The 67,345-nt window shown below is 38.8% G+C and overlaps 3 protein-coding genes across 3 annotated transcripts; 2 read left to right on the top strand and 1 right to left on the bottom strand.

Moving 5' to 3' along the window:
• Positions 1 to 20,444: 20,444 nt before the first annotated feature.
• LOC145072518 (Pentatricopeptide repeat (PPR) superfamily protein) lies at positions 20,445 to 23,886 on the bottom strand. The gene is made up of 2 exons (XM_079018961.1): positions 21,318 to 23,886; positions 20,445 to 21,122 (listed from the first exon to the last, which is right to left on the bottom strand). The coding sequence occupies exon 1, from the start codon at positions 23,796 to 23,798 to the stop codon at positions 21,726 to 21,728; it is 2,073 nt and encodes a 690-aa protein (XP_078875087.1). The 5' UTR covers positions 23,799 to 23,886; the 3' UTR covers positions 20,445 to 21,122; positions 21,318 to 21,725.
• LOC145072519 (8-amino-7-oxononanoate synthase) lies at positions 20,635 to 21,575 on the top strand. The gene is made up of 2 exons (XM_079018962.1): positions 20,635 to 20,979; positions 21,063 to 21,575. The coding sequence occupies exons 1-2, from the start codon at positions 20,635 to 20,637 to the stop codon at positions 21,504 to 21,506; spliced, it is 789 nt and encodes a 262-aa protein (XP_078875088.1). The 3' UTR covers positions 21,507 to 21,575.
• Positions 23,887 to 33,494: 9,608 nt separating the features above from the next.
• Positions 33,495 to 36,011, top strand: IRX12 (Laccase/Diphenol oxidase family protein). Its single transcript, XM_079019138.1, has 6 exons — positions 33,495 to 33,628; positions 33,787 to 33,938; positions 34,032 to 34,276; positions 34,466 to 34,594; positions 34,697 to 35,623; positions 35,728 to 36,011. The coding sequence occupies exons 1-6, from the start codon at positions 33,542 to 33,544 to the stop codon at positions 35,856 to 35,858; spliced, it is 1,671 nt and encodes a 556-aa protein (XP_078875264.1). The 5' UTR covers positions 33,495 to 33,541; the 3' UTR covers positions 35,859 to 36,011.
• The last annotated feature ends 31,334 nt before the right edge of the window (positions 36,012 to 67,345 follow it).

Genomic DNA, 67,345 nt, shown 5'->3' with positions numbered 1-67,345 from the left:
GGTTTTTAAACAATGTATAAAAATGTATATTTTTATCTACTAATATGTTAGGTAGAACATGGGTAGATAATTGGTGTGAAATAAACAGATGAGAGGCCTCGGTGTTATTGGTGTTATTCTAGTCATTCAGCAGAGTATGGATGACGACCACAGACTATTCTAGACTGTTTTGTGGAACACTAGCAGGCTCATTACCTGTAGGTGTTGTGAACGACGTGTTCAACGGTGTACTCTATCCCCCACATGGTTGCCTTTAGGACACTTCTTATTGAGGAAGCCCCTCTACAGTAATGTCCGTCCCGATGAAAATCCTGAAATAAGTTCCTTATAGTAGACGTTATTTTTAGGAACGTAAGGTGAGGATAACGGGAATGGGTAATCGGGTTTATTGATTGTTGTAATTAAATATAATTATTGTGGGTTTGAAAACCCTATATGCTCACCAGGCTCCCAAGCCTGACCCACTCAGTTGATTTGTATTACAGGAAGTGGCGCAAGAGCTTAAGATGGGCGAATCATCAAGTTGTTTTTGTTTACAAGTCTGTATATGTATATATTTGTTGAATGACTTGTAATGTTATCGTTTATGCTTTATGATCTGTATCGGAACATGACATCCCGACTTTTGATTATAAAATGAAATCATATTTCTTTACGAAATGTTTTGATAAATATCTATTTTATCATGTTTTGTTTTTGGGAACAAATTCCGCATCTCTTTTAAAATCAAACGGATTTACTCTGAAAATGTTTTAAAAAGCATAAATGAAATCGGTCTTTTCTGGCCGAAATTTTGGGGATGTCAAAATCACTCTACTAGGTCAACTTACAATGTGGTCGGGATTAATTCATGACTCCAATCCAATGGTCTAAACTTGCAGGTCCCGAAAAATTCTAAATTAACATATATGAAATTAGGGTTTTCTAAACCCTAATTAGGGTTTCCAACCCAATCGCGTCCAATTAGTCCATTTGTTAAGTTTTTAACTTAATTAATTATTAATTAAGTTTGGCACCACCCACTACCACCTCGGGTAGTGGTGGTTATTATTTTTTCTAAAAATGTCCATGCATCCCAAAATAACAATCACACACACAAAAACACACAGCCACCCAAGGTGGCGGTAGAATGACGGCGTGAGGTGGCAACCACCACCTCACGGCGGTGACGAGTTTTTTCCTTGAATAATCCGGACATACAATACATTTTACAATTCAATATCTAAATACACACACACAACCACCCTTGTGGTGGCCGGCGATGGTACAAGGTGATAGCCACCACCTCACGGTGGTGGTGGTGGGTTTTCCTAGTTTTCCGACCGAATAAAACACACATACATGCCTTTGCTCGGAGGATGAAACCAACCACCCACCTGGTGTCATGCAATGGTCGGAGAGCGTCAGTTACGGCGAAACAACCGCATGGCGGAGACGGCTGACGACTGTAGTGGCACAAACGGCGGCAACATCAACAGCTCACATCAGTGGTGGCGTACATGCTTGGTTGTACCGGTGGTGCGGTTGATGACGGGACATAAGAGGAAGAAGGAGCGACAACAGCGGGGAGGTGGTGGTGGTTATCCATCATCAGAAATAGCAGCAACGGGCCATGCTATATCTCTCCTCCACTGCTCATGGAGGGACGTCAACTTTGCAGCTCTTTTGCCGACAACAAGACAACGACGATGTTCGACGGTAACTGTGTGATTCCGATGACGTGAATGATGGCGGAACAGAAGAAGGGACGAGGTGCTTCCGAGAATGGCAACAACACTTGCCATGATGTTGGTCTTTAGATATCTCGGCTTCACAGGCGGCAACTGTGGTGTCATTGGATTGGTGTTTGTGACCTTAACAGTGGGAGTTGTGGTGCCGGCAGGAGGGGAGAAATGTTGTTGGCGGATAGAAGATGATCACTAGGGTTAGGGTTTATGACCTTATATGTGGAGACACTTGGAGGGTGACGGGTTTAACCCATGTTCCTTCAAACTTCTATCCAATTTACCAAGATTGGTCCCTCCCCACCAGATCTTTTCAATTTAAACCTAAAACTTACCCTTTAGTCCCTACCTCTATATAATCTTTTCAACTTTAATCCAATAGTTACCATTCAGCCCCTTAGCCTCCATAATCTCTTCAAATTATGTCCCAATAATTTACCAACTAGTCCCTGACTTCATAATTATGTACAAAACCAATCCGAAACTTACACTTTTAACCCCCAACTTCTAAAATGGTGACAGTTAACTCCTCGAGACCCACACCTTGCTATATTATTATTGGTTTTAAGGCTACCATCCATTCATTAATTTGTCTATTTATTTATTTATTTTATAAACGGGGTGTTCAGGTATCAATGCGGGTTCTTGTAGATCTCAGCGATTATTGCAAGAATTGAGCTTGTTTATAGCGATATTTTATCATGAATCTAACCATATTCTTCAAATTTTGTAAGTTTTATGAAAAGAAAAAGTCAAATACCTTGTTTTATTGCAAAATCTTGTTCAGATCTGTTATATTCTACTCTTTATTTCATCCGATTTGTTCTTGAATCGTTTTCTGGAAGAGAATTAGAAGAAAATTTTCATGTTTATTCGAATTTATGTGTTCAGATCTACTTTATCTCTCTAAAATTCGTCTCAGATCTATTTTCTCTCTCTCTTGAAACCATCTCAGGTCTATTTTCTCTCTCTAGAATTCTTATCAGATATACTGTATCTCTCTTCAAGTTATGTCACTTGTTGAAGATCTAATGGATGAAATGAATTTATTGTTTGACTCCATTTTAGAACTTGGATTAAAGGTTACTAAACCAATCTATGGTGTTAACAAAGTGACTATGTTTCAAATTAGTGGTCAATATATGTTAAAGGATGTTACTGAGTTAAATAATCTTATTGTTGATAAGAAAAAATATGTGTGTTGATAACGGTGAGTTAAAAAATGAGAGAATAGTAGAACAATTTCGTATTAATCATACTCATTTAGATCGAGAAAATAAATAATGGATTTTGGATATCAAAAGAGATGAAAAGAAAAAGGAAGATGTTTTTGATGTTCTTAGTGAAGTTCATAATGTTCCTCATGTTTCTTGTAACACCCCGAGATTCAGGTATATTCCTTTCATCCTTGTTCTTTATTGTTTGGGCATGTTTAGTCCTTGAGTGGAGGGTTTGTAGCAAGTGAGTACGCTGGGCGTACCAGAGGGGTACGCTGCGCGTACTCACGCGCTTAATTTGGACGCGGAGTCGCCAAGGTATGCTGGGCGTACCTAGAGTTACGCCGGGCGTAACCGGCCCAGGTGCAAAAACCCTAATCCTCCTTGTGCACTATTTAAAGGGTGTTATGGCTCATTCCTTAGCCTCCATATCAGTGAGTGAAACCCTAAAAGAGAGCCCCATTGTTCTTAGTGTGTGAGAGTGTTGATTTGAGCTTGTTGGTGCTTTAATGGCTTAGTGAAGAAGAAGGAAGGGAGTTCTTGGAGGCTAAAGCTTGAGGTGCCATTTTGGATTTGAGATCTACAGAGGAAAGGGCTACACTTGGAGGTATAAAGTTCAAAACTTTCCTCTTCTTTTGGTTGTTGTTGTATGTGTCCTTTTTAGGGCTAAAAACCCCAAATGTGGAGACTTTATGGGTGTAAAGTGCTCCATGGTCCGAGATATGTCCCTTTTCAGTGTTACTAGTGATTTAGAGCCATAAAGTTCCCATCTTGGATGTTACTTTGGAGTCATGCATGTGTTTTAAGCCTTCTAGAGTTGAAGGTTGGATCATTTTGGGAGTTATTCAGCCATGCAAAGGCTTAAAGTCATCAACTTTATGGATTAATGGGCTTAGATGGGGTCAGATCTAAAATATGGACGTAGGTCTTAACTGTTTAAGACCTTAAGAGAAAAAGGGCTGAAGCAGGGGAGTACGTCGGGCGTAATTCCTAGTACGCGCCGCGTACTGGGTGGCGCTCCCCGATTCTGAGATGCAGCTGGGTACGCTCAGCGTACACATCTGGTACGCGCAACGTAACCTGGAGAGTTGACTTTCGGATGACTTTTAGGGTATGGTCTATTGTGGGGCCTTTGAATTATGAGAGGGGTAAAATGGTCTTTTACCCTTCTGAGAGTGCCATAAGAGAACATAGTCCAGCCTTTGAGAGTTATATTAAATAGAGTGTTATTTTCATATGATTAGGCGGAGGCTAGGCCAGCGTTTACCGAGTCAGAGATTTACCGAGATACCCGAGGTGAGTCTTCTCATTATATTTTACCTAGTGTGGTAATAGAGTTGAGAGACAGAGTATTATAGAGTTATATGCCAGTGTGATTGCAGGTTATTATGTGATGTGATTTATTGTGATATGTGATATGCATGATTCAGAGTTACAAAGTTGGGACTTTCGGGTCCCTAGAGTTAGGGCCAGAGGGCCCACAGAGAGTTGGGCTGGAGGGCTCCACTGAGACACATTGACCAGAGGGTCAATAGAGTTACAGCCTCGAGTGGCTATTATGTGATTAGTGTGGTATTTTGGGGAATTCACTAAGCTTATGCTTATAGTGTTCAATGTTATGTGTTTCAGGTACCAGTGATGACCGCGGGAAGGCGCTGGCTTGATTCGTATACACACATGGGATTGGATGTATTTTGATCATGGGAGACACTTTGTGAAATAAAAACATGATGTTATGACATTTATGAATGAATGGTTTTGTTAAAATGTGTTTTTCAAATGCGAAAAATTGTTTTAAATTTTACGGTGTTACATTTCTGAAGAAAAATGACTCCAGATGTTCTTGTTGAGAGGGAGTCAAGTGGTTCATGTTTTTCAGAAGTGTGACATTCTGAATCTGGTACTTCAGAAGATGAATCTCAAAGAAATTATTTTGAAATCATGAAAGTGAAGAAGTTTTGTTCAATTGGAACTCAAACATATGACTTTTTATGTTCTGATGATGTTTACGAATGAATGATTCCTTATAGAATGTCAATACTTCAAGATGTTCAGATTTATCATACTCTAAAAGTTGGTGTATGAAAGACTTCTAATGTTCAGATCAGAAAGATGAAGAGGTTGTTCAAATCCAACATTTGTTTCTAAAGCTTAGAAATCAGAAAAGAAAGAAAGAAGAAGAAGAAGAACAAGAGTAAATTGAAGAAGGTTTGGATACCCAAGGTACAAGTACCTAATGCATGTGAAAAGATTCAGAAACCTAAAGTCAAGAATGTTCAAAGAAAAATTATTTTTTCTTCAACTAAATATGTTAGAAGTTGGAGGAAAGAGAAAAGAGAATTTTGTTGGTTTAATGAAATCTATGGAAATTTTTGTTTTCCAACTAAAAAACGGGTATTATTTTCAGAAGATTATAAATTTTCTTCAAATAAATGGGTGTGCAAGAAGCCAACTTCAATCTTGAATCTTAAATGGTACCAAAAGTCTCATAAATGTTTTGACGTTTATGAGGGGGGGGGGGGGGACAAAAGCTGATGAAATTTGTGTCAAAAATGAGAAATTTTGTTGAAGAAATCAAATTTTATTGATTTTTAATGGTTGTAAATAATAAAAGCTGAAAAAGTTGAAAAAATGGGTGAAAAGGACAATTTTTTGCAAAAAGAAGGCTGCAATCTGACATTACAGCAAAAAGTGGATTGAAATTGTCAGTGTCTTGTAACAGGAGGGTCAGCTTCGGTTTTATGGAAAAATAGGGGTTAGATTCGGAGTTATTATCAAACGGATGTTACTGTCGGGATATTGGGTCAAAACCATTTTGCAATTGAACGCAGCTATGGTGTCGCACAAACTTTGCGTTTGGAATTTTGGACTCGCGCTCGACAATCGATCATGAAATTGATCGTTCATCTCCGAACTACTCCGAGCAATCGGAATCACAAGTGTGAGGTTCGCAATCGGAACAGATCGTTCGGGGTTGCAATCGTTCGGAGTTCTATAGATTTGTTCGTATACGAAATCAGAAACCGGATTCGCAAGTGTAACACATAATGGAATTGGTCGTTCGTCTCCGAATACCTCCGAACGTTCGGAGGCATTCGTTGTTCACTATTCAACTGCGAACATTCGGAAGGAATCGGATTCGCATCTTATTGCATCATTCGTGGAGTTCGGCGTTCGGAGTTCTAGGCTCGTAGTTTGACTCAATTCGTAATCAGAAGTCTTCTGCTCGGGGTTTACTGGAATCGAAATTCGAAGTCGCATTCTTTCGTTGTTAACTGGTCTCGGAATTAAATGATGATTCGGAAATTGACGATTGGAACGAATGAATCTGTCTCTACATTTGAGGCCCGCGCTCGAAAATTTTGATTTTGACTTTTAATAGTCAACAGAGCGTGTTCTGCAGCTTAAACGACGAAGATGATATAAAATTTTCAAAACCGGTCCCTATTCTTTCAGAATTTAAGTGTTTCTACCCTAGCTCCAGATTTCTTTAAAATTTTTTGGATTTTTACCATTTTTACCCCATTCTTTCCAAAATATTTTCAATTCTAATCTTTTTCTTTGGTGTTATTCTTTTTAAACTCTTCTAAATAATTGTTTCTTACTCCATTCTTTTTGTCTAATATTTAAAAATCGAAAAATACAAAATTAATTTATGTTATTTTTCCGATTTTTTTTTTTTTTTTTTTTTTTTTTTTTTTTTTTTTTTTGAGAATTGAGAATATTCTAAAAGGATTTGTTTCATCTAATTTGATGGGTTTTGAAGATTGTTCGTGATTTTTCTTAACTTTCTGTATTCTCTCCATGGTATTTGTTGAAAATTCAAGGGGGAGTGATGATTATTCAAGGGAGAATTCGTATTTGGAAGATGATATTTATTTTTTTCCCTTTGAAGACCCCATGTGCTGATGAGTCTCACAATTTAGGGGGAGAAATACCAAGCAGATCGAAAATCGTGATCTTCATCAGTTTCAACATCTAAGGGGAGATTGTTGAGTATTTGAGATATTGAAACTGATTTGACATGTTTTGTTATTTAGGGAAGCCTTTTTTAGGGTTAATCATTTTATGATTCCCTATAGTGCCTTTACAGGAGAAGTTCTTCATCGAGCTCTTCTAAGACATTGATTTTATATTTATGGTATATACTTTATGTTCCATATAAATAATCATTATGTTAGTTTTTGATAAAAAGTTTTTTCCAGATTAGGGTTTTCTTTGTATGTTCATATCAAAATCAATATAAACAAAACATTTATCAGATTACTTGCATATTATGGTGACTGATTCTTGATTGTTCTTGATATTCTGCATTCTTCATCTCAGATTAATTCTAACAATGCAAAACTAGAAGGACTTTTAGGACTTTTTGTTATGTGTGCCATCACCATGGCCCACCATCCTTGCAAGAGGTGACCAAAATTAGCTAACTCCATTCCCTCCTTGCCTTACCCACGTGTCTAAGACTATTTCCCTCGTTCTTGATATAGTGTACTCCTACTTAAAAAGTACAAGGTATGGGATTCAAGGGTGTTTGACTAGATTTTAATGTATGGGTTCCATGGCCTTGTGAGAGGCTTTCCTCACTATAAATAGAAACCTAAAACCTTTCATTTCCATCACAACTCATCAACCATTAGCTCCTCTTTCTCTCTCACTCACTAGCTCTCTCTTTCATGCTCATTATCTCGACCAAGAGCCACCACCAAAACCACTATAAACCATCACAGCCCCACCCTTCTTCCTACTTTTTTGGAAATCAAACACCACCACCTTACCGCCATTTTCTATGGTATTTTCCAATTTCTAGACTCAAGTTTTATTATTTATTTTGTGGGCGTTTCAAGTCCCAATTTCCAGATTCAAAGTTAGTTACTAATCGGTGCTAACTCACGGTGCTTCTCGAACAAATTACATTCTCACCTCAAAATTGGAAATCATACATTAAGGTGAGTGCTTACGGCCCCTTTTTATAGTTTTTATAAACTTTGTGTGTGTGGGGGGGGGGGGAGGGATACATGTGCTCATATACTTGGTTTATGCAAAAACACTCTTGAAAAATATTCTACAAAACACTATGATTTTATGTGAACAATTGCGGTCCATTGAAGCCCTATTTTTCCCATATTAAACCCTATGGTTTGCAAAATTGTTTTCTATGCAAGTAGCTCATATCGATAACTTTTCAGGTACTACTCGCACACATTCATACGATCTTTATACAATTTATTATGATTTTTGAAAAATTCCACATCATTGCAGTCCTTTTTCGGACCAGTTTGTAAAAGCGATCATTTCACCTTAGTTAGGTTTCATATCAGGTCAGGGGAAAAACTAGGAACAAAGTAGACTCAATTTCTAAACCTTGAGAGTTTACGGATCCTAATTCTAACTCTCAATGATTTTTCTAGAATTTCTCTAAAACATGAACAAAATCGGGATTCTATATTGATTTTCCTGTTTTGTCTTTCAAACACACACACACACAGATATATATATATATACATATATATATATATATATATATATATATATATATATATATATATATATATATATATTGAAACATCCCATAATTCACGACCAAAAATTTTGTTTTTAAATCATAATAAAACCATAGTTATCATAATCATCTCATCAAAATACAAGTAATAGTATCTCAAAACATCATATCAAAACATATGTCAAAATATCACAGTAAACATCCCAGGCAAAACATCATGATGTGTGCAACGCAGTCATCCCGAGCTCTTCCCTTTGCTACCAGAAGTGCCTAAAACCAAAACTGAAAATCGTAAGTACGAAGTTTAGTGAGTTTTCCATACTACCACATACCATACATATAAGCATATATATTGGGTCCCCGCCCGATATCAGGCTCTACCTGGCATCGATCCCTGCTCGATATACAGATCTGTCTATTCTAGGCTCCGCCTGTTAATGGGCCTTGCCTGTTATACATATACAATCAAAGTCACATACTCACACTAGCACCTAAAGAAAACATACTCAGTACCATGTGTTCCAGTCCTAAGGCCTCGCCTATCATAGGCCCCGCCCTTACTCTACTAATGATGAGATATGGAACCCCGTCCACACTCAGCTAGTGGTGAGATACGATCCTCCGCCCACACTCACTTCCCTATCCAGGCACATTCAATTATCACACAGACAAAAAGTATAACTAAACATGCATACATTCCTCGGGCACCACCCGACATCGAACCGTAGTCCGAAAAACATACCATATAAGCATTCCTCAGGCACCACCCGACAACTAACCATAGTCCGGAAAACATACAATCATAAATACGGGTCGACATTGGTGCCTTCGACTCGTTCAAAAAGGAGGAAACTCACCTCAAGTGTCGGATGATAGCTGAACGTCTTGTTGGATTAATGTCTAAGTCCATAACTATATTTGGTATGTACTTGACCTGACCCGGCATGGTCCATTTGGGTTGCACTTCACCGACACAATTTATATGGATAATCTTTTGAGAATAGTATATTAATATATTATAAGTTCTAATATATTAATATGGAATCATATTATTTAATTAGTATTGATCAAGAATTAATTTAGAATTAATTAAGTGATCAAAATGAACTAATTAAATATGGACTCTTATATATATGGAATGGGCCAAGTTCATTTAGGTTGAGATAAGCTTTCATGGATAGTCCATGGAGTGTTTAACCCATGGATCATATGAAATGAAAGGTCATGGGTTTAACCCTAGTCTCCACACTATATAAAGATGTCATTGGTTGGTGAAATTGGCACTAGAGTGGGTGAGGGCTAGCCGATTTCACTAAGAGAGAACAAAAGTATCCTTATTCCCAAGGTTATTCCAAGGTGTTTTGGTGATTTGTGATTCCACTTGAGGCTTCCACACTATTGGGGCTAAGCTCCTAAAGCTTGAAGACATCAAGCTACACCAAAAGGTATGTCATCTAACTAGTCTTTGTAGTATAGTTGCCTCATAGTATGCTAGTTAGGATTAAAGCCTTGGAAAGTTCTTATTTGCATGTATAATAGAGAAAACATAGATCCAAGGTTTATAGGGTTGCATGTACACCATAGGAGTGTTAGAATGCTCAAAACCCAACACGTCTCTGCCCCGTGATCGGGTCGACTCAAACCCCTACATATCACAACCCTTAGTAACCACTTCATACTTCATAACCCTTCAAGGGTCAACCTTTGTCAAAGTCAAAGTCAAGGTCAAAGTCAACTTCAAATTCAAAGTCAAAGTCAACGCCCGAGTTGACTCAACTCATCGAGTTGTCCTTCAACTCGTCGAGTTTCCATTATCCACAGAATCGTGAAATCCTGACCCAACTCATCGAGTTTCCCAAAAACTCAATGAGTTGCCTCCTTTTTCATCAGGATCGGGCAATCCCAACCCAACTCGTTGAGTTCTTCTATGAACTCGTCGAGTTCTTCAGTCTTTCAAACCCACTTAATGCATTAAGCCCTTATTCTTTAAGTCTAAGGCCATATCTTCTAGATCTAAGCTGGAAATACGTCTAGAAGGGTAAAGTTTCCAACTTTACCCATTAATACCCACCCTAATGAGATTTAGCTCAAACCCTAATCCTAAAGTGCTTAAATCTTAACCCAAAAACCACCAACTCTTCAAGATAGACCATGAGGTCATAGATTTGGACTCTAGGGAAATTTTGGTCACGTCAAGCTCTCATCTTTACTCGCATGCGTGACCTAATAGGGCTTAAAAGACCAAAAAGATGGTCTAGAAGTTGCATGGGACTTCCATGGCCATAAATCTGGCACCTTTATGCCATGAAGTCCCCTCAAGACCGTAGATCTGAAGGGTTTGCCGAAATGGGACGTCCAAATCCCAACCATCAACATACTTGGACCAAAATATGAAGCAAAACATCTTAAGACTAGATTTAAGCATATCATGAACAAGGTTGAAGCTTTATACCTCAGATGAAGCCCAACTTCTGGATCTACTCTCCTCCAATACGTCCTTGCTCTTCCTTTAAGCTTCTTCTTCTTCAAACTCACCAAGAATGCACAAGATTAGCTCCAAACCTTTCAAAAATGAATTAGGGTTTCGAGGCTAGGCTTTAGGAACTTGGAGGCTGGAAATGAGGCCAACACGTAAGGTTTAAGGTGTTTAAATAGGGTACAAAATCCCAAAATTAGGGTTTCCCAAACCCAGTCGAACCCGTCGAGTTTGCCTCTTAATTTGAAGATTATCTTTTCTTAATTGGCCTTCTAAATTCCGGATGTTATATATATATATATATATATATATATATATATATATGATATGTGACATTTCCACCTTTGTAGCATTTCAAAGATCAAACTATTACCATGCATGCATATATATTTTTAAATAAATATTTATACAAGTTATATGTATTATAAATTAGAGTTTATACATGTACTTATGATCACTACTTTGAAACGTACTTCTTTATAAAAGCGGTTACATTACACTTTTACGTATCTACTTACTAAGCATACTCGACTTTTATAACTTATTCAATTCATTACACCTAGTGACTTATTCACATACAAGTTATGGCTGAGAGCTATTCACGTACGTTAGTTAAGGGCTTTACAGTGAGACACTATTCATTAGCAAATTCTAAAACATCACATACCCACACTACTATAACTGTTAATATTCCGAGCGAGATACGTATGTATAGATCTATACGGGGTTGACGTTTCCACCTGCGGTTGCTAGCTACAACCTCAACCGATCAATCGAAGTGGGTGATAAAGTGTCTACTATCATTACTACGACGTACAATGAAGCATTGTAGGGGTACATTCAGTATAGCTTGGTTATAGGATTCACTATAAAAATTAACTAGAATCTCTCTCTCTCTCTCTCTCTTTCTCTCTCTCTCTCTCACTCTCTCCCTCACTACAAACCATGGGCTTGGTTTCTCTCAAAATAGTTTTAAGTATGGATTTACTTATGGTTTCTCTAACTACAAAACAGTTTTAAGTATGGATTTACTTATGCAAAGCCATCTTTTGGTCTTCAATTGTTATTCAATGACTCTTTACAAACACAATTTTAAGTATGGTTTACTTACAAAGAAAATACTTTTTGAACATTTTTAAATGTATTACTACTGTTAGAAGAAAACCTATAACTCTCACCAACCTTGCTTTGACCCTCAAAATTACATCTATTCTCAGGGAATCAGTAATCAAGCAATTCAGACGTTGGATTAGTCATGGATTTCAGGCTATCTAGATTACTAGTTTTTTTTATGTACACCTATCTATTCAAGGCAATTCATGTACTATACTATTATCGAACCATGTATTCAAAGATTAAGATATAATACAAATGTTGTTTTATTTATCGTTGTACTTGTGTTATATATTTAGTTTACTAGCGATCCATGAACTAAGTCGCACAACCCGACATGTTCCGTCACCCCAGCCTGCGGTGTGACATTCTATTAGCATAAAAATCAAATCTTAGCGGTTATATTTCACCCATGCATGATTTGTAGGCCATTTTATGAATTTAGGAGACTAGGGTTTGACTTTGGACTCTTTCTAGCCATGCGAAGTAATAAAGTTGGAAACTTTATGATTTAGGATGTTATTTTGGTTTAGATATGAGCTTTGGAGGAAGGATCTTAAGGGAGTAAGTCCTTAATGCTGGCTTGGGTACGCTGCGCATTCCCAAGTGCTATGCAACACATACAAGGCTGAAGTCACGTACGCAATGCATACAAATGGAGTACGCAGGGCGTAATCAACATAATGTGGACCTTGACTTTCTTTGACCATTGACTATTGACTTTTTGACCAAGTTTGACTTTGGGTCAAGATATGGAATCTAAATCAAGATATGGAACCCTAACGACTCTAAAACTATCCATTTATGAAACACGAGCCCTAATTGGGTCTACACATTTGGTCGCTGGTTTAATATACACATTTAGTATTTGATTTGGTTTCTGATTTTGACTCTCATTCTAGATTCGTACTTAAAAATGATGACACAATTTCTAATTATGTGTTTGACTTTGAACTTTCTTTTTCTTTAGCTGCATTAAATACTCCCTTCTTCCTTATTGTGCACTTCCCTTGCCCACAAAACAATGCTTCTTAACTCTTTAATTTCAAATTTTGCTTTGGACTTTGAGCCCTCTTCTTACTATTCAAATTCTATGACTTATCTTCTGTTGGAAACAAACCTATATCTCAGATTTTTGAACTGGATCAACTTTTCCATGGACATGATTATGAGATGTTAGCAAGAATGTTGGGACTTCCTTGAAAGATACTAAAGTTCTAGAATGATGATTATGGTGAAATAAACCCATCCCCCACCCTCTCTCTCTCTTTGCTGCTGTCCCCCATGAATATTTGTTCTTGAAGCTCATTTCCAAAAACTTGTTTCCAAATCTATTTTAAGGATTTGTTCTTGAACCCAGATCTAAGCATGAAATGTGCTTGAACCCAAATATGAACATGATGTTCTTGAAAATCATTTGGACCTGCAAATTGAAGATTGCAAATCGAAGATGAACCACCAATTTCAAGAAATCTTGTTTTTATGTGTGTTCAAGAACCAATTTGCATATGCGATATCACACGATGTGTGTATGACATCCCCAATTTTCAAGGCCGGAAAAGCCTTATTTGTTTATGCTTATTTAAAAATCAGAGTATCCTTTTTGAAGAATAATATTGTGGAATTTGTTCCCAAAACATGATAATTATATTATCAAAGCATTTTCGAAGATATGTTTTTTTCTTTATATTAAAACATTGGGATGTCATTGTCAATAAAGAAACATAAGCATAACGAAATATTACAAGCCTTACAGTAATTAAATTAGTGGCCTAATACTCATTGAATCTCTCAGTAGAATGTATCTTTAACATCGCTACCCGTGATACAATAAACTGAGTGGGTTAGGTTGGGAAACCTAGTGAGTACATAGAGATTTCATTCCCACGATGTTATAACACACACACACACACACACATATATATATATATATGTGAACTCACAAGATACAATTTCACCTCATATAAGCAATTTACCCCACCCCGTCGATCCTCACAAAGACACGATGCATACTTTTGGATCTAAAATGAATGTATTTACCTAATCCATACTCCTGGATCAGGTATGAACGACTATGTCTAATCCTTGCTCTCGGATCAATGGAAAGTGAAAATTCCCACTCCATACTCTCGGACTAGGGATGAATGACTATGTCTAACCCATGCTATCAGGTTATTGAAAAATGACTATGACCAATTCATACTCTTGGACTAAGGACGAATGACTATGTCGAATCCATGCTCACGGATCAAAGATAAACTTTAGAGTTCTAGTCTCCGTGTATATCTCACCCGCACTCTTAAGGAGATACTACCCGATATTCATCTTAATTCATTTAGGTTTACTCTGTAAGTCCTAAATCACCATATATTATCAAATATGTTCTTAACACGTATTTCAGGTAATATCAAATATCTCACACATAAGCATTGGTGGTTGTCGAGGCCAACAAAATTAATAACCCTAAATATTCTACATAAAATAGTGTATAGTGGTAAAGGGGTTGAATCCGCGAAGATTGGTTCAATTTGTTACTCAACAAAAATCTCTTTGCAAAAGTACTTGTAAAATGATAATAAAAATAAAAATGGGGGGTTTTGTTCTTTCGAAATATTTGAAATAAAAATAGAGCTAAACTAAGATTTAAATAGACAATTCAACAAAAATAAGAGTTTGATGTAAAATCAATAAGATAGAAATTTGTTACTTAAGGTTTCCTCACTTGAACATTTGATGAACATATCATTATAATCCAATTATGCAATACTTGTTTTAAATCTTTAATTTGGCTATAGTAATCCAAGAAGCTTGAGGTTACCTAGACTTTTCTTAGTTGTTAAAATGGTTAGAGAAGCTCATAACAATTTCCTTAGTCAAAGTCACAATTTCCATTAAGCATGTAATTAGTGAAAGTCAAGTAGCATTAAAAACCAAAAAGTCACCAAATCCAAGAGGAGTCAAATGCTTTCACTACCATGTTAGAGAAAATGTTTTTATGATTGTGTGAAGTAAAACCAACACAAAAATCATTTTTTGCTTGCTAATTTGAGGATCCTTTACTTAATCAAGAAATTAGCCAACTAATCACCACAAGCACATTTAAACTCATGAATAAAAAGATACAAGTAGTAACAAGATATCAAAACACAAAACATTCTCATAAAGATTCAAGAACAAGTTCATGGAGTCTTCAACATTCAACAAACAATCAAACGATTTCACCAAATTCAACCAAGATTAGTTTAGCCTAGCATGGCTAAACTCAAGAAACTAAAACTAAAGTAAAGTGGACTAAAGATGATGTTCTTCAAGTGTTCTTAGCCTTCAAAGTCTTCAAAATCTCCAGTGAAAGTGCTCCAAATCGAATGTAAGGAAGATGTAAAAGTGACACACCAACCTTCCCCATATAGCTTTCCAATTGAAATTCCGAAATTACCCCTACAATATCGTGCGCGACCCTGTGCGGGTGGGTTGCACAGGTGGTATCTGAATGTGGCTTCTTTGAGTATTGGGCCTCCACAACTTAGTCCATTGGCCAAGTTCGAGTCCGATCAGCGTCTAGCCAATTTTTCTTCAAGTTCTCTTTATTTTAATCCTAAGATGGCTTTGCCAAATGATCCATGGCTCCCGTAATTTCCAGATCAATAGTCTACGCACGCTTGAAAATTCTCATGGATCTTGCAAATTTAAAGTTTATTTCCTCTAAGCCTTCAGTTAGTAAGCAAGCCCACTCCATGCATCAACTCCATTATCTATCAAGCCCAATATTCTTGACGTCCTCTAAGTCCAATCGCTTCCCAAAGATCCCTCGCCGCTAGTCTCCTTAAAATTTGCAATTATGCTCACGAAACTAGAAAGTACCTGAAATGGTCATAAAATAGCAAAAAGGAAAATATGCATGGAAGTTATCTAAATTATGAATTAAATATGCTAAAATAAACTATAAAAGGAAGTGTAAATAAAATGAAAGTATCAAACATATATTTAATACTTTAATTAATACTTGTATTAAAATCATGTTTCTAAAATGGACTATGCACTTGTTAAAGTGATGACTTGAAACTCAGACTGCGCTTCGCTCCTAACAATTGTCATTTCCTTCAACGTAACCTAGTATTATTATCATTGAGTCTTAGTCTAATATTTCTTGTGACTAATTATTAGTCTAGATTCATCATTAACTCAAAGTCTACTTCAAGATCTATCAAGTAAGGATCAGCCAGGCAGGATAGTTAGGAGGCGGGATCATTTAGACGTATAACTTTTCTAAAATCCAACAACCAAGACAACGCGACCATTCTAGACACCTCTTTTGTAAGTAGATTAATAAGTATAACGACTTGGAATCACGGATAAATCATTTTATAGGTTCATAATAACGATAATAAACTTAAACATAAGTTATACTTAAAGCAGGGTAAGCATAACTCAACTTACAGGTGGTTTAGCGAGAATTCAGACTCTATGCGGGCAGAACTTCTAAACCGAAAGATCTATTTCTTGGGGCTTTCTGGTGCTCCAAAGCTTCACTAATAACACTTAGGAAGTGCTAGAGAAAGTCCTTGGGACCTTGGGTGGTGGTGGGGGAGGGGGTGGGTAGGTGGGAGAGAATAGAATAGAAAGGTGTAAAGAAATGAGCGAAATTTGGCTCCATTTATAGGCTGCCCAGGGGCCTCTCACGTCGTGAGCCTGCGTAGGCACCAAGGCTTTCACCTCTGGTGCTGACACGTGGCACCTGACGCAGGTAAAACTGCAGATCTTAAAAAATCATAATTTTCGCATATGAGCTCCATTTTTAACATTCTTTATATCTACACTTAGGTATTTCCGAGTACTACAACTTTTCTTTTGACGCCATCGGCTAATTCTCGACCGATATTTTAATAGTATTAGAAGATTGCACTGCTAATGACCATGTAAAATTCATAACTTCCACATATAGACTCCGTTTTTTACTGTCCTTTTATCGTTGAACTCCTGTTAATGAGATCTTAAATTCTCATTTAGATCATTTTGGCTAAAAATCAACTAATCTAAAATTCGATTTCTGTGCCCGCACTACTGCGCTTAAACTTCGAAAAATCATAACTTCCTCTACTGAACTCAGATTTGGACGTTCTCTATATGCATGCTCTCGGTTTAACGAATACTATGACCTTTGTTTAGATTACTTAGGCTAAAAAGTAATTTATCAAAAATTCAATTTTTAAGATACGTAGAGCCATACCGGTTTAATTGTGAAACTTCGAAGAAGCATAACTTCTTCATTCGAAGTCGGATTTTAGCGTTCTTTATATGTACATAATGTAACACCCCGATTTCCAAGAATGAAATTCTAGAGATTTTGACATTTTGGAGAGCCTAATCGACGAGTTGGAAGGCCCAACTCCTCGTGTAGGAACTTTTATGGTCGCACGTATTATAGGACTAACTCAACGAGTTGGAAGACCCAACTCGACGAGTTGGAGTTGGGAAGGGAAACCCTAAATTTTTTAGGGTTTGGCACCTTATTTAATCCTTAACTCTCATTTCCTTATCTCACCTTCAGCCCCCATCATCCTAAGCCCTAGCCAGGAAACCCTAATCCATTTTGAAGAGTCTAGAGCCATTCCTTGGGATTTTGAAGCTTGGGAAGGAAGGAGGAGCTTGGGGATTCAAGAGGAAGCTTGTAGATCCAGAGTTCAAGCTATATTTCAAACTCATTTGAGGTATAAAGTTTATACCTTGGCTTTCTATCACTTAGATATTCATTTAGGATAATATTTTGTCACTTTTGGGCCATTTTAAAGTCACTCTCGGGATTTGAGTGCATTATGGAGTTATGACTTCATATCTAGGCACATATGAGCTCATGAAGCTTAAAGTTGCCACCTTTATTGAGCCATGGCCCTTCTCCATGCCCTAGATCTCCTTTATAACTTGGTTTTGGTGTTTCTAGCTCATAACACCATGCATGGACGTAAAGTTAGCAACTTTATGTGTTATGCTAGCTTAAGGAGACCATATCTATGATTTAGAAGCATTGAACTCGACTGGAAACAACTGAATGGATTTAGACTTAGGGTGACCCGACGAGTTGTTCATCCAAATCGGCGAGTCGGGTCGTGGTCCCCCAACCTTTTCTGTTATTGAGTAAACTCTTTGAGTCTAGGAGATGACTCAGTGAGTTGGTCATGGTTTTGAGCTTTGAAGAGTTGAAGACTCAACGAGTCCAAGGAAGGACTCGATGAGTTCAAATGAGAAGTCTCGATTCTGATATAGAGAGGAACTCATCGAGTTGAGGAAGAACTCGACAAGTTGGATCGCGATTAAGGGTTCCTGGTTCATGGAGCTTGACGAGTTGATGGACCAACTCGGCGAGTTGAGTCAACCAGAATGTTGACTTTGACCAAAGTGTTGACTGTGATGTGGACTTAAACCAAGGTTGACTCTTGAAAGGTTATGAAGTATGTAATGGATTATAGAAGGTTGTCCCACGTAAGGGTTTGGGCCTAATTTGGAAAATTGGGCCAATAGTGGGCCATTAGTGGGCCTTTATGGATTTTGGAGTTGTGGACTTTATTGGTTTTAGACTTGGACCTTAGCTATGTATCTTGTTGGGCCAGGGGTAAGATAGTCATTTTACCCTAAATATGGATTATGGATTATGGTTTGAGATCCAATTGCTAATTAGATAATGTTTTGATATGGATAGCACGAGGAGTTGCTAGGTCAGCAGCGAAGGATTTCCTGCAGAGAGCTTCAGCAGTGCGAGGTGAGTTACCTTCCAGTAGAAGTGGGTCTAAGGCCACAATGTCGGCCCACTAGTAGGAGTTGATTGTCTTCGTGATAATTGTCTGGTTTGCCACTATCTGTTATGTTTTTTTTATGCTAGCATGATATGATGTTATGTGATAGTGGTAGTGGTAGTAGGGGGAATAGCCCCCATATCCGGTCGATAGCGCCAAGGGGTAGGTCGGACACCCCAGTATGTCTGATAGTATGATTATGTTTATGATTTGTTAGTATGTAGTAGTGGTAGGGGGAGAAATAGTCCCCAGGACCAGTTGAGATAGACCGGAGGGTAGGTCGGGGCACCCAGATATGTCTGACATGGGGTAGGTCGGGCACCCAGGTATGCCTGACAGCGGGGTGGGTTGAGCACCCCGGTATGCTCAGTTGGGTAGGTTGGGCACCCAGATATGCCTGACATGGGGTAGGTCGGGAACCCCGGTATGCCTGGCGGTGGGGTAGGTTGAGCACCCCGGTATGCTCAACAGGGTAGGTCGGGCACCCAGATATGCCTAGCATGGGGTAGGTCGGGCACCCCGGTATGCCTGACAGTATGTGATTATATGGTATGTGGTATGACATGGGAACTTACTAAGCTCCGTGCTTACGGTTATCAGTTTTGGTTTCAGGTACTCATTTTCAAAGGAAAGGAGTCGGCGATCGTAGCGCATCACACTATGCTTTCCACACATGAGATCTTTGGGATTACACTCTGATATTGTTTTATGATAACATGTTTTATTGACACTTTGGTTTTGACATGGGGTGTTATTATGGATGTTTTTATACTGTTGGTTTATAATAACTTAATTATAAATGAAATTTTTGGCCTCGAATTTTGGGATGTTACACAGAATCCTTGTCACATATACTATAACTTCTGTTAAGATTCTTTGTCCTAAATAATTTTCTATCAAAAAGTCATTTTTAACGCTTATTATCTCTAAATTGACTAACCCGAATCTGCAGGCGTTACATTATGTGTTACAAAAACTAGATAAACATATGTATATCAATAAAGAAAGAGAACCGAGATTTCTAAACCCAGAAAATAGATGAAGTTTAGAAACCTAGAAATCAAAAACGCATAGAGAGACAAGTGAGAAGTTAGACCTAATGTAGGTGTGTGTTCTTGAGTTTGCATTATGAAAAATTAGGAGAATAGAGAGCTCGAACATTATATGTGTTGTCTTGAGATGGGCAGGAAGGTTGGCGATGGTGGTAGTTGGTAGAAGTCGAAGGTTGAAGACAAGAAAGATGAGAAAATATAGGTTGCTAGAGGTTGAAGGCGATGACATGGCAATGGCGTCCGATATGGCCTGCCATGTCATCAAACTTAACGGGACTAATTGATTTCTTAACGAAAATGACGAAATTGATACAAAGATTAAGAGTTCAATGACCTATTGCACCAAAAAAAAAAAAATTTACTTCAATGATAAAGTCGAGCCAAAGACAATAGCTTGTTTTGCTACAATGTCATTTGCTTAGAAATATGTCATTGTTGAATGCTTTAGCAGGTTGGATATAATTGTTATAATAGGAAAATTATTAAAATTTAATGCTTCTAAACTTCTAATGGATTAAATAAATTATCAATTTTTATTATAAATAAAAATTTATTACGTACAATAACAAGATATTAAACATAAACTTCATTGGTTAAATCCACAACAATATACAAACCAACCACATCATTGGTGTTCTGGATTTACTAACAATTGCTCTGGAAAATAGACACTCCAACACCAAATTTAGATAATGTACGTAAGGTGGTGATAAGAGGTCCAAAAATGCTTCGAAACAGAAACAGAGAAGGAAAAAAACACCATGATTTCATTGCAATCCATACAAACAACCACCTTCACTACATCAACAAAGCATGATTTCTTCTACCGAACAGATCCACCCATCAAGAACCACCACCACTCACGGCTGTTCTTACGCAAATCCAAAAACTCCGATGAAAATCCCAATACCACCTCCGACGAAGGCGATTCCAAAAAGCAGGAGCTTCTAGTGAGAATCGCAATGCTTCAAGCCCAAAAAGTCCGTCTCACCGATTTCTTAGATGAACGATCCGATTATCTTACGCAATTTGCAGAAGAAGCTAACGCCGAGTTTGATCAAGTCGGCGAAAACGCACGCAAGGAGCTCGAAGAAGCCAGTCTTAGGGTTTGTCACTTCATATACTAACGTACGCCGAGTTTCACCGACTTTGACTCTGGTATTCTTTGTTTTTTTTTCATCAATTACAGATAATGGGGAATATCGAGAGCCAAATGCAAGCTTTTGAAGAATCAGCGGAATCAAGCAAGCTGGAGATAGAGGAGAATCAAAAGAAGTTAGACGAATTTGAAGTTCGTTTCGAGAATGAAAGAAACGAAGGATTGTTCTTCAAGAATTTGGGTCAAAGTAAGCCCGTTGACCCAACAATCGCAAAAGGAGAAGCAGAAAAGATCAAAGAATTGACATCACAAACAGTGGGAACAGAAACGAGAAGAAACATTTACCTTGGATTAATCGGGTTGATTAGCATCTCTTTAATCGATTCCTTCATCTCTCAATCATTTGATTGGAGAAAAGGTGTGATTCTAGGGTTAATTTTGATAGGTCTTGTCACCCAATTGACCTATGAACAGAAAATGTTAGCAGAAACAAAGAGTAAAGACACAGAAAAAAATCAAGATAAGAAAGAGTGAAGTGAAATGTTTTGATTCTATATATATTTTGCATGGTGAATAACCCAAAGTATGATCTTAAACTCTTCAGACTGATATATCATGCTATATAACTTTTGCATCATTACAGTTTTGATGATATATGTAGAATCACCAAAATCACAATTTAACATCATGATGCTTAACAATTGTTTCATATAATCACATATGCCTCTTAATATACAAAGGATGAAATAAAACTTACTTCAAAACTGCCTTCACAAGTATATTCCAAGTAATGAAACTTGGAACAATCTCCATAGCCACAGCATCATTCAAACAATGAATAGCATCATTCATCTTATGACAAGAACATAACCCTTTAAGAACAATATTATATGAGATAATATCAGGTTGAAATCCAATCTTTAAAATCCTTCCCCATATAACATATGCATTTATACAATCCCTAACTTTGTAGAAACCCTCCATTAAAGTGTTGAGTGTAACAAGATTAGGAACACATTTGTTGTCACCCATCTTTAGATACAACTCCAATGCATATCCAACATTTCGTGTAGAACAAAGCCCATGAATTATAATATTGTACATGATTACATCGGGTTTGAAACCATTATCAAGAACTTGGTGAAACAACTTAAGAGCTAATTCCACCTTCATGTCTTGACATAATCCACGCATTAACAAGCTATTAGTGATCATATCAGGCTTTAATCCCTTTTCCAAGATTTCCTTCACAAGTCGATAGGCTTCATCAAACCTTTGTGATTTGCATAATCCATCAATTAAAGTATTGTAAGTGACAATAGTAGGTGGACAACCCCTTATGGCCATTTTATCAAAGAAGTTGATAGCATCTTTAATTTTATGAGCTTGAATAAAGCCTTTGAGTAGTGTGTTATAAACATTGGTGTTTGGATTATAGCCATTTGTAACCATGAGATCTAACACACAAACTGCATCATTCAATCTCCCAACATTACAAAACCCATTGATCAATGAAGAAAATGCATAAACATCAAGATTGTTACTTTTACTTTTACCTTGTGCTTCTTTTAGAATAGTGAAAGCCTTGTCTATATACCCGTTTTGGCATAATCCATGGATCAAAATGCCATAAGTGGTGGGGTTTATAAGAGAAGGGTTCTCATGTAATAGTTGTTGCCATAGAGAAATTGCCTCAGTTACCTTTTTGTTTTCTAATAATCCTTTGATGAAGATATTGAAACTGATGATATTCCTGCAATTATCTTTATCCATGAGATCCCATAGATTAAAGCATTCTTTAATCTTTCCTGCATGACAATACCCGTTGAGCAAAGCATTGTATATTGCAACATCAGGGGACACATTTTTGGCAATCATTTCTTTAAAAACTGTCATGCCACCTTCAATATTGTCTGATTCACAAAACACATTTATAACTGTGCTGTAGGTGATCAAATCCATTTGTCGATTATTTTCCTTCATCCTGTTCCAAATTTTCAGACTTTCTTGAAATTGTCCACACTTGCAAAAACCATCAATCATGGCGTTATAAGTACCTACATTTGGATAGACTGATGAGGAGTTAACCAACTTCTCCCACACCTCGTTTGCTTTCAAAAAATCGCCTTTCTTGAATAGCCCATCAATTAAAATATTGTAACACATCACATCTGGAGTTACTTCTCTCTCAAACATTTCGTCGAACACCTTCAAGGCACTGGTCATCTCCCCACCCTTGGCTAGCCCATTTATCAAAGTACCATAACTGAAGACATCCGGAACCATCCCTCTTTCAGACATCCAATTCAGCAATTCCTTTGCTTTATCAAATTGCTTTTTGTTACAGAAAAGTTTGATCAGAATGTTATAAGTTTCCAAGTTGGGGAAAACACCCATCCGTCTAAAGTTCTTAAAAAACAAATCCGCACGATTGAATTGATTAGATTCAGCCAACGCATTGAGAAGAGTGTTGTAAGATCTTATACCGGGTTCGCACCCAAAAATTTCAGTCATTCTTTGGAAAAGGTCTAATGCTTGATCAACCATGGAGTTACTGGAATACGCTTTGATTACAATCAATGGGATATCTTCGGAGCAGATGCATTTCTTGGCTTGAATCAAATTTACAATTCGCGCCAGTTGAGGTAGGAGTTTCGGAGATTGTGAAATACGGCGGAAAATGTGGTGAAAGACGGAAGGGGTTGGGGTGTAATCTGGGTGACGGATGGCTGAATCGAAGAGGGAGAGAGCTGAGATTGGGTCTTTTTCGGATTTGAGAAGTTTCAGGAGATGTTTGCTGAAAAGGGTTTTGGGCAATTCGGCCATGAGAGGCAGCGAATAAAGCTTTGTGCTTCATTTTCGTGCCATGGTACATTAGGGTTCACGGAGATACAAAGCTGCCGTTGCCATTTACTCGTTGTTAGCGGGGGTTTTAGGTTAAGAGCCTATTTTGTTTACATATCATTCTTATTTGACAAAATTCACAATTGGTCCCTATGGTTTATAAAATATCGCAATTTGAGGACTTCTTAGCAAAAAGTCACGCCACTGGTCTTTATGGTTTCAATTCATTGCACAATTGGTCCTTGACCCTAACCCCTTCACTTTTGTATCGTTAGTGCACGGGGGTTTTTGTCTTTTCATTTAGTAGTCATTGTAATCCTTCATCATCAAAGTTATCTCCCAAAATTATACCTGAACCACTAATATATCCACCGACACATACACCACCATCATCACCACCAAGCTAGATTCATCGATTTCTTACCTTAATCTCTAAATCTTTATTTATACTCGGGAGAAACAGCAAGAGTTGTAACTGAATCACCGTGAATTTTAGCAGAATTAGGATCCAATACTTTACCAGACTCGACATCCCCGTCTTGACTTTTGGAACATTAGCTAATTCAACCCCCGTTTCAACTGCTGATGTCGTTGATTTATGATCAGCAACAGGGATATGTGTTGTTGTTGATGATGATTTCTTCACCCAACTACAACAACTTGTGTGATAGGACTAAGGTTAGGGTTCTTGAAGTTGCTAAAGGAGATGAAAGTATCGATTGATCTACGAGAGAGAAAGAAAGAGAGAGAGAGAGAGAGAGAGAGAGAGAGAGGGAGAGTAGATGAAGAAGGGTAACAAAGTTATGTTTGATTTGCAGATTCTGATTTGTAGGTTTCGAAGAAGCATCGTTTGTAATCTCTTTCTTCTCCTGCAATTCTTGGGTTCCGATTTTTAGGTTGTCGTCAGATCTTTGGGGAGGAAACGGATGGGACGGGATCATTGGGGATCATGTTCCTCATAATGGTGAAAGTAACTCTCTTCTTTCTTCTGACACAAACGCACCACCACCTGAAAGCCCTCTTGTCTCCGACACCATCTCCAATTTACACTGGAAACGATGTACATCTCTTCTAGTTAAACAAGCATCTGAAGTATCTAACAACCATAAAGTAAAACTATAAGCACAAAGCTTAGTGAGTTTCGCCAAAAGTACCACCACACAAACATATAATCAAACAAATATTGAGTCTACAATCTCCTAGTTGGATTACCCCTGGTCCACAACCTTTCGGTTGGAATGTCCAATACATAACGGGTTCACAATCTCCTGGTTGGATTACCCCCGAACCACAGCCTTACGGTTAGAATGCCTAATATATAACAGGTCCATAACCTCCTTGTTGGATTATCCCCGACCCATAACCTTTCAGTTGGAATGCCTTGGCCTACAACCTCCCTATTGGAATGCCCCGATCTGTTGAATGATATCACAAAGCAATACAATCTCAATCCCACCATACCATGTCGACATATACATAAAAAATAACACATATCTAACAACAAATAATCATATAACCATTTAGTAGATCCTTACGTCCAAAACTCAGATCCAAGCCCAAAATGATGTCCCAAGTCATAAAGTTTCCAAATTTATGACTTTGCATGATTATAAAGTGCTTAATCTACAAAACCCTAAATTCTTAACCCAATAAGACATCACAACTCTTATATAGAAGGGATAGAAGGGAGAAGATCACATTTTTATGGTTCAAAATAGCTCCATAATGGATAAAGTTTCCAACTTTATCCATTAGAATGATCCCAACAAACAAGATCTAGTCTTTAAGTCTTAAAGGGACCCAAAAGTGCATTTTTTTCAACTTAATCCATTAAGTCCAAGTCTCTAATGTAACACCGTAAATTTCAAACAATTTTTCGCATTTTATAAAAGCATAATTCATTTAATATTCATAAAACATCAATGTTTGAAACTCAATCCATGCCATACAAAATCCCAAGATCTCATAACATAAAATCCCGTGCATGTGTACTGATAAAGTCGGCGCCTTCCCACGGTCGTCACTAGTACCTGAAACAAATAACACCAAACACTGTAAGCACAAAGCTTAGTGAGTTTCCCCAAAATACCACATATAACACATATTAGCCACTCGAGGCTACAACTCTATGGGTCCGTGCACCCAAACTCTGTGAACCCTTAGGTTCTAACTTTGTAAACATGCACAGCATAAATCACATAGAATAATGCAGTGCAACACATAACACATATATAGCATACAAACACTGTATCACATAACTCTAGTTACCTACTCAAGGTAAAGTATGGTGAGAAGACTCACCTTGCGTATCTCGATAACCCGCAAATCCCTGAAATCACTCGTGCTCGATCCCCCGAGCTATAATCCTCCTATAATACAATATATCTCTAATTAATACTTTCACAACTAAGGTTGACTATCCCTGTCAAGTCAACACTGGTCAACTCTGGTCAACGGTCAACAGTCAACTTTGACCGGACTCGGCGAGTACACCAAAGCAACTCGGCGAGTCTATACGTGTTCACTGACCCCCCCTCGGATCCTCTCTTGACATGTCGAGTACTTCCCTAACCCGATGAGTTCCACCTGGCATGAATCGCGGGGCCACCACGACTCAACTCGCCGAGTCTCAAGAACAACTCGACGAGTTCAGGCTTGACTCAGCCCCTTAATGACTCCCCCTGACTCACTGAGTCATCCCCCAACCCGACGAGTCCACTCGCTGAACACTTTACGTGAAACCCCGACCCTACTCGCCGAGTCTCAAGAACAACTCGGCGAGTTCATGCCATGTACAAACTCTATTGACCTTCTAAGGTCATATCTGCTTTCCCAAACCATAGATCTAGCCTTCCCAAGCATGAATGTCATGTAAAGTTTGGAACTTGATGCTTGTATAACCCCCACAAGGCATCAAAAGATGTTTTGGTCCCAAAAATGACCACCTAGGTCTAATAACTCCATAATAACCCAAAAAGCCCCAAGGGTTAAGGTCTATGGACCTCTTTGAGTCCAAATCCAAGGCACAAACTCGAAGAGGGACCATTTGCTTCACATAATCACTCTCCAAAGGGGTTATAAAACCCTAACTCTAAAGATCAACCCTAAAACTGAAGGAGATTCGAACCATTACCTCAAAATGAAGCCTCTGGACTCTGGATCTGCTGGAATCTCACCTCCTCCTTGCTCTTGCCACCTTCTTCTTGCTAAACAAGGAATACAAAGGCCCAAAAGTGACTTCTTCTCTCCCAAAACGAATTAGCTCTCTTAGGGTTCTCTCAAGGGACTGGTAGTCGCAATGGGAGGCTATAAGTGCCCTTAAATAGGCTCCAAACCCGGGGAATTAGGGTTTCATTAAACAGTGTGGACTCGCCGAGTCCACTCCTTGGACTCGCGGAGTCCAGGCGCGAACCCGCGTCCAAAACCGCGATCCTACTCGGCGAGTTTGAGCTCCAACTCGCCGAGTATCCTCACAAAATACCAAAAATATAAGAATGAATAATACCTGGGAATCCGGGCTGTTACATCTAACCTTCAGACCTGAATCAAAATGATGTTTAGATGGATAAAGTTTCCAACTTTATCCATAACAAGGTCACAAACCTTCAAGATCTAAAATTTATGCACTTAAAGTGATCAAAAGCTCATGCCACTCAAAACTAGCTAAATCTAACAGTTTCATCATCAAGATTCAAACTTTATACCTCTAGGAGAAAGATCAAGGTGAACAATGTCCGAATCTACAAGATCCAATGCAACCAACACTTCTTCAATGAGTTCCTTCTTCTTCAAGGTGCACCAAAAACACTCCAAAACACTTTTGTTTTTGCTCACAAGGCTCAATCTAGGGTTAGGGTTTCAAGAAAGGGTGTTGGAGAGGTGGAGGCTCAGAATGGAATAGGTTTGGGGAAGTTAAGGAGCTTAAATAGGGCTTAAACCATGAAAATAAGGTTTGGGAACTGATCGCTTATGCCTAGAGTACTCCTAGTACGCCCAGCGTACACGGCTAACCCAAAAATCACCCTAACGTCAAACGGTCGTAACTTCTTTGTTCCAACTCTGTTATCGACGTTCTTTATATCCACAGAAAGGTGTAGAAGAACTCTACAATATCATCTAAATATCTTGGACCAAAAACTTCTTGAGCAAAAATCCTTAATTCATGCAAGGACCAGGCCTATGAGTTTTCCCTTTCTACCCTTCGGCCTAGAACATAATTCAAGGGTAAAAAATCTTAACTATCGTCTCCTTCCACAAGGACTAAACTTTGCCTCCTTAAGGCCCAAAACCTTACACAATCGACTTTTGGTCTATGGCTCAGAAATGATAGGAAAAATGATGTTACAATGGTCTCGACTCTTCACTCTTCCCCAGGAGGTCATGTGGGTTCTTGAAGTGTAGGCTTGAACCTATGGTTGAATATTTGTTAGGGGTGTTGATCATCTTAAAAAGAAAGGTTTTTATTTGGAGGATTTGTGTACTAGAAAGGTGGGAAATGGAAGAAGTATTCGGTTTTGGTTGGATAATTGGCATGGATCAAGTATTTTTAAGAACAAATTTCATAGACTTTTTGTTCTGGATACAAATTCGAAGGCGTCTTTATTTAATCGATCCTCAGAAACGAGGATATTGGACGCGTTTCCTAGATATCCTCATAATGGTGTTATGGGTGCTCAATGGGATGAGATGCGTGAATAATATAGGAGGTGGTTTTATCCGATTCGAATGATTCGTACACGTGGGATTTGGATATTAAGGGATAATTTTATTCCCGGTTGCTTTGACCATAAATTTTATTGATGCACACACTTAGAGTCTTCTAACATTCCTACTAGATGTAATACTTATGTTCGTAAGAAGATTAATATTCATGTTTGGTGGGTTGAAAGAGATAAGCTTTCCACTAGATTGAATTTACGTGATAAAGACATTGAATTAGAGTTTTTTTTTATGTCATGTTTTCTCTCAAATTGGAGAGTTTGTTGGTCATCTTTTCTTGAATTGCAATGTTTTTACCCCTTTATGGAACTTGATAGCTAGGTGGTGGAATATCCCTGCTCCTTCACATGACACGGTTAATGAGAACTTGCATTGGGTTGATTCGCTAAAGATGACTAAGGAGTTTTCATAGGTTTTTGAAGCAATTATTGCTATCTCGTTTTGGATCATTTGGCGATTTCGTAATAATCTACTTTTTGGAACGATAAAGCCTAAAAGAGATGATATTTTTGATGATATTAGGCATTTTTCTTACTTTTTGGTTTCTAATAGACATAGGAAAAATACTATTTCTTGTGATTGTTGGCTATTATCCCAAGCATGACTTTGTAAGTTTTTTCTTTGTTCTGTAGCTTCTTGCTAGAGGTTTAATAAATCCATTGCGGTTTTAAAAAAAAAAAAACAATCATAAGCACAACTAATTTTTCAGTTATTAAAAAAATCCAATGAAATCGAAGTAATTATGAAAATGGCTTATAGATTTATTAATTTTTTTAAAAAAAATTTAATAGGTCTAAAAACATTTTTTACAAATAGATAAGTTCTTTTACAAATAGTTTTTCAAACCCATCAAAAAAGAGTTTTTGAAAAGTCATATGTACCTTACTATTTAAAATTGTTTTTAGTTTTTATGTATTTATTTAATATATATATATATATATATATATATATATATAGATATATATATAAAAGATATTCGAATACTTTTAAAAAAATGACTTATTAAATCATAGATTCTTGACACAAAAATTAATCTAAATATTTTTTTTAGAAATTAATTTTTATTTACATTTTTATCAAAAAGTACTTAGTTATTGAGTTAAATAAGCAATCCTAATTAGCACTGTTGGAATCCTAAGTCGAGTAGGACTTAGAGACCAACCTAGTTTTTAGGAAATCATAAACAAGTCGGTTTCTAGTTTCCTAATTGTAATCTAATTACAAGTCGGTAGTTAGGATTATATATACATTGTTTTAGGTCGAGCTATGATCGTTGGAAAACATTGTAAACACCATGAGTTTTGAGTGATATTCTCACAATAATCAAAGAGTTATTTTGATTAGTATAATTGTGTTTACATATTCTAATCTTGAATTGGTATCAGAGCCAAGGAATCAAAGGCTGTGAGATCGATTTTATTACCTGTTGACAAGCTAGGTCAACATGTTGGATGGTGAAGACGGTGCACAGCCTCCTCCGGTGAGAGTGAAGGATTGGGTCAACCACTGTAACGTGTTAGATGCTCACACCAACAAATTACACTGTTTGGTCCCTGCGTATGAAGGTGGTGCTTAGAATTCACAAGGCTTGGACTGTGATCGATCCAGGAACAGACAAGAACGATGAGAAAGATTACCTTGCAATAGGATTGTTGTATCTGGCAATCCCGGAGGATCTAATCATGTAAATAGGAGATGTGGAATCTGCCAAGTGACTATGGGAAGCGATAAAGGCAAGATATGTAGGTGCTGATCGTGTGAGAGAAGCTCGATTGCAAACCTTAAACGCTGAATTCGATCAGCTGAAGATGATAGAGTCGGAAACCATCGACGCGTATGCTGGAAAGCTGCCCGGTATCACCTCGAAATCAACAGCTTTAGGAGAGGTTATTGATGAATTGAAGTTAGTAAAGAAGTTCCTCAAAACCTTGCCTCAATCGAAGTTTATACACATCGTCGCCTCTTTGGAACAGGTGCTCGATCTAAAATCTGTTGGCTTTGAAGATGCAGTGGGACGACTCAAGGCTTATGAAGAAAGGATAAAAGAAGAGGAGGACGACGGAGGGAGTCAGGCGAGAGTTATGCTCACAAAAGGCGTTGTCTGGAGGTGGTGGATCATCGGGGCATCAACGAGAGGGAAGAAGAAGAGGGAACTTGAAGGGGAATGATGGGTCGAGTGGATCTAACCAGGGAACCGGGTCAAATTGTGGGTCAACTAGATCAGGTCCAAATGAGTTTAAAACAAAACATGCCCAAATTGGGGAGCCCAATTCTTATTCCGATTTATCTCAATCTAATTCCAACAATTGCAAAAAATGTAACTGTCATTGTGACAAGAATCGGAAAAATAGGGAAAAAGACCTATCTAAGGTGATTTGTTTTCGGTGTGACAAAGCATGTCACTTTGCCTCGGAATGTCCGGAACGACTCCAAAAGTTAAAAGAAGGTGATTTTTCGGAACATGACGATAGCGACGAATTCGTGTTCTAAAACCGGATCGGAGTTGAAGAATTCTCTAGAAGGACTTAGAGATTTGGGGGGTGATTGTTGGAATCCTAAGTCGAGTAGGACTTGGAGACCAACCTAGTTTTTAGAAAATCATAAACAAGTCGGTTTCTAGTTTCCTAATTGTAATCTAATTACAAGTCGGTAGTTAAGATTATATATACATTGTTTTAGGTCGAGCTATGATCATTGGAAAACATTGTAAACACCGTGAGTTTTAAGTGATATTCTCACAATAATCAAAGAGTTATTTTGATTAGTATAACTGTGTTTACATATTCTAATCTTGAATAGCACACCTAATGTTTTAGTTATATAATATTAGACGTGACAATGGGGCGGGTTTGGAGCGAATCGACCTTGATCCAAACCCTTTTAACAAATTTCAAAATCCAATCCAAACCCGCTCCGTAACCCGTAGGGTTTTGAATAATCAAACCCATACCCTTATCCACCGAATCAGCAGATATCCAAACCCGCCCCGTAACCCGTAAGTTTTTTGAATAATCAAACACATTTTACTTAAATCATAAAATCACATTTATTAAATAAAACTAATTTTTGATTTAGAAAACACATTATGTACTTGATGACTTTCTATTGGAATTAAAATCATTATTTTACTTACTTCCAATTGGTTTTTGATCGTCGATTGTATTGATGGAGAATAGCAATTACAAACTTTCTTTCGGTTGATAAATGACCTTATTGATTTATAAATGAAATTGGTGATTACATGATGAAATATAAATGAATTGAAATCATGACTCTTGGGAGAAGACTGGAAGTTTAGAAGTTGAGTCCTCGAGTCCTATGTAAAAACAATTTAGTGGCCTTTTTTCTTTGGACTTCTGATTAGAATTTAATGTAAACTTTAGGTGATATAAAATATAAATTTATATTTTTAAAATTTATATGGGGCGGGTTATAAACGGATCGGATCGGTGATGATCCATACCCGACCCTTTTAATAAAATGGTTAGCGGGTACGGGTCGTTAACGGGTAAACGGATCAAAAACTATGCTCCAAACCCATATAATTGTTAAGGGTTTGGAGCGAATCGACCTTGATCCAAACCCTATATAATATATATGTTACCTATTGTCATTTTGATTAATTACTTTTCAAAATAATTAAGAGGGGAAATTTATTTATAGGCTGTTATTTTTCAAATTCAACTTTTTGTCATCATTTTTTCTAAAAGAGATGATAGTGTACGAATTTAAACATGATGGAGATAAGAATTAACGGGATTGACACGTAGGAGAAGATATGAAGGCCATTTTTAATATAAAGAAATTTTTACATCAATAATATCTTTCTAATTAATTGGGAAACCTTTTTGCTACATTGGATGTTTGAGATTTATTGGAATTAGGTTTAATTTCTATAAAATACTAGTTGTGAAACCCGTATATTATACGGGTTAATTAAAATATAATGTTAAACAGGAGCGATTAAATGAAAAGTTTATTTGAATTTGAAATATGAAATAAGTGAAGATTATGAAAAAAAAACATGCAAAAAATAAATTAATTAAAATTATGTGTTTAATTGTTAGACCCGTGTACTAAACGATTTATTATAATAAAATGTTAAATACAAATGTTTAAAGTGTAAATTTATTTGAAATTGAAATTGAAATTTCAAATTTCAAATTTGAAATTTGAAATTAATAGTTATTATAATAGGTTTAATTTATGGAAACTAAATTAATGATACAGTGAAAATGAAGAATGAAGTAATTGAAAAGTGGAAAATAAATATATTTCAAAATTATGATAAAATGACATGTGACCAAATAAATGAGAGAATGACAAGTAACAATAACATTTTTATTTATCAGGATATATTTATTTATTTATTTATTAAAAAGATAGGGCAATAAGTAGGGACAATATATTTTATTGGTGATCTTTTCCGTATTAAATCAATGTTATTACAAAGGCAACGACCATTATGTATTTCAAGTAGGTAAGATATAATTATTTATAATTTTTTTCATTTCCCCAAATTACCAAAATATATATGTTTTTAAATTCTATGTTATAATATTTGTAGTACTGTTATATTAAGTTATTTTTTATAATATTAACCACTTTTCTGCTTTCGATTTTGTTAACGATATTTTTATTTTATATATTTCAAGTAACTAACCAATAATTAATCATTTTAATCAAACATATTTTATTCCTGGAAACACATTAAACACTTTATCTTTGTGTGAATCGTAAGAAATGGTTATAACAAACATTTAAAACTTACTCTAACGTAGCCTTTTGCTTTCGATTTAAGAAAGAACACAAGCATCTTCTCTCTATCAGATAAACCAGTGGCTCATACACTTATACACCTAACCAAAGAAAAATGACATTGCAGCGGTCCATCAACTCATATATGACTTATATATAAGCTTGCGTTGGCCAGTCCTATCTTTCATCAGTACCTGATCATCTCTATTCACTCAATCATATCTCAGCTCGATCAAAAACAAACATCAATGGAGCATTGGGTTCGAGCTTTAGTGGTGATTGGTTTCATATTCCCGCTGTTGATAGAGGGTCGTGTTCGTCACTACAATTTCAATGTCAGTGTATACACTTTCTATTGTATTAACCATAGTTTAATTACTTACTCTTTCAATTTCGGTATTTTACGTTTAGAAAGTGTAGTACTAAACCATGCATGCATGCAGAAAAGGGTGTCATTTAGCTCATTTATATCGTTTCTTATGATATAATGCAGGTTGTAGTGAAAAAAGCGAGTCGATTATGCTCAACGAAGCCAATAGTAACAGTTAACGGGCAGTTCCCAGGACCAACGCTTTATGCTAGAGAAGGTGACACAGTTCTCGTAAGGGTTGTCAACCATGTCAAATACAATGTTTCAATCCACTGGTATACAATTTTTTTGACATATTCATTCATAGTAAAATCGCTTAATTACTTCATCGTCTTCAAATAATTAAAAATGTCTATATGTGTTTGCAGGCATGGGATACGACAACTGCGAACAGGATGGGCAGATGGGCCAGCATATATAACACAATGCCCGATCCAGCCCGGGCAGAACTATGTATATAACTTCACAATAACCGGGCAAAGGGGCACGCTTTTCTGGCATGCACATATTCTATGGCTTAGGGCAACTGTTCATGGCGCCATTGTTATTCTACCTAAACTTGGAGTTCCTTATCCTTTCCCCAAACCTGCTGTTGAACAGGTCGTCATCTTAGGTTAGTGATCTAGTACGTACTGGTGTCCTTTTTCCTAAACATATAAAATAAAAAGTCCGATCCAAAAAATGAAAAAAGAAGCGAAGAAAAGTTGAAAAAAGGTGCTAAGGAAAAAGGTCCGACTTTTTTTTGTCAATGGTGAATGACGTTTTTCAAATGAAAAAACTATGATCGATGTTTTTATTGCAGGAGAATGGTGGAAGTCAGACACTGAAGCTGTGATCAATGAAGCATTAAAATCGGGTTTGGCCCCAAACATATCTGATGCACATACCATAAATGGCCATCCTGGACCTATATCTGGTTGTCAGACACAAGGTATATATATAGAATATATATGGATAGATACTTAATTATGGAATAATCTTTTTAATTATTAGGTTTATCCAATGCGAAAATTTGTGTTATATATCCATGCAGGAGGGTTTCAAATAAGTGTCGAAAATGGGAAATCGTACATGCTACGTATAATCAATGCTGCACTCAATGAAGAACTCTTCTTCAAGATCGCCGGCCATAAGCTCACGGTGGTGGAAGTCGACGCCACCTACGTAAAACCCTTCCAAACCGACACAATCGTCGTAGCACCAGGCCAAACCACCAATGTCATCGTCACAGCAAGCAAAAGCGCCGGCAAGTTCATGATGGCAGCCTCGCCGTTCATGGACTCACCTATAGCTGTCGACAATAAAACCGCCGTCGCCACTCTCCTTTACACCGGTACCCTCAGCACCACATCCACTACCCTAGCCATCCCACCTCCTCCAAACGCCACCGCCACTGCCAACAACTTCGTAGACTCCCTCCGGAGCTTGAACTCAAAAAAGTATCCGGCGAAGGTGCCTCTGAAAATCGATCACTCCTTGTATTTCACCGTGGGACTTGGTATCAACCCGTGCCCGACTTGCAAAGCGGGTAATGGTAGTCGGGTTGTTGCGAGTATTAACAATGTTACGTTTGTTATGCCTACCACTGCTCTTCTTCAAGCACATTACTTTAATAAGAATGGGGTCTTCACTACTGATTTTCCGGGCAACCCGCCGGTTTCTTTCAACTATACCGGAGCTTCACCGGCAAATTTGGCTACCAGTAGTGGGACTAAGCTTTATAGGCTAAAGTACAACTCAACAGTTGAATTGGTATTACAGGATACGGGTATTATTGCTGCAGAAAACCACCCGGTTCATTTACATGGGTTTAATTTCTTTGCTGTGGGTAAGGGATTAGGCAATTATAACCCGAAAGTGGACCCGAATAAGTTTAACCTGGTCGACCCGGTTGAGAGGAATACCATTGGTGTGCCTTCTGGTGGATGGGTAGCTATCCGATTCCGAGCGGATAATCCAGGTAAAGTAATCTTCTTTGTTGAGAATGAAACAATATTGCATTTTGCCATTATTATGTAATTAATCGTTGCTTTTATGACATTTTTGCATTTGAATTAATTGTAGGTGTTTGGTTTATGCATTGCCATTTAGAAGTTCATACGACGTGGGGACTAAAAATGGCATTTTTGGTGGACAATGGTCAAGGACCAAAAGAGTCACTTTTGCCACCTCCAAAAGATCTTCCAAAATGTTGAGAAAGGGAGAAGGGGAATTAGTGTGATTTGGGTATTTAGAGGATATATTTGTTTCTTGAGCAACTAAATGGTTTGTTCAAGCCACTATACAATAAATTTTCAAGTGATTTGTGTTATATATGAGACTTAAAAGAAAATTATCTCTTTTGAATACTTTTGGTATATAATTTTAAAAAATATTTGAACGTTAGTCGGTTAACTCAAATACGAGTCTAGCTATGTAAGTCTTTTGTTGTACGCACAAATGTTAGCCTTCAAGTACACAACCAGAAAATAACTCTAACTGCAAATCTGTCGCTAAGCCTTTGCAACGGATTTGGTCTTACAAAAAATTTACTCATAAGAATATTAGCAACGATTTATGAGAAAACTTTAAGCAGGAGATGACAATTGAGGTTGATAACTAAAAAACCATATAAAATTTTGGATCATATCATGAAATTGTAAACAACCGTCGATGCAGGAGATGACAATCATGGTTGATTGTCGTTGTCGGTATACATATATACTAACATATTTGAAATGTTGCTAGACACTAACTATCAAAACAAGCCATATTCTTTTTCTTCCTTGGCCTGGTTGATGATCAACAACACTAAAGAGATGCCAAAATTTTGTGGCTAGGGTGAAGGAGGAGAAAAATGCACATTATGTTGTCTTGTGAAAACTTACCAAAAATCACAAGCTATATTTATTATATATTTACATTAATTAGTGTGCTTTTATAAGAAGTATTTCAAGCCACTGGTCACATAGTTAATTGACTTAATATAACACTAGTTTGTGAGATGGTCAAAGACAACAAATACAACAAATAGTGAAGGTATATATATATATATATATATATATATATATATATATATATATATATATATATATATATATATATATATATATAATTAGGTTATTGTATTCTAACTAATTACTGTGTGGATATAAGAATGAATATGTACCAATCATTTTAGTTATTTTAAGAAAATGATTTACATATATTATTAAATAAAAGAAAAATAGAATAATGCCATTTTATTAAAAGAAGGGTAACATTGTACATTTGCATTGTCTTAAAAATTAGGAAACACAATTTTAAAAAAGCAAATTTTCGGATTTTAATGGATCTTTGATTATCTTAATTTTGAATTTTGATTTATTTTAAAATTAATTTAGTTTAAATAATTCTAACATAATTTGTAATCATGCTCTGTTTTATTCTGTCAGAATGACATTCTTTTTATAGTGATATTCTATGAAAATGCAAGTCATAAACTAATAAAGAGTCTTATGTAACAATCCAAATTTTCAATAAAATTTTTTCATTTTAAATAACCAAAACATTTCCATAAGATATAAAATTCCAAACACATTTGTTTTCAAAATCCAAAACATCAAATAAATTATTCATAAAATCAAAGTGTCCTAAATGAAACGCTAGAGAGTGCATGTCGCGCTATCATGCAAGGTTCTTACCCTTAGATTTTGAAGTACCTGAAACCATAAACAAAACTGTAAGCACGAAGCTTAGTGAGTTCCCCAAAGCATACCCCACACAATCCACATAATCACATAAACCATATTAACTATATCAACTACATATACCACATAAGCCATGCATACAATCATATAAGGATGTCATGGAAACCCTCTAAGGTCTTACACCGGGTGCCATGGGAACCCCCACATGGTCTTAGCCCATTGCCATGGGAACCCCCATATGGTCTTACAAACATATAAGGATGTCATGGAAACCCTCCAAGGTCTTATACTGGTGTCATGGGAACCCCTACATGGTCTTAACCTGGAATGTTATGGGAAACCCCACATGGTCTGATATCCAACTGCCTCGGGAACCCCCCAATGTCTTCCATGCACGTATCACAAATACAACTAGCATATCACATAATAAATAATCAACTAGCACAACACATAGCAAATAATGGGCTGACCTTGGTGCCTTCGACCCATTGGTATGGTGAAGAGAGTCACCTCTCAAGGAATGTCGAACTGGTAAGATCAAATCCCAACTCACAACTCCAAACTCAAATGCCTACAACCACCATGCGGCTAACTTCATCAAATCCCAAAATACCAAAGATACACTTAAAGTCAAACTTGGTCAACCATGGTCAAATTCAAAGTCAACAGTCCATGTTGACCCAACCCGTCAAGTGCACCTGCCGACTCGTCGAGTTCCTTCAGTTCTCAGAAAAACCAAGGAAAACTCTAGTCAACTCGTTGAGTTATCGCAACAACTTGTCGAGTTCAAACAGTGTCCAGAAGATCGGGGAAACCCCGGGCCAACTCGCCGAGTTGGAAAGGTAACTCGTCGAGTTTGCCCAGTCTTAACTTATTCAGCCACTTTCTAAGCGAGTCTAAAGCTCCAAACTATAGATCTGATCCCCTAGGAGATACTATGTAAAGTTGTTGACTTTACGTCCATGCGTGGCATTAAGGGGGCTAAAACACTCAATCATAGCTTCTTAAGGGATTTAGGGCATGAAGGAAGGCCACGACTTAATAAAGATGGAAACTTTAAGTCAACTGTAACGCCCCAAAATACGGGCCAAAAATTTCATTTTTAATTAAGTGATTTGCAAAACGTTTGTAACAAAATATCATTCGACCATATCATTTAATAAAACATGTCTCGTGTCTGTAAACCAAAACGTAAATCATAATAATGTCAGAGTACAAATCCCAGAGTGTCTCATAGTGCAGAAAAACAAGAGTGTGTGTGTGATATGCCGCTACCGCGCCAGCTCCTTCCCCTTGGCTGAAGAGGTACATGAAACAACAACTAAAAACCGTAAGCACGAAGCTTAGTGAGTTCCCCCACTGTACCACATACCAAATAACCACATATCATACATATATTATCAGGCATATCTGGGTGCCCAACCTACCCCTTCGATCCTGTCGACCGGATATTAGCTAGCATATCTGGGTGCTGGCCTCCCCTTCGGTCCTCTCGACTGGATACTGACTAGCATATTTGGGTGTTGGTCTCCCCTTCGGTCCTCTCGACCGGATGTTGGGGACTATTTCACCCCTACTACTACCATATAACACATATCACATAATCTATCTAGCATGGCTAGGCATGACTGCCCCTTCGGCCCTATCGACCGGTAAACCGGGGACTATCTCCCCTACTGTCACTAGCACATAGCATCATATCACACTAGCACATAAACATGTCACAGGTAGTAGCAACCTTAGATGAATATCACAGAGACAATAATCTAATCATACAACTCCTACTGGTGGGCCGGCATTGTGGTCGTAGACCCACTGCTACTGGAAGGTAACTCACCTCGAAAGTAGCTGCTGAAAGTCTGCTTGCTGAGTGCATGACTGCTGAACTGGTAATCCTCCGGCTATAAATCATGAACATAGATTAGACACTCATAAATACCCTTAGGTCAAATGACTAACCCTCCCCTGGTCCAAGGTCAACTCCTTGGTCAAAGTCAACTTCCAGTTTACTAGACTCGCCGAGTCATGGCATAGACTCGTCGAGTCCTTCTCCTACTAACCCGGTCCTACTTGACAAGTCCCTCTTCCCACTCACTGAGTCACCCTTAACTCACTACTTGGGACGATTGAACCAACTCGCGACCCGACTCACCGAGTCCAAGAACAACTCGTCGAGTCCCCACGAGCAGACTCCTGCTCGCTTCCAAATTCCCACCAGAGCATCCTTTTTGAGGATTTGGGTTTTGGGACTATTTATACATGCTAAATTGCTATTTCCGCGTGCAGATACGAAGGGTTGGACCTCCAACACTTAAACCCTTCTCACTCAGTAACAGTTCATCTGACTCACCGAGTTTAAAGAACAACTCGTCGAGTACCAGACAATCTTCATATGACTTCTGGTACTCGACGAGTTGTTCCTCCAACTTGCCGAGTCTAAGGCCATCTTCATAGAACTCGCCAAGTTCCACTTTGGTACTCGCCAAGTCCTTTGACCCATTTCTCATGTAGACCAAATCTGAGACATGCAACGCTTCAAAACCATAGATCTAGGTTCCTAGGGCATGCTTATCACGTAAAGTTGCAAACTTTACGTGCATGCATGGCCCTACAAGCTCCAAAAGGTAAATCCAAGTTTTTTATGAGGTCATACACTCAATGGGGACCTCAATCATCCCAACCACAGAAACTTTATACTTCTAATACGTCCATAAGGTCTAGATCTGAAGTCCTTTCGGATCATTAAGCACAAACACAAGGAGTATGGTGTTTTAGGGCTTGAAAACCACCATTTTAGGGACAAAAAGGGAATCTAAAGAACTAGTGATCAAGGTAGGGGCTTTTCTACCTGAATGGAAGCCTCTTGCAGTGTAGATTCCGGATCTACCTCCCCTCCTTGCACACTACAACCTCTTTCTTCTTCTTCTAAGCTCCAAACCTTCTTCACAAAGCCAAAGTCACTCTCAAGAACAAAACGGGGGCTAGGGTTTCGCTCTTCAGATCTCTGGAATTGTTAGGGACAAAGGAGGCCAAGTTATAGCGTTTAAATAGGGTGCAAACACCCGGATTAGGGTTTTTTTTTTCCCAAACATGGTCTACTCGCCGAGTCCGAGAACCGATTGGTCGAGTCCAAAGTTCAGTCCCCACATCTTATCTCGCTCCTACTCTGCGAGTTGGTCCATCAACTCGCCGAGTTCAAGGCAAAAAAATGCATTATTTTAAAATATTAATTACAAGGAGTACGTACCAGGAACCAGGTGCTACATCAACAGAGGCCATGAGATGTCCAGATCTGAAGTCATAGCTTCATGACATGCTCAAATCCAAGAATGATCCTAAAATGAGCTAATAATGACCATAAACTCCCACGTGAAGAGATCTAGCAAATAAATGACCAAGGTATCAACTTTATACCTCAATATGGCTGCCACAACAGAGAAGACACCAAATTTACAGCCTCTCCTTTCAGCTATGCACCTCCTACTTCAAGCCTTCTTCAAACAAACACCAAAAATGCACTCTTTAAGCTCTCACACACTCAAAATGGTGGGAAAAGCACGAACTAGGGTTTCTCTGGACAAAGGGGCGATAAGGGAAGCTAACAATAAGTCTTAAGGCCTTTAAATAGGGTGCAAACCCTAAAAATTAGGGTTTTCCTTTCCAGCGTCTACTCGACGAGTTGGGGCTCCGCAACTCGTCGCGTTGAGTCCTTAATCATGCCTCCAAATGAATCCTTACACGATGAGTTGAAGCTCCCCAACTCGTCGAGTTCCATCCCAAACCTTAAAATGTTGAGAGATAAATAATACATGAACCAAGCGTTTACATCTTACTTCTCGAAAAATAACAAATTTTTAGATCCAAGTTAAATTTTTTCTATCATATCCTTGAAAAAAATAAAAAACTTTATATTTTATTCTATTGGAATATACTATTACATATACTCTTATCATTCTATTATATATTATTCTACCAGAATATGAAAATAAATAGTGCATTTTTTGGAAGATCGGTGACCATTGACGATTGTTCATCTCCATCCCACACATTCATCCAACCTTCAGGCCATTGATCATCATGTCCTTCACGGATTCTTTGAGAATAACTGCCATGAAAGTGAATTATGTAATAATAAAACTATATGAGAATACTTTTATACGACAAAAATAAAACAAATTTTAGTAATTCTAAGAGAACTCATACCGCATGTTAGAACCAAGTAACACAAATAAGGAACTCGGAAACTATTTTTGTGTCATTCAAGAATTTGAACATCAAGTTCCCTTTTGGGCATTTTTACAAACATCTGGTGTGCAATATTCCCATAGAATTATTTTAGTGTTCTTCAAGAGTTCTGAACCGCCATGACTTGTTGGAATCACATAATTACTGTTCATAAGAAATATTTCCACGAAAAAATCAAATAAGAAGATGAAAATACTTGCAAAATCAGAACATGATCAAAATGCGTATTTTCAACAATTCAATATCATAAAACATATTATAGTTTGTTCATAAACAAGCGGAACATAAATCTTAGAAGCGAGAATTTGGGAGAAAGAAAGTAAATTAACCGTCGCAGCCTCAACCCTGAAAGACGACGTTAACCATGGATCAACCACCGGTGGCAGAAACAACATTCCACAAAAACCGTTGGCACTAGGTGGCTTTGTTGGTAAAGTGAACGACGTTGCTTCCAATAGCGACACTCCACTTCATTCTTTCAGCGGGAGTCGAGTGCAGATCCCATACCCCGAGGGAGTTGGGGAGACTCCATCATCGGCGGGGACACCAAGGAGAATGTTCAAATGGCTTTTCCCACCTCCGTCCCCGGCAAAAGCGATCATGTCAGCGATACGAAAACGGCAGGAGACTAAAAAAGAAAACTCAACTGCCATACAAGATGACAGGAAGGGCTAGTGCAGACAACGCTGAAAGGGTCAATGGAATATTGTGTTTTAAAACTGATATTCCTAAATTAAAGGGATATTATTATGTGATTTATACATCTACCATAATTAATTAATTGTAAGATTACAAATTTACTCTTATGAAATGATTGACCTACATTGATTCCTAAATCCATACAATAAATACTTAGAATACATGAACCTCTCTCTCTCTCTCTCTCTCTCTATATATATATATATATATATATATATAAAATATAGGATGTTATTGTAACATCCCAAAATTCAAGACCAAAAATTTCTTTTTAACAAAACATTACTTTAAACGAAGACATCATTCCAAACATAATCTGAGTATAAGTTTTCAAAACACATGTTTATTATCAGAGTAAACATTCCCAGGCTGGCTAATCTATGGTGTGTGCCATGCGATCACCCCGAGCTCCTCCCTCCGCTACTGGAAGTACCTGAAAACAAAACTGAAAACCGTAAGCACGAAGCTTAGTGAGTTCCCCACCTTACCACATACCATGCAAAATCACATACTGCACATACTGGGCCACACACGCTATCCTGGGCCTCTCCCTTACCCTGGGCCTCGCCCGATACAACGGCCCCGCCGCTCCAGGCCCCGCTTGGCTTCGAGCCCCGCTCGGATACATATCTATTTCACTTAGGCCTCGCCTGTCACAGGGCCTCGCCTACTAACATATAATAGCACATAAACACATCACATAACATTACATAAACTAAACATATACTAACAACTCTTCCTCTAAGGCCTCGCCTATCTCTGGGCCCCGCCCGTGTCCTGCTACTGGTGAGTCATGGAACTTCGTCCATACTCCTGCTGATAGTGAGATACGGGCCCACCCCACCCTCACTCCTTTCCTAACTTGGGCCTCGCCCCTGCTCTGCTGCTACTGAGATGTGGAACACCATCCACACTCTGCTATTGGTGAGATACGGGACCTCGCCCTCACTCACCTCCCTACCAGGCACATGCAAGTATCACACAGACAACAAGTATAAACTATCACATAAACCATTCCTTGGGCACCCGCCCTCTATCATTGGACCTCGTCCGAATATCGTACTAGCATACTGTGCCTAGGGCTAACCCCCGGGTCTTCTACTCATAACTATATGGGCCGACATTGTGGCCGTAGACCCATTCATACAAAGGGAAACTCACCTGATACTGCTGAACTGCTGCTGCTAACCCTTTTGACCGCTACCTGACCACTGACTCCGAACTGCTGCTCCGCTAGCTCCCCGAGCTACCAATATCAACATAACACTTAGTCTAACTGACCTTCAAAGGTCAACCAAGTCAACTCTGGTCAAAGTCAACGTCCTGGTCAAAGTCAACCTTCCAGGTCAACCCTACTCGTCGAGTCACCCTACTGACTCGCCGAGTTCATAATTCCAAAGTCCTTCCACTCGCGACTCTACTCGCCGAGTCAGCCCCTGACTCGCCGAGTCTACTGGTTCCCGATTCCTGTCCTGTCCAACTCACTGAGTCCTGGCTCGACTCGCTGACTCGAGACTTAACTCGAAGGGTTTGGGACCACGCGACCTGACTCGCCGAGTCTAAGAAAAGACTCGCCGAGCACACGACAACCTTCATCCAACTCGCCGAGTTCATGCTCATCTTCATCCGACTCGACGAGTTGTTCATCCCACTCATCAAGTTCCTCCTCATCTTCAAGCTACTCGCCGAGTCCACTCGAAGGACTCGCCGAGTCCAATAAGATCCACTTACATGCAGAGGACTTTCGAGTCATGCATGAGCTCCAAACTGTAGATCTACCCTTCCCAAGCCTATTCCCCACGTAAAGTTGCAAACTTTACGTGTAGAGAGGGAGATCTAGGCAAAATGCACTAATAACTAGGGTTTAAGACCAAGAAGCTCCAAAATCCACCTAATGGCTGATACTTTACGGGATTCCAAACCAAAACAAGCATGGATCTGAGGTAGCAACCTCAAATCTGGACCTCAAGTTGAAGATTGATCTTAAACATGGCTTAAAAGCCCCAAAACTCATAACCAAGGAAAATCTGGAGGAGAGAAACGACTTAATACCTTCAAATACTCTGAAATGCTCCCCAAACTTCGGATCCAAGACCACTCCTTGATGCTTCAAAGATTCCCACTCCTTCTTCTTCCTTAAAACCACTCAAAAATGGCTAAAAGCTTGAATGAACACAATGGAGGCTTAGGGTGCGGCGTTCTGGGGGTGAGAGATAGTAAAGGAGCCCTAGGAAGAAGATTGAGACGTTTAAATAGGCTCCAAGCCCCGGATTTAGGGTTTTCCTCGCACAGACCAGACTCGTCGAGTCCACTTGGCCGACTCGCCGAGTTGGTCACTTACTCCTCGACCCGGATCCCGCTCCGACTCGCCGAGTCCTTCCTTGGACTCGCCGAGTCCCTCTTAAATTTAGGGTTTCCTTTACTTTCTTGGCTTTCAAAATCTTGGGTGTTACAACTCTCCCCCACTTAAACTGAACTTCGTCCTCGAAGTTTACCATGGCCCACCGCCTGCGATCTGCCTCCAATACCCAACACCAGCCGCCTACCTGCGCTGGTCTTCCACCTGGTCATTCTGACTAACATCAACCTCGCGGGTAAACCTCGGGTCAAACCTGACCCTGAACAACTTAGAAACAGAACTTACTCAACCGATAATCCTTCTGGTACTCCCCGAGTACTGCACTGAACCCGCAAAGGTTCTCCACTACTTTCCTTGCGTAATTTCCTTGCCTTCCCAAGGCAAAGCCTCATAACCGACTTTTCCTCTGACACTGTGAAGGTCCTATCCTTCACTAACTCCATCACCCCCTCGCTATTCCCAGAACGGGTCATCACCGTCAGCACTCACTGACACTCCTTCCTGCCAACACTTGGTGTCGAGCACCCCTCGACTCAACTAACTGAATTCCACCATACGCTGCATACTCGCACTGCCACCGACTGGCAATTCTGCTATTCCTCGACTGACTCCCTGATAAACTGGGACCGCCCTGGTCCCTACCAACCTATCAATGACTGGATTACCGGTTCCCACCGGTAGCTAGTCCCAACAGCATCACTGGTCGCTCTCAGCGACTTCCAAGGAAACCTCGACCACCTATAACTGCTCAATCAATCCTGCCATTCAGGCACTACAAACCTGGGATCCCCGATCCCCTAACTTGACACTAAGGTCCCTACCAGGTCCCACCTGCGTTGCTAAAACTCACGGGCCTCGCCCACGGGTCCCACCCGCCTCTATCCTTCTAGTCGCACTAGTCTAGTCACTCTTGCTCGGGCCTCGCCCACGGGTCACACCCAACCATACTACTGAGCAACCCTGCTCCCAGGTCTCACCTGCACTGCTAATCTCATACGGGCCTCGCCCACGGGTCTCACCTCTCTAGAGCTATATAGGCAACTCCCTATCATTCTCATCCACTTACCCAATCTTGATCCCTACCAGATCACTAGGAGATAAGGGCCTCGCCCCAACTCCACTAACGGAACTACTAAGGAATGCTACGGCTTACCCATAGGCTTACATCACCATCCATTGCTAACCTCTAGTGAATGCTACAACTGCCCTGTAGTCTTACAACACTTCCACTACTGATACGAAGGCACCCACGTGCCATCAGCTTCTCAAGATCCTTATTCCGACTCCCGCGAGTCCTTCAGGCGATCCACAACCTGAATTCTCAACCATAACTAACCATTACCATCCCACGCGCTAGCTGATATGGAGTTTCTCAAACTCCCAACCCTGAAATCCTCACTCCCTCAAACGCTGAACTACTTCTCTTCCCTCTCGGAGGTCACGTACTCATTCTGGGTCTGCGTGCTCCTCTCTGGGCACACCCGGAGGATTCTCCCCCACTTCGATCCTGCTTACCCCTTGTTACTCAATACTCAAAGAGATCCCGATCTTTGCTACCATTCCATAACCCATCTACTGAGGAACCCAAGCCCGCCATAGCTAGGGATTTAGCCAATCCATCACAATCACCGCACCACTCCGAATTAGCGAAACGTACCAAATCCCTCCTAAGCATGCTACAGTTACTGCATCCTTCGAAGCCTTCTTCAATAGAGCACATCCCCTAACTACCATACAAATATCCAAGTTATGTAGATGGCATATAACTCGATCACAATCAACCAATCAAAATAAAATACTTTTACCGTTAATGATGCAGAACCATAACAATAAAATCATGCATGAATAAAAGAACTGGAAATGGGAAATTGCATACCTGCAACGTCCGGCGTTGCTCGCGTCTCCAAGGTCGTCATCTGAAAAGCCCTGCTCCCTGCCGCAGGTGCCTCTACCCGGCCCTGACGACCATCTGTGATCCTCAAAGTTGTAGGGGCGGGTGCCATCACCCGTCCTGCCGAAGACAAACTAGGGAACTGGGCCTTCTTGTGGCCCCGCTAGTTGCAATGAAAACATATCATGTCTGATCCCTGCGCGGCGGTAACAGTACAATCCCTGCTGAAATGACCAGTCCGACCGCACTTGAAGCCGCCAGACTCACCACCGCTACCACTCCTGCACGCACCCCCGTGCGCCCTGCCACACTTTCTACATCGACTGCAGTCCTGATGATCCCTCGATCTCGAATCCGATCCCTTGGGCCTTTTGCCCGAACCCGTAGTTACCTGAACCTCATCCGGCTTCCTCTTCCGGATCTGCTCCAAATCAATTTCCCTCTCTCTAGCCCGAGAAATCATATCTTCCAGCGTCTTATAGCTGGATCTGCTCACGAACTCCCTGATGTCATCCCTCAACATCTCATGGTACTGAGCCTTCTTCATCTCCTCATCCACGACATACTGCGGTACAAGAAGAGCCCTCTCCCTGAACTTGGCGGTGATCTCCGCCACAGTCTCAGTAGTCTGCGTCAAATCCTGAAACTCTCATGCCAGCTGCTGCACCTCAATAATCGGCAAAAACTCCGCCCTGAACCTGGCCGAGAAATCGCTCCAAGTCATCGCGTCCAACGCGACATCATCCCCCAAAGCATGACCAATCTCCTCCCACCAATCCCTCGCTCTGTCCTTCAGAAGACAGGAAGCGAGTCTAACCTTGTCCCCCTCGGGACACCTGCTCGTACGAAAAGCGTTGGCTACATCCGCCAACCATCTGCTGCTAGCAATGGGGTCCCGAGCCCCATGATAATCTGGTGCCCCGCAGGCTCTGAACTCTCGAAACGTCAAGGTACGCGCTCCCATCAATGCCATCATCTCAGTACGGAAGGCTCCCAACCTCTCCTCCAAGATCTCCAATATGCCCTCCTTGACCGTGCCAAAGATCACAGGAGTCTGAGCTAGAATATTGCGCGTAACCTCAGCTGATATCAACTCTCTCATCCGCTCCTCGAGTTGCTCGGCCCCTGAACCCGAGCCTGATCCCTCTCCGGCGCCTGATCCACCCGCTAGTCTCTCTCGCAATGTCACCATGATGAAAATATACCACAACCACTATCAGAATACTCATCACTGATGCGAGATCAAACATGCCCTACCAGGTTCCCGGTCTTGTCTCTGCCCTTCCCGAATTGAGTACGGATCCTCTGCTTTCAGTAGTACGAGCCCATACTAACTTCCACATCTATCCGTACTTTCCTCAGGAATTGCTTTGACTCCACCAGGTCCCTTATCCACTAATACTGCTCCCAACACTATCTCATCCTAGGCTTACCCTAGGGAAACCTCCGACTCAACTCAACCAGTCCTCAGCTGCTGAAGGTCTCCTTGTGATGCCAATTAGCCATCACCTAGATACCATCACATGTGACGAGGCTCAGATAATCCTTCAAGTAAAAGACTCGTCCATATAACGGTTGGACTCAGACAAGAGCTGCGCAATAGGGCCAAATCTAGCACTCTGGGATTATTCAACCCTGATCACATGTGACGTAACGTATCTATCTAATGGCTAACTCCCATCACTCAAAATCCTACAATGCACAAAGCAAGCAGCATTCGGACAAGGGGAAAGTCTAACCACAACATACTCAAGCAATCATATCCACATAGCAAGAATCTGAACTAGCATGCAACACAAACTCATAAACTCAGGCATAACCTAAACAGGCTATCCTACTACTGTCTAATCAGCACTATCATGCAGCTCAAAAGCACAAATAACAGGCACATAAGGCATCATCCCTAGATCCTTAGTCCTATTCTAGCATGCTGTTCTATCAACTGATAATCATAACATAAACTTGTATGGGTATTTTGGGGTACTTACTTGAGCTCGGTTGATTGCATGCACCGCACCTCTTTTCTCTTTTCAAAGTTCTTTTCTTTCTGAATTCTTTTTGTTTTTCTAAAACTGTTTTTCATTCTCAAAATTCTTTTTACAAAACTGTCTTTTCATTTTTGAAAACTTTTTATCCGACCCCTCAGTTTGAGTTCAGGTACACCCGAGAGTATGCCCGAATCCCTTAAACCAAGGCTCTGATACCAACTTGTAACATCCCAAAATTCAAGACCAAAAATTTCTTTTTAATAAAACATTACTTTAAACGAAGACATCATTCCAAACATAATCTGAGTATAAGTTTTCAAAACACATGTTTATTATCAGAGTAAACATTCCCAGGCTGACTAATCTATGATGTGTGCCATGCGATCACCCCGAGCTCCTCCCTCCGCTACCGGAAGTACCTGAAAACAAAACTGAAAACTGTAAGCACGAAGCTTAGTGAGTTCCCCACCTTACCACATACCATGCAAAATCACATATTGCACATACTGGGCCACGCCCGCTATCCTGGGCCTCGCCCCTACCCCGGGCCTCGCCCGATACAACGGCCCCGCCGCTCCAGGCCCCTCCTGGCTTCGAGCCCCGCTCGGATACAGATCTGTTTCACTTAGGCCTCGCCTGTCACAGGGCCTCGCCCACTAACATATAATAGCACATAAACACATCACATACCATTACATAAACTAAACATATACTAACAACTCTTGCTCTAAGGCCTCGCCTATCTCTGGGCCCCGCCCGTGTCCTGCTACTGGTGAGTCATGGAACTTCATCCATACTCCTGCTGATAGTGAGATACGGGCCCAGCCCACCCTCACTCCTTTCCTAACTTGGGCCTCGCCCCTGCTCTGCTGCTACTGAGATGTGGAACACCATCCACACTCTGCTATTGGTGAGATACGGGACCTCGCCCTCACTCACCTCCCTACCAGGCACATACAAGTATCACACAGACAACAAGTATAAACTATCACATAAACCATTCCTTGGGCACCCGCCCTCTATCATTGGACCTCGTCCGAATATCCTACTAGCATACTGTGCCTAGGGCTAACCCCCGGGTCTTCTACTCATAACTACATGGGCCGGCATTGTGGCCGTAGACCCATTCATACAAAGGGAAACTCACCTGATACTGCTGAACTGCTGCTGCTAACCCTTTTGACCGCTACCTGACCACTGACTCCGAACTGCTGCTCCGCTAGCTCCCCGAGCTACCAATATCAACATAACACTTAGTCTAACTGACCTTCAAAGGTCAACCAAGTCAACTCTGGTCAAAGTCAACGTCCTGGTCAAAGTCAACCTTCCAGGTCAACCTTACTCGTCAAGTCACCCTACTGACTCGCCGAGTTCATAATTCCAGAGTCCTTCCACTCGCGACTCTACTCGCCGAGTCAGCCCCTGACTCGCCGAGTCTACTGGTTCCCGATTCCTGTCCTGTCCAACTCACTGAGTCCTGGCTCGACTCGCTGACTCGAGACTTAACTCGAAGGGTTTGGGACCACGCGACCTGACTCGCCGAGTCTAAGAAAAGACTCGCCGAGCACACGGCAACCTTCATCCAACTCGCTGAGTTGTTCATCCAACTCACCGAGTTCATGCTCATCTTCATCCGACTCGACGAGCTGTTCATCCCACTCGTCGAGTTCCTCCTCATCTTCAAGCTACTCGCCGAGTCCACTTGAAGGACTCGCCGAGTCCAATAAGATCCACTTACATGCAGAGGACTTTCGAGTCATGCATGAGCTCCAAACTGTAGATCTACCCTTCCTAAGCCTATTCCCCACGTAAAGTTGCAAACTTTACGTGTAGAGAGGGAGATCTAGGCAAAATGCACTAATAACTAGGGTTTAAGACCAAGAGGCTCCAAAATCCACCCAATGGCTGATACTTTACGGGATTCCAAACCAAAACAAGCATGGATCTGAGGTAGCAACCTCAGATCTGGACCTCAAGTTCAAGATTGATCTTAAACATGGCTTAAAAGCCCCAAAACTCATAACCAAGGAAAATCTGGAGGAGAGAAACGACTTAATACCTTCAAATACTCTGAAATGCTCCCCAAACTTCGGATCCAAGACCACTCCTTGATGCTTCAAAGATTCCCACTCCTTCTTCTTCCTTAAAACCACTCAAAAAAGGCTAAAAGCTTGAATGAACACAATGGAGGCTTAGGGTGCGGCGTTCTGGGGGTGAGAGACAGTAAAGGAGCCTTAGGAAGAAGATTGAGACGTTTAAATAGGCTCCAAGCCCTGGATTTAGGGTTTTCCTCGCACAGACCAGACTCGCCGAGTCCACTTGGCCGACTCGCCGATTTGGTCACTTACTCCTCGACTCGGATCCCGCTCCGACTCGCTGAGTCCTTCCTTGGACTCGCCGAGTCCCTCTTAAATTTAGGATTTACTTTACTTTCTTGGCTTTCAAAATCTTGGGTGTTACAGTTATTATGTTTCTAATGTGAGAAAAAAGTGTTCTTGAAGATTTATAAAACATAAGTGTACGAAATAGGGTTCTCAGTCCTTCTACTCATACCGAATAGGCCCTAAGGCAATCTCTCTCTCTCTCTCTCTATATATATATATATATATATATATATATATATATATATATATATATATATACGAACCAAGTTGGACACCAACATGCATTACATAAACCGTGTCGAGGTGTCCATTTTGACTTTGTTTGACTATAGGCTTAAGAGGCAAGTGAAGTCATTTTATTTTCAAACCTTCCAATGTTTATAGAGGTATTCTTAGGTGTGAAATGATGTAACTAAGTCCCTAATTTGGTGTAATAAACTAGGAATCAAAAGGGAAAAACAAGATTGATCTTCCTTTATCTTAGATTGAAGGTAATCACTTTACAAATATCTACATTTCAATGATAGAATTAATGAATAATGAGAACTTTTCTATGAACCCTGGATTTGGTACTGGTGGTGCATATTAGAATTGACTATGAATTTTGATGGAATGAATTTTATAAACATGTTTTCTTTCAGTGTGAACATGTTTTGAATTATGATTTTTTGTTATCTTGTGAAAATGTCAAGAATCACTAAAATTGAGTAAATGGATTATGAAATGATATAATTGATGAAAGAACAATGTTATTGATAGAGTTTGTTTATCATTATCATGAATGTTGTAATGAATGATGAAGCATATATGAGGACTTTACTTAATTTAGTTTGTTAATATGGGTATGTGATAAATTGTAGTTTGGATAGTTCATGTTAAGGAAAAAGATAAACATCAACAAGTTTACCAAGTTGAGTTAAATGTCATTCTAAATTCTTACTTATACAATAAATCAGATATAACTGAACAAACTTATAGGTATGATTACCATAATTATGGTAAGTAGAGGTTGAGGGACAAGATACAAATGGGAAAATGTAGATTTTCTAGTAAGGAGGTCATATATAATTTGAATCCTACATGGAAGAAGTACATAAATGGCTATCAACCTTTACAAACAAGTTGTATCGATGAAGTCATATATGGTCGAAGTACATATATGGACTGTAATGTATATAGAAGAATTATACACACACACACACACACACACACATATATATATATATATATATATATATATATATATACTAGGTGTGAGACCTATATATTATACGGGTTGATTAAAATAATATGTTAATATAAATGATTAAATGGAAAATTTATTTGAATTTGAAAATTGAGATAACTGAAAATTATGAGAAAAAAACATGAAAAAAATAAATAAATAAAAATTATGTGTTTAGTTATCAAATTTGTGTACTAAACGGGTAAATTATAACAAAATGCTAAACACAAAGGTTTAAACTGTAAATTTATTTGAAATTAAAATTTAAATTTAAAATTTAAAATTTGAAATTTGAAATTAATAGTTATTATGGTAGGTTTAATTTATGGAAGTTATATCTCTATACTAATAAAAGAGTAGCTCTTTTGCTATGTGTCACCATATTAGACATTTTAATTAATGTATTGTCACTTGTCAATCTATTAGTTTTCCATTTTAAATTTATTAAACCTCCTCATTAATGTGATTCAATTTTAAATTTTAAATTATTGTTTTCATTAATTCACAAATAAAAAATATCTAATATATATTAAAAATTAATTTTATATATTTATTTGAATCAATGATTATAATTTCACATAACTAATAAAAAATATCTCTTAAATTAATAATTTATTTAAAATAACTTATTAATAATTTTGAGTTTTTAATATAAAAGTTTGATCAATTTTATAACCGTGGTTCCCACGGGTTATAAACTAGTTAATGATATATTGGAAATAAAAAATGAAGTAAATAACAAGTGAAAAATAAATATATCTCAAAATTATGACAAAATGACATGTGGCCAATTGAATGAGAGAATGACATGTGGTAAAAATCATTCTTATTTATTAGGGTAGATGAGAAAGCTTAGTTAGATTTAGTGTATGCATAAAGTTCTTTAGAACCATTTTCTTAGACTTAAATGAATCTTTTCACAAGAAAGAGTTAGTAACGGAATTTCAAAATCGTTTTACCAAATTATGAGTAGAATGGTTTTATGATAATTATATAATTCTTATTAACTATTTACTTTTGAAAGTATCAACTTTCTAGGTTCAATCTCTAATAATAAAGGCAAGGAAAATGGTTTAGTCAAAACATATTTTGGATAAATATTTTGTTAACTTAAATTTGGATACAATGTCTTTGGATACATTTGATAAGTATCTTGTACATATTAACTTATACCTTGAATGTGGCATGGATATTAGTAGCACAAACTTATCTTTTGTAATTAGATTTAAGAAGTAATGTTTGCTAGTATAATGGTGTTATGCAACTTGTTTTAAAAATAATAATGTACTTTCAATATAAATACAAATTTTATATTAATAAATAACAAAAAACTCTTTATTTAGTTATTATTTTACTTCGTAAATAATAATATATTATATAGATTTATTATTTATTTTCAAATCCTTTTGTGGCTATTAGTGTGTACTCTGTAGTGTTACACATAATCACTAGAATAGTAAATTATTGGTATCTTGCATATAATTTCCAACAAATTCCCACTTATACCAGGGACAAAAAAAATCAACTATATAGATAACTAGATCATATATGTGTATTTGTTTCCAAAAATCTTTCATTAACTATTAATGGTGAATGCATCGACGTATTTATTTCCCTTTATCTAATACAACTGAACATGAGGCATGAATTTAATCATTCACATATAGGTTTTATATGGGTTTCTCGATCTTCAAATTTAGATAAGATAATAGACTTTGTTTTACTATTAATATTGATTAGTATGGGTATACACTTACATTTGTTTGATTCTACCTAGGTACCCAGCCAATATAACATTCCACTAACTAGTGGGATAAATCCTACTATTGACTATATATGTCCTAAATAAGCTTCATATCACATATGATCGTAGCCTTCATATCTGCATTGATTAGACCATTATTGAACATACATCAATACATTACACTACATCTACTTAGGAGACAACATATATCAAAATTCGAAGGATTGTGTCTTATGTATTATTCTCCTGCTAAGGTAAGACACATGAATATAGTTTTCTTTGGATTCTTTCGTTGGATCCATCATGTATGTCATGTCATATACTAGACCAAATGTCTCATATGCTTTGAGCAGGACTAGTAGATATCAACAGCAGCCTGATGAATATCATTGGATTACTAAACTAATATTATATAATACTTATGAAGGACTGAAGATATACTCTTAGTTTATGGAGGTTTGGTGAGGATATCGTCTTAAAGTGCTATACTAATGTGAGCTTCCAAACTAATCAGGATGATTCTCGATCCATTTCGACTTATGTATCATTATGAATAAAGAAACAACTTACTGGAATAGCTTATGATAGATCATGTTAGTATAGTTTATAAATGAGTCAAAATCATATGAGGAAACTACATAAGTTATTTGGATTTGGAATTACATTGTTTAACTTGACATACTACAAGACATTAGAATACCTATAGAGATTTACTATGACAATTTTGGAACCTTGGTACCTGCAAAGGAAATAAGAATTACTGATGGTAGTCGAAACATTTGACTTGGTACCTGCAAAGGAAATAAGAATTACTGATGGTAGTCGAAACATTTGACGAGGATTTCATTTTATCCATTACAAATAAAGTTAATGTTCCTAAAGGTCATACAAATAAAACTATCTAAACGGATTATAAACACATGCCTCATGCAAAGATGATGATCATTCCATAGGTGTTGGACTTCTTTATGTTTAGGGATGGCAAAAAACCCCATACCCAATGGGGAACCCGAAACCCGCACCCATTTTGATTGGGGAATCCCCGAATAAAAAAGTGGGGATAGGGATACCCTTAATCCCCAACCCTGGACCCGTCCCCGATATATATATATATATATATATATATATATATAAAAGTAATATAAAACATATATTTATAGCACAATTTACAATACATACAATTTGATCCAAGTAATATAACTCATTAGCAATTACTTGGTTGAAATTATACTTTTTCTTTTTCTTTTATCTAATTAAAATTCATGTATAATTTTTTTCTATCTAGTTTATCTATTTTACCTCAAATATTAGTATGATGTTTTTTTTACTTTATTTTTCATGTATTTATTTAAATTTGGTAGAAAATTAGTTTATATTTTTATGCAATGTATGACTATTTTTATATTTTTGTAAATTATTTAACTTATGCTGGTAAAATTGAAATTTAGAGTTTTTCTTTATGTAAAAGTTTTCAAATTAAAAGAGAAAAAGAAATCCCCGATTCCCCGTTGGGGATCCCCAGTCCCCGTTGGGGGTGGGGATAGGGGTTTATTTATATTCCCCGATGGGGACGGTGATTGCAATGAGAATTCGGGGATGGGGATGGGGATTGGGGTCCCCAGTATTCCCGCCTCCATTGCCATCTCTATTTATGTTACTAGATCATTTCAATTTTCAAAACATTAAGCAGTTTTGATGCGGGCCCTACCATGGATGATCGATTCATAATGTTTCTAGAGGCCCGTGATCGAGTGACAAAAAAAACTTCATGAAAATGGCCTTAACTAGCCCAAATGAGTTGAAGAGTCTTCATAATTGGCTTATTAAATGCTTCCATAATAGGTCTTTATTTTTTGGAACGACAAATTTATTAAAAAGCATCCCCCTATCAAGGAGCTAAAGGGAGCCAAAGTTACAAAACATAAAATATTACACAAAATAGAAAGGAGATTTAATCCATTCCCCCCATATAAAGTTTCCTTTCCCATATCTATGCTTGATCCAAACATGGACCATTGATCTAACTCCTTCAAACACCAATTCCGGGGAGATGAATTTTGAGTTAAAGATTCTATTGTTCCTTGCGCGTCATATACCCCAAATTGCACCATAAATGATTGAGTAATGTTGACCTGCGTTTTGGGCATTGCCCATACCTGTTGGAATAATTTAACATCTCCTTTATACTAGAGAACATCATTGGTGGAATACCACACCAATCCCAAATCCGGTTCCAAAGATCGACAACAAACGGGCATTTATGTAACAAGTGATCCGATGTTTCCATTCTGGAGACACACACACTACATTGTGTAGAATGGACCTGTACCCCCCTTTGATCAAGAGCAACCGCAGATGGAATCTGGTCCATTCTTGCTCGCCATACAAAACAATTGACTTTGATTGGAATCCATTTGCTCCATTGAAATACACCATCCGGAATCATATGGGTCTTTATTAGTTTAATAATGAGTATTTAATAGTTCTTGAATTACTTTAGACTTTTTATTTTTCCATGAGTTTGTTCTTAGCCCTATGCTTCATGATGTACTTGCAAATAATCTTTCTTTTAAATAATAAACTTCATTTTCCTCCAAAAATTATATGTGTTCGAAACAAGATTTTGAAGCCCACTTTCATGGTATTCATAGAATCAACATGGCTTGGCAGAGATTATCTTGGGTATTTCGTAAGAATCAGCAAGTCCACTGTTATTTCATTTGTATGTTGCATAAATTTTTGTTTAAGTTATGAATTAATATAATTGGTATGCTTGTTTTCGTAAATATTATTGTGTTCTATATTAGTATGTTTAATCCATGAGTAATAGTTGGTGATTTTAAACCTCCATAATCCATCATATTGTGTGAATAACTATGAACTAAGAATAATATAAATGTTAGAAAATATTAATAGTTGATGAATAAGATTTTTTTTAAAAGCCAAAATTTACATGTATTCACCGGTGGTGAATATTAGATAGACCTGGTCTCAAAATGCCACATTATAGATCAACACCACTGGATAAATCTTGAACATGATTGTGTTTATATATCCTTCGACTTGAGATATATGTTCAATTTGTTAATAAGTGACTCATTATATTTTTTGAAGTAATTAAACAGTGTTGTAAATATGACAAATATTAATGAAACTATAAGATATATTGTGAAGCTTAAATTAAAGGCATATAATCAAGAAGGTGTAATGTTGGAATGTGATATCAATAGGCCTCTTAATGAGTCGAACAAATACGAGTGTTTGATACACCCAAAAGATATTGACAAGTTGGTCAATTAAGTATAATAATCTTATTTGAGTTTACAAATCAAGAAACATATACTAAACTAATATGAGAATGATATGGTCTATATCGCATGTTCAATGATATTAGAACAATAGGACATAAGGGACAAGTCATTTAACATTACAAGTTAAAGTATATTTTGTTGAGACAAATATTCATGTCATTTTGAGGAGTAGTGTGTTGCTACATGTTTAACTTTGGATATATATATATATATATATATATATATATATATATATATATATATATATATATATATATATATATATATATATATATATATATATATAATTCTTTTTGTTATGTGCATAAGTATGGAGTCTCTTGGATTTATGTGTAATAATTAAATATTTCGATATATTTTTAATTAGATATGAATCTATAGGGTCACCTACATATAGCAATAAAACATCAAATGAATAATATTTAAGTATTACTGTTACCAATCAAAATAAGTAATTAAATAATATGTTTATTTATTATATATTAAAATAGTAAAAAAAATAAGTTTATTTATTAAAATAAATAAAATATTTATCTATCTATTATTTAAAAGAGTTTATGTAATATGTTTAACTAATTTGTTAATTAAGGTGATTAGTTATGGACTTTGAGTATTAACTATTAACTTTTTTAAAGGGAAATTGAGTAATCTAATCATTTTTTGTTTTTTTTTAAAACATTTTTTTGGCATAATAACCACTTTGTCCGGTATCGGTTGTTCCAAACCCGATTTCAAATTCGGATAAACGGATAGTAATTCGGACCCAGTAATCTGGTTCACATATAAATATCATTTAATCTGTTTCGGACTACACTTCGACATCCTTTGTTTCAGACTAAACTTTGACATTCCATTCCGGACACCTTTACAACTGAGAATGTCTTCCGATAGTTGTGAAGAAATGCAATTTTTATTTGTAAGTTTCAAATTTGTTTCTAATTAAATGCATTTATTTGTGATTATACGTTAAAAATGTTTAGTTTGCACAATTATATAGGTATTATAGGGTTTTCTGTGATTTAATCCAGAATCTGAAAAACAAGTCTGGAATGTGAAAATCATGCCCGGAATACAATGAGTTGGGTCCGAAACTTTTGTCTAGATTTTGGTCCGAAATTTATGGTCCAAAATATTGTACCATATTTTCAGATTTTGGAACATACATACAAAAATTCTAATTCTGGAATACAATAAAAACCCTAATTCCGGAATACAATCAAAAACCCTAATTCCACTCTGGAACATACATACACAAATCCCTAACTAATAATTCTTTTGATTGTAGCACAATAGAACATACATAGCGGTTGTTACTACAACCTGCAGAACTAAACTTGGGCACGAAATCATGACGCGCTTACAAAACCGAACAATTTGCGTGGCAATGTTTAGGCAATCATGTTTTGGTGATTACTTGCATATACCGACGGGTGTCGAATGTCACCCTTTACTATGTCACTATCTTAGGTGTCGAATGTCACCCTTTACTATGTCACTATCTTATGTAAAATGACTTCTATTTCCGGTTGGCGACTATCCAGTTTTCTTTGACAAGAAAGCATTCTACTTGGTCACCGGCCTGCAGTTCGGGGATTATTTCCATCCCAAATATGATTTTTCAGCATTTAGAGAACGTGTGTTTCCATTTGTGCCACTTTCACGTTCAGTGAGTATGGATGACCTTACGAATGTGTTCAATAACTCACTTCATCAATTAAGCAATGAAGACGTGGTGAAAGTCTCCCTGTTGTATATTCTAGAGCAAAGATTTATGTGTAACCTGGACTTGGAAGCAACCAACGTAACTAACCCATTGAAGTTGATATCACCGGTTATATCTACACCAAAGCATGTGTAATCAAGAGCAAGATACTACATATATCCGTAGATACGCTGTCATTGCCCTCCATTAGAAACTGGAACTCGGAAAAAACCCGTATACGTACTCATTCCGAAACGTTTTTTAAAAGTATCGAATACACAAATATATTAATAACACAAATGTATTGCATATTTGGAAGAAAAACATAGAAAAACCCTAATTTTATCTCTCTGAAACGCCACTCCGGAATGTATGGCCGTTCCGGATGTCAATCTGGAATACGCTTTTCCAGTATGGAAGGTACAGAGTGTCGGATTCCGGACCTCATCCCCACCAACTGGCAACCCCTCTGGAACAATATCATAAATACTCCGGAATATCTTGTTCCGGATCACACATCCGGAACAAAACACCGTACTTCGAAATGCTATGTTCCGGAGCAAGTGGTCATTTTACCAAAAAAAATGTTGGTTATTTTTGTTAAAATTGTCGTTTATAAGGGTTAGATTACTCAATTTCCCTCTTTTAAATGACTTCATGGATTAAAAGTCACCCATGGAAACTAAGTACATAAGAATTCCTTTTAAGGGATGAGGGTGACATTGTAAGCAACTCTAATCGCACTCCATTCATTCCTCCCTCCATCTAGTCACACCTTCAGCACCCAAGACCCAATCAGTTTGTGATTTTCTTTAAGCAAGGGTGATCAAGAATGTGGCTTTGCTTATTGACAGGGTCGGTCTAAATATATAGTGGACCCAAGGCGAAAAGAAAAAAAGGCCCCCAAAGTCATAAATATAATAAAAATTAAATTGAAAATAAACACACCGTTACAAAATTCACTATTATTAAAAAACACAAATGGTCAAAACGTTACAAAAACAACTAATTTAAATAAAATTACTTCTAACAACATTTTTAGATAAGTTAGTTTTTTTCTCTGTATGATTATACCATATACTGTAGGAATTTTGAGCCCCATAGAGACATGGGCCTTGGGCGACCGCCCGGGTTGCCCACCGTCAGGGTTGGGTCTGCTTATTGAGTGGAAGGGACAAACATCATTGGTGTTGTTTTTTGTGTTTATTGAAAACATCCAATTATGGTATTAATACATTAACTTGAGGGAAATTGAGTAATCTAACTATTTTTTGGTGTACTTTTGAAAAAAAAATATCTATAAATTAATTTTTGCAAAATAACCATCGTTTTCGAAATGGGTCATTCCAGAGTCCATATCGAATTGTATTCATAGGCTGGTCGATCAAAGACCTTTCGGAATGCCCATTCCGGATTAATCCCATTTGTTATGGATTTCGATTTACCAAACCATTATTCAACATTTTATTCTGATACATTGTGGATCTCGATTTACAAACCCATTCTGATATATTTCGGGCACTCCTACACATTTCAGAGTTAAGATATGGAACACGATCAGGATAACATGGTTTTTTATGGGTAAGTCCTTTACTTTTACATTTTTAGTAGTTTAATTTTAAGATGTTTGTTCTTAGTAACTTAGTCTGGAAGACAAAGAACATATCCAAAATGCACAGGACATATTTCAGACTTGCAATACATGTTAACATTACATTTAGGACCAACCCAAAACTAGTTTAATAAATATATTAGGGTATTATACATCGAAAATGTGTATTCTGGAACAAAAAACAAAAAAAACCATTCTGGAATGCAAGGAACAAGTCTGGAACCCGAAGAACATTCTGAAATGTGAAGAAAATGTCCGGAATGTTCATCACGTTTCATTCCGAAACATGATTTAAACTTATGACAAATTTTATATTTGCAGCATGACAAGAGTTTTGATGCATCAATTACATTGGCTTGTAAACCCGCAATCACTGAGGATATTCTTGCGGCACTCAAAGAGAGACCGACATCGAGACTATGTTCTGAAATACATGTTTTGGGAGGGGATTAAATATTATTGCGGTAGATGGGGATCCTTTACCTCTACATCACATGTTTTTCCACAAAATTATGACCGACCCTCGAAGCAAAGTAAATGAAATGGTTTTTGAGATTGTGGGTTATGAGTTGCATTTTGGGATGAAAGAATTTTATCTTCTTAACGGCTTCCACTTTGGTGACTATTTTCCTGCATCTGTGTCCGGCGCTGCCTTTTGATCCTATGTATTTCCTATGATTGAGAGGAATCTCTCCGTGAAATTGGAACAAGTGGTTGATGTGTTTGAAAATTTGTTTAATTAGTTATTGGACGAGGATGCAGTCCGTATATGTCTTCTATATACATTAGAGAAGGGTTTTAGTGGGCGGTTGTATCGTCAGCCTATTATAGAGGATTATTTCGCGTTGCTATCCAACATTGATGAATTCAACAAGTAGTCATCAATTTATAGTTATCATTACTAATCCTTATTTATATTGGATTTAATTGTGAAATTTTTATGTTGAAGATATCCATGCGAGAGGATAATTTGGGATCAATTATACTCTCACCTACTCACTGTATTCAATAAGGTTGAGTATCTTATACATCCAGTGGTACCAAAACCCAAAAAACCTCAAACAATGACGTACACCCTAAAGAGCAGATAAGAGTCATGTTGAATGGCAGACTTTTAGCTCAGCGTGGATTGAGCTCCCAGCTTTAGCTACCATAAAATTTCATAGGCATCTTCTCTAACACCATCACCCCTATAGTCGTCTACCCCTGATCCTTGATAAAAGAATGTATGAATAGATGTTGTGAAAGATTCAAATGCATCTGACCCACCATCACCACCACTACCTACTGTACAATCAACTGATAAGGATTCAACTATTAACGAGTTGCAAAATGATGTTAGTGAATGTTGCGAGCAGTTGAGGGCATATGAGATGCGTTTTGTAGAACTTGAAGCTACGATAGCCATGCTTCTAAAACTTAATAATAAGGTTGATGGAGATGATGCTGGTACTACAAAAGGGGTGTAACATCCTAAAAAAATCATAATATTTTTTAAAAACAACCCATTAACCATAAAGCGTTAACAAAAAAGCCATTGTTCAAAAGTATAACCATAATCAGAATATCCTAAGATCCAATGTCATAAAAATAAGAAGACGTGCACGATCACGCCTTCGCTTTCACACGATCCTATGAAGTACCTGAAACAATAAACTAAAACTGTAAGATAAAGCTTAGTGAGTTCCCACAAAGTACCATCATACAACATAACAAAAAACAACAAGCAAATATGAGTCTTCGGCCTGACTGGACCACCTCTTAAGGCCTACAACTTATTTGGATCGCTCGATGGGCCTTTGTCCTGACGAGACCGCCTTGCAGGGCCTACAGCTTATTCGGACCGCCTTGGGTGTCTTCACCTTCAACACAAAGCAGGACCACCTCAACCCAACCATAATATGTCGACATATACAACAAATAAAAATAAACACATATCAAGAAAATACAGGTAATTGTAAAGATCTACCAATGTATCATATAACCAACATAACATCATCTTATATACCCGGATACAGAATCTCGTGGGCTGGTATTGGTGCCTTTGCCCCACAAGTATAATAAGGAAAACTCACCTCTCAGTTTGAAAACATCGTTGAATAGGACACTGCTCCGAATATTAGCTCCACCGGTTACCTATTTATCAAATAGTGACCAATCTCAAATACAACTCAAAATACCCAAAATACCCTTAGGTCAAACTTGATTAAACCCGGTCAAAGTCAAAATCAATCCATACTCAAAAGTCCCACAATCCACTAGTCATGTCGTGATCCCTAATGGTCACATCGTGGCCTAATAAGTCCAAAACAGTCAAGGAATGCAATCCTCACGTTGTGAAACCCTTGTGCTTACGTCGTGAGAACACTCATCAGATGTTCTTAATAAAACTCTTAATCTCATTTTGGCCAAGCAAACAAACGCTCCCTAGTGTTTTATTTACTCCATAACATCATAAAAATCGTGGCTTTTGGACATGCATGTCCTAAACACTAACAAGGGCACAAAAGAAGAAGATGGCACAAAATATCATGGAAGAGTCTTAAAACTCAATCATATTCCAGATATAGAAACTATACTACTCAAGGGACACTAGAGATCCATAAATTTGGCAACTTTATAGGTTTCAACTACTACATCATCTTAAATATGAAGGATCATGAAACGACCCAAAAATACGACCCAAAAATTTCGTTTTTAATACCATCAAAACTATAATCAGAGTATCATATAGATAAACCATGCGTGATATGTCCCAAAAGATAATAAAGTACTGTGCGGAAAATGTAACATGCTATATCCAAAACAACAACTAAATCAAATCCAAACTAAAGCTGAAACGGTGGTGTGTGCGATGCCGTCATCCAGAGCTCTTCCCTTTGCTTGCGGAAGTACCTGAAACCAAAACTGAAACTGTAAGCACGAAGCTTAGTGAGCTCCCCCAACTTACCACATACCATACAACAACATATAAACACATATTGGGCCTTGCCCACTGCATCGGGTCGGGACCCGGAAAACTGCATCGGACCGAAGTCCGGAACTGACTGGGACCTTGTCCCCTGCATCGGACCGAAGTCCGGAACTAACTGCATCAGACCGAAGTCCGGAACTGACTGCATCGGACCGAAGTCCGGAACTAACTGCATCGGACCGAAGTCCGGAACTAACTGGGACCGTGTCCCCTGCATCGGACCGAGGTCCGGGACTGACTGCACATAGCATAGCATATCATAACAATTTATACTGCATACTGCATCAAGCCGTGGCCCGGAACATAAACACATACACATGTCTGAACCACGAAGGCATCAGACATACTAACTACTACATCGGACCGAAGTCCGAAAACTACTGTTAACTGGACGGGCCGGCATTGTGGCCTTAGACCCGCCCCTACGGGAAGGAAACTCACCTCGTAAGCTAGCGGATGAGAGTGCGGCTCGGAAAGCTAACGGCTGCTGCTCCTGAATCTCCTCGGCTACAAATCCATAAACACACTCAATCAATCACTAGCACTACACTCAGGGTAAAATGACTCTTTTACCCTTGGTCAAAGTTGACTTACTCAGGGATGACTCGCCGAGTCGGGATACCCGACTCGCCGAGTCCTAGACTCTCCGTTCAACTCTTACCTGCTGTTACTCGTCGAGTGTGGCATCGACTCGACGAGTACCCTCTGGATCCAAAAACTCAGATGATCTTCATCCGACTCGCCGAGTCAGATGAACAGACTCGACGAGTTGTTCTTAATCCTCAAGGAGATTGCCTTGGACTCGCCGAGTTGTATGAACAAACTCGCCGAGTCCCTCCATTACTGAGTCTACTCTTAACTCGCTGAGTCCACTCCCTAACTCACCTCGTACACTCGACACTGAAGAAACTGAAGAACTCGGGACTCGCGACCTGACTCGTCGAGTCGTTCCTCCGACTCGCCGAGTCGCCGCCATGCAACATATTTTTACTCGATTTCTCTTGAATCCAACACATGCAAATGATAGATCTAGGTCCATTAAGCTGTTTTACCACGTAAAGTTTCCAACTTTACGTGCACAACCACATGAATGAGGGAAATAAGACTAAAATATGCACAATAAGGGTAGATCCATGGCTAATAAGCAATGTAACTCCAAAAAGACAGTGGATCTGGACTCTTCAACACCCCAACACTCAGATCCAAAGGTATTTCGGCTCAATAACACAATCAAGCAAGCATAAAGCTTGGAACAAGCATCAAATAGCCCTTAAAAGAGCTCTAATGGAAGTTTAAGCATGAAACCAGAAGAGAACTCCGAAAATACCTCAATAAGTTCACACTTGATCTTGGATCTTGGCACTAGAACTCGTTTCCTTGCTTCCTTCTTCTTCTCCTTCTTCACCCCTTCACAAAATGGAACAAGATCACTTATAAGCTCACAAGAGGAAGGTTTAGGGTTTCTCACAGTGCTCTCAGGGGGGAAAGTGACGAGATGGAGGCTATAATGGGGTTTAAATAGTGAGCAAACCCGGGGAGTTAGGGTTTCACCCAGACGGACGGACTCGCCGAGTCCAGGATATGGACTCGCCGAGTTGCCGGCTCCCGCGTGCACAAGATGCGCGTCCTGACTCGGCGAGTCAGGCTAGAACTCGCCGAGTCCCTCTTGAAAACTTAGCCCAAATCAAATTAATTAACATACCGGAAACGGGTCGTTACAATTCTCCCCCGCTTGTTTCAGACTTCGTCCTCGAAGTCTGCTACGGCTGGATCTGCGAATAACTCCGGGTAGTGCGTTCTCATTTGTTCTTCAGCCTCCCATGTCCACTCAGACCCCTTCCGATGCTGCCACTGCACCTTTACCAGCTGAATTACCTTGTTCCTCAAGGTCTTGGTCTTCCGTTCCAAAATTGCTATCGGATTCTCGATATAATTCAAGCCGCTATCGACCTGGATATCCTCTAAGGGAACGACCGCTGTCTCGTCCACTAGACACTTCCTCAACTGCGACACGTGGAAGGTGTTGTGTATCAAACTGAGCTCCTCAGGAAGATCTAACCGGTAAGCAACCCGACCCACCCGGGCCAAAACCCTGAAAGGACCAATAAATCTGGGGCCCAATTTGCCCCTCTTCCGGAACCTGATGACACCTTTCCAAGGTGAGACCTTCAGAAGAACCATGTCTCCTACCTGGAACTCCAAGTCTGAACGCCTCTTGTCGGCGTAGCTCTTCTGCCGACTCTGCGCAGTCTGCAGTCTACTACGGACCTGCTGGATCAGTTCCGTCGTCTTGAGCACCACTTCAGTGCTCCCCATAACCCGCTGACCGACCTCGCCCCAACAAATCGGGGTCCTGCACTTCCTGCCATATAACATCTCAAAAGGAGGTCGATCAATGCTCGCATGATAGCTGTTGTTATACGAGAATTCCGCTAAGGGAAGATACGTATCCCAACAGCCCCCAAAATCCAGAACGCATGCCCTAAGCATGTCCTCGAGAGTCTGAATCGTCCTCTCGCTCTGCCCGTCAGTCTGAGGATGAAAAGCGGTGCTGAAATGGAGACGAGTACCCATCTCGTCGTGAAACCGCTTCCAGAATCTGGACGTGAAGCGAACATCTCGGTCCGACACTACCGATACCGGCACTCCATGACGTGCCACAATCTCTCGCACATAGATATCGGCTAACCTTTCCGCCGATATACTCTCCTGGGTCGGAATAAAATGGGCACTCTTCGTCAACCGATCCACCACTACCCATATCGAATCTACTCCACGTGCGGTCCTGGGAAGTTTGGTGATAAAATCCATGGTGATGTCCTCCCATTTCCACACGGGAATATCCAACGGCTGCATCTTGCCGTGAGCTCTCTGGTGCTCCGCCTTGACCTTTCGGCAGGTCAGGCACCTCTCAACGTACCAAGCGACGTCCCGCTTCATGCAGGGCCACCAATAATCAGGTCGAAGATCTCGATACATCTTCGTCGCCCCTGGATGGATAGAAAATCGAGACTTATGAGCCTCGTCCATCAATACCTGCCGTACCCCACCCCAGTACGGTACCCACACCCTACCATGAAGCGTCATCAAACCCCGACTGTCGTAGTCGAACGAAGCTACTCGACCCACTATCCTCTCGCACTTCTGCCTCTCCTCCTTGAGACCCTCCATCTGAGCCTCCTTGATCCGCTCCAACAAAGGAGTGATTACCGTCATCCTCATACACAAATCCCTGATAGGGGCCGCCGACACCTTGCGGCTCAGGGCATCGGCCACCACGTTGGCCTTCCCTGGATGATACAGGATCTCACAGTCATAGTCCTTCAGCACGTCCAACCATCTCCTTTGTCTCATATTCAAACCCGGCTGATCCATAAGGTATCGTAAACTCTTGTGGTCCGTGTAGATAGTACAGCGGACCCCATACAGGTAATGCCTCCAAATCTTGAGGGAAAATACAACTGCCCCCAGCTCCAAGTCGTGGGTAGGATAATTAGCCTCGTGAGGCTTCAACTGTCTCGAAGCATAAGCCACCACATGGCCTCGCTGCATCAACACTGCTCCCATACCTGTGATCGAAGCATCACAATAGACCACGAAATCCTCAACACCCTCTGGCAAGGTAAGGATCGGAGCCTCGCACAATCTCTGCCTGAGAGTCTCGAACGCCGCCTGCTGCTCAGGCCCCCAACGAAAAACTACCGACTTCTTGGTTAGTCGGGTGAGCGGCACTGCTATCTTGGAGAAATCCTGAATAAACCTCCGATAATACCCTGCCAATCCTAGGAAGCTCCGAATCTCAGATGGAGACCTCGGGACCTCCCATTGCATCACGGCCTCAATCTTGGCCGGGTCAACCAAAATACCCTTCTGATTAACG

Source organism: Lactuca serriola, chromosome 9 (assembly GCF_051521515.1).
Source record: "Lactuca serriola cultivar US96UC23 chromosome 9, Lser_US96UC23_V15, whole genome shotgun sequence".
Lineage (NCBI taxonomy): Eukaryota > Viridiplantae > Streptophyta > Magnoliopsida > Asterales > Asteraceae > Lactuca > Lactuca serriola.
The sequence above is the reverse complement of the archived record's forward strand: the minus strand, read 5'-3'. Positions and strand labels throughout refer to the sequence as shown.

Coding starts and splice junctions, on each gene's coding strand:
- IRX12 (XM_079019138.1), top strand. CDS start 33,542: ATGGAGCATTGGGTTCGAGCTTTAGTGGTGATTGGTTTCATATTCCCG. Junction 33,939..34,031: donor TACAATGTTTCAATCCACTG/GTATACAATTTT, acceptor ATGTGTTTGCAG/GCATGGGATACGACAACTGC. Junction 35,624..35,727: donor ATTCCGAGCGGATAATCCAG/GTAAAGTAATCT, acceptor AATTAATTGTAG/GTGTTTGGTTTATGCATTGC.
- LOC145072519 (XM_079018962.1), top strand. CDS start 20,635: ATGATTTCATTGCAATCCATACAAACAACCACCTTCACTACATCAACA. Junction 20,980..21,062: donor TCGAAGAAGCCAGTCTTAGG/GTTTGTCACTTC, acceptor CATCAATTACAG/ATAATGGGGAATATCGAGAG.
- LOC145072518 (XM_079018961.1), bottom strand. CDS start 23,798: ATGGCCGAATTGCCCAAAACCCTTTTCAGCAAACATCTCCTGAAACTT.